At 40.6% G+C, this 55,911-nt stretch overlaps 2 protein-coding genes across 6 annotated transcripts; one reads left to right on the forward strand and one right to left on the reverse strand.

Moving 5' to 3' along the window:
• Nucleotides 1–3,107: 3,107 nt before the first annotated feature.
• TXLNG (taxilin gamma) lies at nucleotides 3,108–31,033 on the forward strand. Its single transcript, XM_039550885.1, is given in 12 exon segments — nucleotides 3,108–3,359; nucleotides 3,361–3,481; nucleotides 3,484–3,704; nucleotides 12,346–12,661; nucleotides 13,350–13,441; nucleotides 16,663–16,833; nucleotides 17,583–17,777; nucleotides 19,198–19,317; nucleotides 20,323–20,397; nucleotides 23,018–23,110; nucleotides 23,646–23,741; nucleotides 24,751–31,033. Coding segments are annotated over 12 exon segments (1,860 nt in total). The 5' UTR covers nucleotides 3,108–3,320; the 3' UTR covers nucleotides 25,072–31,033.
• Nucleotides 31,034–35,013: 3,980 nt separating this feature from the next.
• RBBP7 (RB binding protein 7, chromatin remodeling factor) lies at nucleotides 35,014–43,683 on the reverse strand. Of its 5 annotated transcripts, none has more exons than XM_039550902.1 (12): nucleotides 43,382–43,681; nucleotides 43,006–43,150; nucleotides 41,046–41,188; nucleotides 40,425–40,598; nucleotides 40,002–40,117; nucleotides 39,293–39,453; nucleotides 38,759–38,885; nucleotides 38,592–38,669; nucleotides 37,936–38,012; nucleotides 36,969–37,026; nucleotides 36,346–36,456; nucleotides 35,014–35,546 (listed from the first exon to the last, which is right to left on the reverse strand). In XM_039550902.1, the coding sequence occupies exons 1-12, from the start codon at nucleotides 43,443–43,445 to the stop codon at nucleotides 35,478–35,480; spliced, it is 1,323 nt and encodes a 440-aa protein (XP_039406836.1). In that variant the 5' UTR covers nucleotides 43,446–43,681; the 3' UTR covers nucleotides 35,014–35,477. The 5 variants fall into 5 exon arrangements, with proteins under 5 accessions (XP_039406836.1, XP_039406848.1, XP_039406854.1 ...); XM_039550914.1 differs by having other exon boundaries at nucleotides 43,430–43,680; XM_039550920.1 differs by lacking the exon at nucleotides 35,014–35,546 and having other exon boundaries at nucleotides 36,373–36,456; nucleotides 36,953–37,026; nucleotides 43,382–43,682.
• Between the last annotated feature and the right edge of the window lie 12,228 nt (nucleotides 43,684–55,911).

Raw genomic sequence — 55,911 nt, forward strand, 5'->3', positions numbered from 1 at the left:
CCCCAGACCAACCACCTGCCTCCTCACCATGGGCCAAGGCTCCCCTTCCTACCCCCGTGGCTGAAATCTGAATTCTATTGCAAAGTATGTTTGCACAAATATGCAAATAGATTTTGGTTTTATTCATTAAAAAGTACAGCTCCTTTTTAAAACAAATTCATTGTGTCCCTGGTATTGTGGGGTATTATTGATGTGTGAAGGGGGAAAATCTTTTTATTGGTTTTGAATATGCTGGGTTTTAATTTACCTGAGCAATGTGTAACATAGGAAAACAGAAGAACTTGACTTTGCCTTCTTTGCAAGGTAATTTATGTCCCACAAGTTACTTTCCTGAGCCAAGCAAGACATTTCAAACTTCACTCTTTTCAAATTTTAATGGGGGCATTTTTCCATATACCAAATAGTGTGTGGGAGCTTTCTTTAAAACTTATTCTCCTTCAGAGGTCATTTTCTGGGAGGGAGGTGCGACATGCAACAAGCACATACAAGAAAGCACCACCAAGCTGACGCATGCTGGTTCCATTTTCTGTATTTCTCCTCGTCTCATTCCACATGTATGCTGGCATCTTGTTTGTTTTTATCTATAACTATATAGTATGTTCAGCCAGTACATGTTTGCCATGTTGTCCACAATGGACCCCAGGCAACTTCCCTAGTAGCCATCACTCAATTTTAGGATCCTGTAAAGTGTGATGGTTTGGGTTGGGGGTTTTTTTTTGTCTGTATTTTTCTGTTTCCCTCCTGCCTTCATTTTCATATTTGATTAGTTACTCTGTGAAAAATAACACTGGAAGAATTACTGCTCCTACTCAGTGTCATGGATTAACGAGGAGGGAAATGTTCCAATAAAAATTCTGATAGTCCCGACCTTCTTCCAAGGTCCAATGGAAGCAATTATCATAATCATCAAGAGAAAGGGACAAAACTAAATAGTTTCCTGACTGCACTGTATGTTGTTACAATGCTGCAAGAAAAGAAATTTTATTTTTATTTCCCAGTTTCTCAATTGTCTTGGTTAAAGATTTGAACGTCTTGTTCTAGTTGTCACCTTGCTGATGTGTTTAAACATAATGAAGGAACTAATTTTTCACCCAGTTGCCTGGGAGCCCCTCTGCAATGAGGGCAGTGAAGTAGCTAAGAGATGTGTCAATCTGGCTGATAAGAGTAGAGGGCTCATGAAGACAGACTACTCTTATCAGGGTGATAACCACATAACTTGGCTATAGTTCATAAAAACAGAGTGCTCCAAAAATTTGTAAAAAGTTGATGACTAAAGATTTCTACCAAGGGATACTTAGTTATATCCTAAATAATAATTTAAAAGAACTAATTTTCCTAGAATTTCAGCTTCTTGCCTGTAAAAACTTGAGACCACTACACCTTCTTGGCAATGCCAATTGGGTGGAACAGCTACTTGGCTGCTCCTGGTGCATAAGATTGCACGAGCAATCTCCAGCAAGGTCATTTACAGGGCACAACTGAAAATATGTTCTCAGTACATGTATTTATTTGCAGGAATGGAATATAAATTTCCCATACTGTTGACATGCGCTTTGTTGGTACGTGCATTTTTGAGGGAAAGCAGTTCACAGGAACACAAGAGACACAGGGAGAGAATGTTAAATGTAATTTAAAATACTAAAAGTAATTCTTGTCATTCAATTTCTCATTTGTGTTCTCCAGAGGACAACAGCACAGCAGGCAAACAGTGCACCGGAGACCTGAGTCCTGAAGCTGATGGCACCTCTCCTACTACACCTGCATCAGCTATCCTCAAAAAAACCTGAACTTTAGTAAACTGAGTTATTAGGGAGACCATCTTTCTTCACAAAACAATTATAATTCATCTGCATCACTTTATCAGCAGAAAAAAACCCAAAAGAACAGGCAGTTCATGTGTGAAAAGAACTTTTGCTGGAAATATATTCTCTGACATCTGATAATTTTTGAAGAAAACTTTATTCTCCTTGACAGAGCAGCCTTGTGCCTGCTTCTGCTGCACAATGTATGCTAACCTCCCTGGCACCGAAATTCACCAAAACAGGCCTCACAATTAATTTTATTACAGACAGCAAGAGCTCTGTGATTCTTTATCCCATTCTCTCCAAGTAGCTCATACTTGAAATTAATCTTCCTTCCATTCAAAAAGTGTCTGAGAGGGGGAAGGTGCAAAAGTAATTTATGTTTGATATATATATATATATATATATACTTTCATATAATGCTTGGGAGAAATTAAAAATAATCTTAAAGCCCTATTTAAGGATTGCATGAACTATCCAGGGATCAAACAGAGCATGTCTGATGAATGGATCTCTTGCCACTCTCAAATGGAAGGGGTGCATGGGAAAAATACTAAAACAACAAAATTCTGCTGCGGAAGAGGAGTGGGCCTTCTTTCTTTCTCCAAGAATTTTTAGCAGTATTAGGCATGTTTGTAAAAGAACAAGTGTTTTGGGGGGACAAAACTTCCATCTAAAGATTAGGATGGTACCAAAAAATGTAAAATTGTTTTTCATCTTGAAATTAAAAGTTGAATACTTCTGGTAAATATAGGTTTAAGATGTAAGGACAAGATATTTTAAGCAGTTACTGCCCCACTGCAGCTACTTTAGTCAACACTAACTCTAGACCTATTCTCTGAAGTAGTAAGTGCTTAGGCTCAGTAACTCTAAAGTTCCCGTCAGACATGAAGTGGGTACATTTGTTTTCCCGGAAAGCAGGAACATACATATTTCTAGGATGTTTGTTTCCACCAGTTCTAAGTCATCCCCCTGCAGTCCCCGACACCCGAGGCCCACGTGTGCTCATGGCACGGACGGTGATTCACGGGAGCGCAGGTGCGCCTTGGCAGCTTAATTCCCCGCTTCCTGTGCTGAATCCTTGTTTCCACAGAGGCGATCCTGTATCCCGGCGCCGCCGCCCTCGAGCAGAAGCCCCGTGGCGGGGCGGACGATGGCTCACACGGGCATCTCCAGGGGAAGCGCTGCCTGCAGTCCCGGCCTCGGCTACACCCGCAGCAATTCCTGGCACAACTTCCTTGCGCAACTCGCTCTCCCCGCACACACGCCCCAGTTTTCCTGCAGAAGCAGCAGCCGAGTATCACTGAGTACCTCCAGTGAGCCTCCCTGACTAGAGATATTCCAGAACCGCGTGGACGCAAGCCTGTGCTCTGGGATGGCCCTGCTCGAGCAGGTTGGACCAGATGCCCCACTGAGGTCTCCTCCAACCTGACGCACCCTTTGATTCTGCTGACCCTGGCCGCCCCGCCTCCTGTCCCGTCACGGACACGCCGCTGAGTCGGCCCCGACTTCAAAGCCATGACCAAGGCAGGAACAGAGACAAGGGAGGCAGGATGCAGCGCGGGCAGGGAGGGGACCGTCCGTCACTGACCCTCTTCGCCCGGGGCCATGCCGTGCCACCACTCCTCGACGGCGAGACTACAACTCCCGGCACGCCCCGCGGCAGGGAGGACACAGGCCTCCCACGTGGGCCGCAGGGCTGCGCGGCGATTGGCTGCGGCCGGGAGGGAGGCGGGTCCCCGGGGAGCACTTCCGGTGCCCCGCGCTCGGCACTTGTTTGGATGCTGCCGTCACATCATGGCGACGCGCGGGGGCGGCGGCGCGGCGGGACCGACCCGGCGGAGCCCGAGTCTCAGCGGCGGCGGGGACGAGGCAGCGGCGGCCCCGAGCGGCAACCCCGAGGTGAGGCGGCGGCGCGGTCAGGCCTGGCGGGAGGGAGCTCCACCTTCCCCGCCCCGCCGGCTCGCGACGCCGCGTTCCCCGCCTGCCCCGTCCCCACGCGGCCGCCCGGCCCGGGCGCACGGGCAGGGGCGGACAGTGCCCGCGCCGCCTCCGCCGCTCCCGGGAGCCTGAATCTCGGGCTGCCACCGAGGCCGGACCCTCCGAGGCACCCACGGGCATGTGTCGGGAAGGTCCCGGCGTGGCCCCCAGTGAGCCGTGGTCGCCCCGAGGGGTCGGGAGCGGCTCCTCCGCGCTGTCCGAGGGTCGCGGGGCGGTCCCTGCCGAGCGCGGGCCGCCGGGGGCGGCAGCACGTGGCGGGCCCGGTGTGCGGGGGGCGGGAGCCGCAGGGCGGGGGGAGGTTTGCCGCCTCCCCGGGGTCTCGCCGGCGGCCCCCCCGTACCCTCTCGACACGGCCGAGGTGCGAGGCGGGAGCGGACGGGGGCTCTGCCCGCGCGGGTGGCGGGAGCGTTTTCTTATTCTCCGAATTAGTAAAAAAGACAAAAGGCCTTTTTTTTTTCTTTTTCCATTTTCTACCGAAACCACACTGAAAGCAGGGCTGTCCCCTGTGATTTTACAGTAATTTCGGTTTGCAGATCCGTGTAGGAAAAGCTTAAAATACCTGTGCTTGGTCACCCAACGGCAAAGACTTAAAATATGCTGTAATTCAGCTGCTGTGTGTAATATCACCAGCTCGGTGTTTTATGTGACAGAATTGCCTTGCTAATCTCACGTGCTGCTGAAGTATCTCATCCTGTGCCCTTACGTAAATTCAAATGGCTTTTTAGTGGTAACTTTTTTCCATGGTACAGAGGGCAGCATCTCAGAAATAGTGACTTGGTGGTGGTGGAGGGTTATGTTGGCTGTTAAAGAGATCTAGGAAGCTACGGAGCTAGTTTTCTTCACTGAAAAGCACAATCTTCTGCAATGTGTTTTTTCTAAGATGTGTTTCTTTACTAAGAAGTAACTTGTAAGTAACTTCAGTGTCTATTATGAAAGCAGATGATGATGTTAAAAAAAAACAAACCTGCGTTCCATATTATTTCAAATACAGTCAAAAGGGATTCAGTTATTTTAAAGAAATGAAATGTGGGAGGCAATGTTAAGCAAATTTTAGTTTGAACTTTTTTTTGTGAATTAAAAATTGTTCAGCACTCTCTTGCAGATTTCCCTTCCCCTGCCTTGATACTATTTTTAGGTTCCTTGTGACCTGTTTGCGTTGGAAATTCAGAACTTGTCTACCCTGCTTTTTCCAGAATCATACTGTGGTTGACTACAAAACTATTAAGTTTATAGTAAAGAGGAAGTGAAACCCCATTGGTGGAAGTGATTCATGCTATATTAAATGTTTTCTTAATTAGCACCTGTCTCAGATGCTTACATTAAAAAAAAGTCTTGTTAGATGGGCAGCACTTTGTCCTGTGTGTAAATGCGCTGAAAGCTTCCATGTAAGCTTTGGGTTCCTGCAGTGAATTTTTTGCTAGAATTACAGGAGGTGTTTGTTGTTAATTTTTTAGGTTGCTCGAAGAATCACCAGCAAAAACAGATTTAATATAAAAGCAAAAGCACGACAGAGTTCCTTGGCAGGGTTCACTCTGCTACTTACTGTGTGGTTAAAGCATGCAGAGAAAAAAACGCAATAAAATCAGTCAGTTTAAAACTAAAATCAACCAAAATGATCCATGTGGAGGTTGGGGATGGGAAAAGGGTAAGGACAGGAAAGGGTAAGGATAAAAAGAAATAAGGGGGACCCTCCTATTGAGTCACAAGGCTCAGAGTGAATCCCCCCTGCCAAACTTAGCCCCAGGCTTGACTGATGGTTTAGGCACAAAGGTTTTAGAAGCACTTAAGCTTAACAGCACTTAATCGATGCCTCAAGTTAACGAATTTGACGAAAGTTTCTGCAGAATTTACTATCAGTACAACAGTAAGTCACTTACGGGCCTTGCTTACTTAAAAAGGTAAAGCACTTAAGAATCTCAGAGAGCAGCATTCACAGTACATGTGCTATAGTATAATCACACTCGGACAGACTCAGACTTGAAGACTAGTACCAAGTACATATCTGTGAAAAATTCCCCTCAGATCCAAGGAAGTACTCACGTTGGATGCCTGTCAGTCTTCTCAAGGGGTACAGAGTTGAGCCTTGAGGAGTGGTATCAGCCCAGGCTCCATCACCAGCGTTTGGCAGTGGTCCTCCAAGAATAGCAAACTTGGGAGTTGGCTGGGTCTGGGAGATGCCCCCCCGAGAGGGAAATGCTGGCCACAGCCTGCTGCAGTCCAGGAGAGCTCAAAGGATCTCACTTAAGACCACTGTTTATAGGGTTGCAACAGAGGGCTTTAGTCATAATAATTTTTCATCCTGGCGGCAGTTTGGGTTGGTAATTTTCTCTGAAAGTTCAGTAACAAAAATATTGTTCCACTTGGGTTGTTATTCATTTAAGAAAAATAAATTTTCAAGGATGTTTTTTAAAAGCCATGGGCTTGTTAGACATCACTAGTTCCTGGGAGCAGACAGTGTTTTTGATAAGCTCCAGATGAATTTATTCCAGGGTGCTGTTTGTCAAGGCCAAGGCCTAACAAGTAGGCCTTGAGATCATGGTGTGGCCTGGGGTGGGAGTGTGAGAGATGCACCAACACTGTTTTAATGTCTTAAGCGAAATGAGGGAAGAGATGGGGTTTTTTTTCCCCTTTGTGGTTGTGTTTGAGGTAAATTTAAAAGCTTTTCTTAAAATCAGGCATGTCATCTGTGTCAGGAGGCCACTGAAAGAGCAAAAAAACCCAGTGTGGTTAAGTGTAACAGTAAAAAGTAAGGACCATAAGCAGAGGTCATGTGAGAATGTTTCTGAACCAATATTGAAGACGAGGTCTTGAATTATAAGAGGAATCTTAATGGTGCAGTTCGAGTAGCAAAGAGTCTGTCTTGACTTTTATGAAGATAAAATACAAATTTAGGACTATTTCTTAATAGTCCTTCTGCTTTGTTGGGACTTCTAACCTTGCAGTGCTTTGAAACTAGTGATGAGCAATATTGCAGGTGCCTCAGGCCCATGTTTTGAAAGTAGACAAATGAGTGCATAGAACATAGTTTTTAATATAATGACAGAACATGGTGAAATGTTTGTTTGAAATGACTTTCAGATCTCACAGCTAAGATCCTTGTTCAGTGGGGAAGCCACCTCAGAGGCCATTAGGTTTTGAGAAAGGTATAATTAGACTGCATGATCATTCAGGTCAGCGAGCACAGTATAGAGAAATATTGCATGGAGAAATAACCTTAATAAGCTAGTCTTGTGGTCACAAGCATCTGAATAATTGTGTCTAGACCAGTGGATGAAGGTGCGCCTGCTATAAAATTCAAACACAAATTTTATGTCATCCTAAAATGGTGGTTTTCACACAGAAATTGATTTTTCAACAAACAGCTATGATAAATAAAGTCATCATTTTTGGTAATAATTTTATTTACAATCTTGAGTATTGGCACTGAGGAAAAGTATATTACATACATGTTTTCAAAATAAACTTTTCTGTGTTAGCTGGAAAAAATAAATTGCTGGTATGCAGGAAGCCTTGTATTTGTTATGAACCATAAATATTTGTGATAAAAACTTAAGTTTTTTGCCACAATATTTTTTTTTACTGCAGTGGGTCAGGATAAGGGGTATAAGGCTTTAGTGACCAGCTGCATGTGCAGTAAGTTTGAAAATGTAGTCAGCTGAACAGTCCTCAACAGATGTTGAGGAATTGGTTATATATTCACTTACATAGTTAGGTTGTTTTTTACAGTTGTGAAAATCTGGTTTATGTACATATCAAAGCTTCCAGGATATTTCTTGAAAGTATTAGCAATTCCAAAGGCTAGGAGTGGAAGAGTCTTTTCACAGCACAGTCCAACTGCTGCTGTGGGGTATGTAGGAGTTGTTTTCATAGATTAATGCTAGTGCTTATGTTTTTTAGGATAATTAGCTAACATACAGGAGAAAATGTATTCTGGTGCAGCTGCTAATTATGGTTTCTTTTATTAAAAGGTACAGAGAACTGTTTTCAGGTGGTTTAGGGAAAGATTGAGTATGTGTATGCACAGGAGTATGGAATACAGGTAAACACGGTACTGATAATAAGCACGGTATATTTTAGGTAGCATTGTGTGCTATAGACCTGTATAGGTAGTAGAACAAAAAAAAAAAGTGGGTTTGTGATACGTTTTGGTGTGGTGGTAGGACAAGTTCTGTAGGACAAGTGTCTGTTTTATCCTTATGTGCAGCACATGTTTCTGAAGCAATACTGCTTGAAGGAGAGCTGGCTTAGGCTCTTATGATCATAGCTATTTTCACAAATAGGGATATCTGTCTTGTATGCTGATCTTTTAGGTATGAAGTAAGGTCGAGTTTTCTTGATGTTAATCTTTTTTGATCAAGGTATAAGCTGAAGGTACAGAGCAGTAGTGAAAACTTTGGGGTGAGCAGGAGCAATGTTGCCAGTAATTTTTTTACAGTCATCCTCAAGTGGTTTGTCCTGTAACTCTTAAATAGCTTGAAGATGATGTGCTTATTCAGAAATATCAGCATCTTGTAATAGCTGGTTTCACAGTTAGGTAGGTAGCAAATATCTTAGAATTTTGATAAATTTGTGGTCTTACGAAATTGCACATTACCTGTGCAACGTACTCTTTTTGCTGCTCTGTAAGTCTTTCTAGGCATATAATAGTCTGACTCTGGGTTGTCAGATCATGAGCCACCTGTAGTTGAAGATGGCTGGAAGCTGAGGGAGCATGGTAGCAACTAGAAAAGGTAGCGGCGATTTCAGTAGAAGGTCTTTGCTGGGGTAGTTTTGTTTTGGTTTTATTCAGTCAGTACTGAGTCAGCACTATTATACAATGTGCTGTGGGAAGTGCTCTGTTCTGGCTGGAATGTTAAACTGAGAAGTTCACTAGTCTGATGAGCACACATTTGAAAAGATAAGAGGTAAGAGTTAGGGTTGTTCTCACCATTGCCTCAGTAACGAGGGAGCAACTTCAGTGTTTAATATGGGTTAGTACTTAACATTCTCAATTGTGTTGCTTATTATTGCTATACTCCCAGCTTGAAGCTTGATACAGACCAAATCTGAAACTACCTGTAGTTAAAGTGTTTTAAGAATAGCATTGAGTGTAAGAAGGCTCTTTAGACTTCTGGCTAATGTTTTTTAATATCTAAAGTTACAGCTAATGTAGAAAATTCTTTGTTAGTCATGATCAGGAAATCATTTAGATATTTGTGTCTGTGGCCCCTGTCAGGCAATAGCAGACTTCTGGGTTTTGAAGTTAAAAAACTTTCTAATTTAGGTTAAATAAGTTAGAATTTTAATATGTCAGATTTGCTAGAACTTACAGGCTACAACTTGTCAGATAAAGTTTTAACTAAGAAGGGTTTTTTATTGTGGTTTTTTGGGGTTTTTTCGTGTATGCTGTCATTTTGTTCTAGCTGCTGGTAGATCCACTTTTTGAACACAGTATTTTAGCCTGTGGTCAACAATTTGTAATTGTATTTAAGATAAGAAAACTGGATATTTTTACAAAACCTGTCTACTGCTACACTGAGCTTTGGTTTTGCAGGGAGCATACTTGCTTGTCAGTAAGCTTGGATTTGTTCCATGTTCACTGGAAAACCAAAAGAAGGTTGACACGTTCTGTATATTTTCACCATCTTTTTAATTTTCAAATGTGTTGGAGATACACAGGACACTTGTACACAAACCTTTTTCTTCAGTTCAGTATTCTGATAGGTTGTTTCTGCCTTTGCTGTTAGACTTCGGAGAATGAGTCTGAAATTCTAAAAGTCCTTGTGGCTTTTTTGACAAAGAAAAGAGAATACTCAGAGTTTAGAAATTATTATTGTCAGTAAAAAATTGAACTGACACCTAATTTGACTTCAACAAAAAGCTCTGCTGAATTAATGAGGTGGTGGTGTTCACTTTGTGAAACTTCCAGATGCTTTAGAATATGCATGTGAATTGCCAGCTCTGAATTGACGTTTAGGTTACTATGATGGTTTGCTAAAAAAGAGATGGGCGTTTCATGACTTACTGGTCACATGTATGCCCCTGCTAATAGTTGTTCTTTTTTTCACTGGAAACAACAGAATTTTCTCAGATAAAAACCAGTGAACATCTTTCAGTTGACTAGGTTTGAAGCTGTGCTGCTCACAAACGTGGTCTGGTTGACGTTCCAGTCCTTCAGTAGCCAGTGTTAACTGCGTAACTGTGCTGAGGATAAGGTATTGTGTGTTTAGTTCCTTGTGCTCTGACTGTGATTAGATTGACTTATTTTTTAGAGGCTCTTGTGCTTTGGCTCCTTTCCAATCATCCTGCTTTACACTTCTGTTGGCAGGATTGCCTATTGCTGTGCAGTGAACTGGGCTGAGGAACTGATCTGGCTATAAGCTGTGTTAGAACAAGTTGCATGAATGTTATTGCTATCCCAGGGAAGGCGGGTATGAAAAAGGAGAATGAAATGATAGTAAGAGCTGCTTGGGCACTGCTGCTGTTCGATGTGTGACTGCAGCCACTCAGACCTCCTCAGCTCTTGTTGGAGCTGCTGGCAGTTTTGTGCTCTCGTTTCAAAAAGAAACTCCAAAGTCTCTTTATGGATATCAGAAAGTCTGGAAATGCTGTGCCAAACCCGAAACTTTGAGTTTAAAGCAGACTTTCCTTTTGTTTTGCCAGACTTCTTGGGTACAAGTATATGAATCAGAAGTTTGTGTTCTGTGCAAAGGAAAATCTGCTTGTTTCAGCTGTTCTGTTGGTACTGCAGGTACTCTTGGTATCATGTTGTGGTAGAATATGCTGATCTTTCTTGTCTTGTCAACTTACTGTGACACAGTGTCTTCAGCTTCTGTATGAATCATGGGTTTTAGACAACATCTGTACCATGGTTTCAGCCATTGGTACATACAGAGAGGTGAAGTGAGCTATGTTGTTTTCACATTTCTTCTTCTTTTGTGTTTATTTGGCTTACCCTAGGAGGGTAGGCCTTTCCTGGAAGACCCACAGTTCAAGACAAGCCAAGGGGAAAGAAATACGCATTTTACAGATGACTTTTTAGAGGTGTAAAATGTTGTAATTGGTTATTAGTTCCAGCAGTTCAATTACTGCTTGACCTTTGTAGGCATTTATCAGTATGCTGTCTGACATGGTTGGAGAATAAAACTGCATTGCATTTATATTTGTCCATAAAACACGTGCATCATTTCCACACTTGTAAAGAGCTGTGCAATGTGAGTCTTCCTTGGTAAGTCAGAAGTTGTTTCTAGTGTCTATACAGATTATTTGCAGTTAAAAAGCTTCTTGTCTTTTGAGAAAGACACTGTGTGAATTCCATCTACTCAAGAATGAATCTACCTTGAGATAAGGTCTAAAGAAAGGGGCTTACTTTAAGAATAGAGAAATAGAGAACAACAAAGCTGTTACGCATGAATATTGAAAAAAAAATTTGTTTAATGATTTTTAAAAAACTTTTTCAAGCATGCTCAACAAATTTGAAGTTAAAATACATCTCACTGGCTGCGTTCCTTTGATGTTGGCTAATTCCTTTTGAAGAGGAAAACAGTCCTATGCAGAACATAAAATCCAGTGCAAACTCCTGGCTTTAAGAATTAGCACATTTTTTAATAAAAAAAGGAAGGTAATCTGAAATTAATTTGTGCTTAAACAGCATAACTGTGTACAAACAAGCTCTGTTTTACAATTCCTTGTGATTTTAAGAACATTTACCTTCAATTCACTAAAAATAAATCAACAAGAATGATCCCTTTACTTTGGCAATGAGTTCAGTTCTGCTTATCATGCTTTTAACTATCTGTGCACATTGTAGAGTGGGATTGCAAATGGACTGCAGAAAAACACCCAGCCACCTTCAAGTATTGTCCTGAGTCCCAGCCTCTGCAGTGTAGCCAAATAAACAAAACAAAAACATGCCCAACCAAACACTCTTGCAATTCTCATCAGCCTGAAATGTTTCTAGAAATTGAGAATGTTGTTCAGGTGGTGGAGAGAGAAGTCTGGAGATGCTTAATAAACTATAGTGTTACATAGAGAATTCTGCTCTAAAATATGACCATATCACAGCAGTGTTATAAAACAACTGGTGATATTTAACTTTTTGGTTAAGTGATTAAGCATTTAGCATTTTAGGAAATCTTTCGAGAAAGATCTGTTTAATTGAGCAGAAAGAATGTATTGTTAAAAATCATAGCTAGTAGGAGTCCAAGCCTGAAGCCAGTTAATACTCTCTTTTTTTGATAATTTCATTGATGTGAATTTTTTAAAAGCAGATGTCCTTCTGGTCCTGTTTATCATTCTTGTTATAACAACCAGCTTTCTCCAGTTAAGTTTATACAGTTAATTTCTCCAGTTAATACAGTTGTATTGGGCATCGCGATTGAAGTAGCTCAAGCTTCTGCCCTATGCCCTTGAAACAATGTATTTATGTAGAGTTCCCTAAACTTATCAGAGTTTCTTTTTTGCATTTTACCCTTATTTGTCCATGCAAAAGAAGGGTGGAGGTTGTCATTTTAAACATGTTTGCTTGACTGTTTACATCCACTTCCTGCTTTCCCTTCTGAAGGTGGTTGGTGGTGCCATGGAAGAAGAAGCTGGATCTCAGGAGATGGGGATGAATAACCAGGATCAGCTGGTGAAGAGCAAGTGCACTGAGTTGTCTGATACAGTGTTGCAGTATCCACAGTCCAACTGTTACAGCCTGGAAAACACAGGCACATTGGAAGAAGCAGAATATATCACAAAGAATAGAAAGCACCCAGGGTCCACGTGCTGCTCCCAAGAGTCCCGTGAGGAGACTCCTGGGAGAGAAGAGGCCCGTACTGATCCGCCTGACGGCCAACAAGATCCTGAGAGTGAAAAGCACAAAGAGAAGACTTTGGGTGTGTTCTCTTTGGCATTTTGATTTTTAAATGGCTTTAATGTTTTTGTAAAATAGCTATGGATTTGCTCTTTGTCTCAAATTTACTCTGTAGCCAAAAACTTGTCACCCGTAACAGGCTATTTTGAGAAACTCTGTGTGCACTTCTACTTGGGAAAGACAGTTCTTAATGCATATGTAAGACTCCTTCAGCTGGCAGTGCTATTTTTACAGGAATGTTAATAATAATAACGTGGTAATTGCTAATCAACTTTTTTAACTTTCTGATTTAAATCTGGGGTTGCAGTGTTCAATGCTGCCAAAGCACAGCTGATAATTAAATTCTAAATGCTTATTAAGAACATATGTGCCAATATCCTTTATTAGTGAAACTTAACCTTCTAGATGTCATTTTTTTTCAGATTTTTCTTTTTATCTGTGCAATTATAAAACAAAAATATTTTTGTGTTTTTATATTAAAGTAATTTTTGCTATCCTAGTTGTTGAATGGCACGTAGGGCAAGACAAATTTATTCTTGCTGTGATGACTTCCCATTTGTCATCAGTTAGGATTATGCAGCTGTCAAACTAGGGAACAACTTAAATCACACTAATTTCTCATGGATCTATATTTTACTTCTAAAGACAGGCTGCTTTTCTGGTATGTGGTTTTTCTTCCTCAGTATCATTGTCTTTCATCCATTTCATAGGAAAAGAAGTGTTATTATTAATGCAAGCCTTGAACACACTTTCTACTCCAGAAGAAAAGCTGGCAGCTTTGTGCAAGAAGTATGCTGATCTGGTAAGTAATTTGTAAAGATAGCAGAAGTTATTAATGTGTTAATATTAACTATGGAATGCAAGAACAACTAATGCAGGACAGTTAATGATTTTGAGTATTTTACAGTGTTGATAAAAAAGACCCTCAGGCTGACTGAGTATTGCTTCAGCCAAACTTTCATGTAGTCATTTCACTTCCACATGACTGCCCAAACCCAAAGAAAAAATAGGTTTTGATAACTTGGTGTTGAAGCATAATACTAGGATTAACAGAAAAGTTGTATTCTTTTGGGAGTAATTATTTTCCTAGTTGTTGATAATGCTTCTGTGCTAGTGTTTTATCATTGTAGGATAAAGAGAAAGAACATACTATCATACAGAGATTTGGGGGGCGGAATGTTCAGTTATATTTAACTCTTTAGTGATTTTTGGGGAATGTGGGATGTTGGAAAGATCTAGGTTTTATTTGGTTTTGTGCTTTCTGATCATGTAAAGGAACGGAAAGAATGGGTTGCATTTCTTCAGTAACAAACCAAAAAGAAGCAGTTCATAAAGTTCCCGCCTCAAGTATGCTAAATGATAATTTATTCTCTAAATTGATCACAAAGTTGGGGAGTTAGAGGAGAGGGTTCATAAGCTTAATTTCCAGAATGTTCTTGGAGATAGCAACACTTGACTCGTTTGTCTTTAGACAGGGACAGACAGGAATGGAAAGACTGGAAGTCCTGTGTGTATATGTTTTCCCACCATATTTGTAGCTATAAACTGAATGTGAACTAAAGAGATTACAAAAGCATAAGTTTTCTCAAGCTGTCAAGTGTATTATATGCAAATATTTCTGAAAATGACATAATGGCTGCACAACATGGCATAACTCTTCTGAAATAATTTTTTTTCCTTTGAGATTTATACTATCTCCAAAAGTTTGAGGATGATCTAGGAGGTAGTCTTTTTACTCACAGAGGCAATATTGATTACTTAAGAACAGACTTAGATTAGTTTTGTTGAGGAGATTGAGTCCTCCGTGGAGGTGTTACATTTTTGCTTTGTTTTCCTTGCTCTCTCTCACAAGCTCTTGGTTCACGTGAGTGCATTTCCTTTAAAATTAGTAGCTTCTCTAAGAAGTCACTTTCATTTAAATGAGAAACAATAATAGTTCTGTGTTGTAACTCAAGGATGGAGAACCCACCTAAAAAATGAGCTTTGATATTGTGAGAGGAAAAAAATGCCGTAAGTTAGTTGTTTCTTATGAGCAATTGCTCGTGCATGCGATGCCTTTTCTATTTAAGCAAACTGCTCCCATGTCACCTCACAGTGGTCATGAGGACCTGCATGAGGAGCTAGGCCAGCATGAATCTCTTGATTCTGCAGAAAGAAAAGAGTCGGCCCTATTTTCACTTCAAGTTTTATTATTGAAGGAAAGATCTCAAAACGATTAGGAAACAGCTAGACCAAATAAATTGTCATTTCCTTCAAGAAGCTTGGCAGTCAGAAGAGATGTGTTCTCGTTTTTTGCCCTCGCAGGAGAGGATCAATAGACCACAGGCGGAGAAAGCATTCACAGTCACCATCCTGGAAAACCACTTGCTTTCCCCATGATGCTCAGAATGGCTGAGGAGCTGGGTGGGAGCTTGTCTGGCTGTAAGAATAGCTCTGTTTCAGCTAAATGAGTTTGAGAGATGCTCCTGTTCCACTTAGAATGTTTAGGTTGGATCTGATTGTGTTCCTTTTAAGATGCATTCTTTTCTTCATGCTAGTGGTGGGAACCACTGGCATACGTGTCGGCTTTAATGCCAGCAGAGGTTTGAACTGTTTATGACAGTGCACCTACAATGCTTTTTTTCTTTTTTTAAAGATTCATCATCTTTAAAGCTCACTGTCAGGTTTTTCAGTGGTGTCTCATGAAAAGGACTGTACAATGAAGGTAGGAATGCCTCTCTCCTGGCAAAAGATCTTCCACAATTTTTTTTTCCGTAATTTGGAATCTATCAGGAGATCAGCCTGTGATGCAGGAAGGTTTGCATCCTTGATGATATGTCTCACACTGGCACACTTTTACAGGCCTGACGTTTCATAGGTGTGAAGACAGCACAGCCACTTGAAGTGGTGTTTTCTGGCCATGCAAGAAAAGGGCTTTTTATGTTTGGATGTGAAAATACTCCCCTAATATTCCTTTTCCCTAAACTAGATTAAAGACACATTTAATTTACTGTTGTTGTGGAATCCTTGACTTTATTCTTTCTTCTGTGCTTCAGCATTATTTTGAGCTCTTTCAGAAAACCAGCACTGTATTATTTTTCTGTCATGGTTATGTTCCTCATTGCCAGCCCTCTTTTCCTGTGGTGTCCCATGGCTGAGGCACTATCTAATAAGAAACAGTGTAACACTTAACATTGTTGCCTTCTTTGCAAAGAAACAGACTCTAAATAATACCGTTTCTCAGGGAGCCCAAAAATCATGTATAATGGAACATACTCTGTGAGATACTAATGCAAGAAACTTCTGTTCACTGGATATTCACAGAATAGATTTTTAAGTATGTATGCAGTTTAACTGTGTCATCTACCATGTAGACAGCCTAAAGGAAATAGAACAAAAAAATTGCGTCAAATGGTTGAGACTGCAGATCTCTTTAAGTCATCCAAGTCTGGACTATGTAGTTTTAATAGTAACTGACCTGATTTGTCAGGGCTGCTGGTTTTGTCTGTTCTTTTCTGAAATACCTTAGCATTTTACGAACTTGTATCAATTACTGCTTCCCTTCGTAGGAGCTCCTGCTGACAAGGAGCTCTGTGGTTTTTCTTCTTGATAGCAAAAACAAGACCTGTTGGATAAACAGTTGCATGTGCTTTCAAGATAAGAGTGGGAAAAGTTGTGACTTGTTGAAAAGCCAGTCTCAGCTGGCTTTTAATTGTATCTGCCACATTTTCCTTTCAGAGGGCTACTCTTACCCCGGAGATGAAAGCAGGCTGATAGCTTGTGGTCAACGACAGGTCCATGCTGCCTGTTCCTCAAAGGCAAATGTTAAGTTGGAATTTGTGTATTTTCATCCTCTGTCCTTACACATTTAGAATTGTCTGTAGGATGATGGTAGTTTCTCTTTAAGATCAACTTGGGGCCTTAATAAAATTTTACTTCCTTGTTTTCATCCAAAATGCTCAAAAGTTTCTTCAGTGTGCTCATCTAGATGCATAAAGATGGTTTCACCTATGTTTATTTAACAAATTTACTCTCTAACTATAGTTGGAGGAGAGCCGGAATGTTCAAAAGCAAATGAAGATACTGCAGAAGAAGCAAGCACAAGTTGTGAAGGAGAAAGTCCACTTGCAGAGTGAGCATAGCAAGGCCATTTTGGCACGTAGCAAACTGGAATCTCTCTGTCGGGAACTTCAGCGTCATAACAAAACTTTGAAGGTTAGTTTACTTACATAAATGACTGTGCTGCTGGTGACTGAAATCTTACCCATCACTGCTTAAAATCGGGACTGCTGCTTTTTTCCTTGTCACTTTGCCCATTACCTGTATATGTAGGAGATGAGTGGCATGTAATGTAAGCATAGCTGATTTTAATGTAAAGAGTACAGGGATAGTTAACTTGCTGATCTTCTCCCTTTCACCCTGAAACGAGTTCATATTACTTGCAGTATTTGATCTTGTCATATTTGTTTCTGGGAGCAGTGCTGATGACTGCTGGAAAACATAGTACAAGTGAAATAACAGCAGCATGAAATAGCAGGGTAACCAAAAAGCTTAATTCTGTCAGAATATAATCGATGGGAGTGAAATGGAAGAGAGCCAAGAATCTGTGATTGCTGTATGAAATTGCATTATAGTAGCAATGCTGTTTTTTGCATCTGGATAATGCAGACATTTGCAAAGGTATTTATGTAGCACCTTAATACCAGCCTTTGAGTAATGTTGGTAGTGGTAAAGACAAAAGTTTCTAAAAGTTTTGCAATTTCTAGATTCTTTGTTCCACACGCTTCACATGGGTAGCATTGGCCTATTACAGTCATGGTTTATATTAGTTCTAGCACTCTAGAAATGGAAACTGTACAGAAATGAATTACTGCCATTGTTTCTGACTCAAAAAGTGCATGGTTTGACCTGAACACTTCTAATATTTTATATTTAAATATTTAATGAATATTTATTCATAAAAGGAAGAAAACATGCAACAAGCGCGTGAAGAAGAAGAAAGACGGAAAGAAGCAACTGCACACTTCCAGATCACACTGAACGAAATTCAGGCCCAACTGGAACAGCATGATATACATAATGCCAAGCTCCGTCAGGAAAATATTGAACTGGGGGAAAAACTGAAGAAACTCATTGAACAGTATGCATTGAGAGAAGAGGTGCTTACAGTACTCTTGTAATGGGATTTTATTAGTTCCTCGACTGTAAGGATCAGATAATTATTGAAAGGGGAGCAAAACCCCCTCATGTTTCATAGCCATTTTGTATTTGTAATTTTTTAAATTATTCTTTTTACTTCACTACTGAGGAAAATTTAGGAGCTGTTTGGCTCACTGTCTGCCTTTTCTGACTGGTTTTGAATATCTAAGTTCAGGAAGCATTGGAGAAGGTCTTTCACGATAAAAGTAATCAAATAGAATTAAGTTGTCCAGAGATTGTGGAACCTCGGCCATTAGAGGTATTCAGAACGCAGCTGGGCAAGGTGTGAGTAACCTGATCAAGCTTTGAAGTTGACCCTAATTTGAGTGGATTAAATGGCCTCCAAAGGTTACTTCCAACATAAATATGTATTAATAGTTGAAGTTCTTCAGAGTTATAATTTCACATTATAATGGGAGGGCATGTAAGACTTATTCTGTCTCATTTCTTCTACTTCATTAAGGTTGGGGTCTTTCTGGGAAGCTCCTTTGTGTACATAGCTGCTCTTGTTGGCACAGAACTGAAGTAAGATATCATGCTGTAAGAACATATTTGACCTGGTGTCATAGAAGTGTCTCTACTCTAGGGCTAACTGAGCTGTCTCTAATTGGCACCAGGATGTGAGCTAGCTGCTGTGAGCTAGCATGATGGCAAACAGCCAGTTCTCCTTGTCCAAGAAAGAACTGAGCTGCATGGAGTTCTACAACTAACATTAGTTGGCTGCTGCTTAGCTGGCACAGGAGGTTTGGAGTATAATTTCTCAACTGTTTCTGGGAGGTTGTTTTTTTGTTTTGTTTTTAATCTGAATCAGTTAGTTGGAAAGCTCTCTGTAGGCTAATTCCATACCTTGTGCAGTCATGGAATATTTGTATCTACCATGAGACTATGTGGGGAAGAGAAAAGACAGGAAGCTGCCTTGTGTTACTTTATGGATGGAAGTAATACTGCAAAATGCAATGATCTGTGGGATTTCATCAGCTAAATAAACTGTTGTTGCAAACTTTGCTCATTTTGAGCTTTTTTAATTATGAAGACTAGAGCTTTCAGAAGTAACACAGTAAGGGTTAGAAGTAGATAAACCAACTTCAGAAGCAAGGATGTAGACTACTTGCCACAGGATTTTTGCAATGTCTGATGTGAAGTGACTGACAGTATTGTACCAACTTAGTGAAACAGGCATCTTGCTTCCATGAAAGACAAAAAAGGGTAATTACAGCATATGGAGATAAAGGGGGGGAAAAGCATGTAAATCAGTCTTTTACCACTTTCTCTTTTGCATGAAACTTTTAAACAATGTGCATCTCTCCAAACACTACACTTGCCTTCATTGACCAGCAGACTATCTATGTTTGACTACTATGATTTTCTTTTTTCCTTTAGCATATTGATCAAGTGTTCAAACATAAGGAACTGCAGCAGCAACTTGTGGATGCCAAACTTCAGCAAACTACCCAACTTATTAAAGAAGCAGAGGAAAAACATCAGCGAGAACGGGAGTTTGTAAGTGAACTCTATATATGTTAAAAGAAATAAAACCCACCAAACCAGACTTTGCCTGATTTAAAGCAAATACAGCAAATTGAGAGGATTTTCTTTTAAAAGTTCAGATAGATTTCAACAAGGAGACTGAGATTTAAGTTTTGTATATGATGCCTTTAATATTGATGTCTATGCTAACAGGCAAGTAATGTTACCTGTTTGCATTTTCTCAGGAAATATGCTGAATATCAATTAAATTTCTCTTAGACTGGGGAACATGCTGTGAAACACCAAAAGTACTTTCTGTGGTCAAGAGTTGTAACCTTTGTTTTTATGCTATAAGAAATAACAAATACAGAATAAAGCACCTGTTTTTTCTACTCTGTTTGCCCCCCAAATTGTGTGTGTTGTTTTATTTCCATGTTGATAATCAGCAATGTACTTGCAGTCTTCTCAGAAGTTTTCTTCCAATGAATCTGTAACTTCTAGACAAAAAACCTTGTTTTTTCTGGATGATCTTAAAATGACCATGCAGTGTTGGATTCTTTTATTTTTTTTAATGTAATTTCTGAGTCATAAGCAGATGAAAATCTCTTCAAATATGAACCTACAAAATGGTGTCAAGTTGAAGTAAAATTGTTTTGAGCTAATCTGCAAAGATAATATTTTGACTGAAGAAATGAAAGTGGAAAATAAATTCGAGCGGTTACAAGCCAGTTATAAATTACATACAGTTTGTTAATTAACTATTCATAATTTAGCAGTTCTAACTTTCTAGAGAAATAGAAACGCTGACTCATGTTACCAGTTAGAAAAATGTCTCAATAAAAATCTCTGCATGCCGTCACATGCTTTAAACTGTGTATATGAAAATACAGTGTAGTAATAAAAAAAGCCTATGTGAGAAAACATGGTTGAATAGCCCTTAGGTGATGTTAATGTTTGTTCATTTTTAATCATAGATCAAGTTAAGCCATTTTTGGGAGTACTTTTGTTCATTATGTGGCTTTTTGCATTATTTTTTAGCTGCTAAAAGAAGCTACAGAGTCCAGACACAAATGTGAACAGATGAAGCAACAGGAAGCTCAGCTGAAGCAGCAGGTATCTTTTTTTTAATGGAGAGATCTTCAGTAACAGTTCCAAAAAGAAAATACCAAGAGATTTGTGACTGTAGTGAACATAATGCAACATCTGAAAAAACTTAATATTCATCAGATTCTTGTGAAGAGTACTTTGTATTTTTTAAATTGAGTCTTAAATTTAATTTCCAATAGGTAACTTTTCAGTAGCAAAGCATGAAATATAAATTGTAAAGAATCAATGTTTTGTACTTGCTGTTTAATACATCTGGAGAGTACTGTTCCTGGAAGGTGCTAAACATTGAATTTCTGGAGTTTAGTGCTCTTTTAAATTAATAGTGTTAATACTACAAAGACTAGAATGTAGGAAAGCTTAAGAAGTAAAGCTTAGGAAAGCATGGCTTCTCTGAAAATATTGTTCTCTTGTGGCTGTAAAGAGTTGTGTGGGGATTTTTACTCAGGCAAGTTTTAGAATCTGTTTCCATCACCACCTGTTGTGGAGGATTGGGAGCAAGCAATGTCACATTTATCCCTGTAGTTATTCAGACTTAGTAACCTGACTATCTCTGTCCACAGACCCTGCTGTCTTCAAATTATTTTCTTGTTGTAATGTAAATGCTACAGCAAAATCCCCTCTGAGAGAGGAGAGATGGTCTCCAGTTTTTGTGCTTTGGTTCTGGATCACCTGCAGTCATTGACCACACGTGAGCTCAGCACGAGGCACAGGGAAATGGTAGCTCCAGCCAACACCAGAGCAGTGGGAAGCAGTAGCCATTCTGTTCACTGTGTGTGTTCACTGTGTGTCACTGCTTCATTTGAGGTTTTGTATGAAGTCTCTGTCCTGGTTTCAGCTGGAATAGAGTAAATTTCTCTTCTGTAGCTGTGTTTTGGATTCATCATAAGAATAGCATTGACAGCACACGGATGTTTTGGCTGTTGCTAAATTGTGATTACCTTGAGTCAAGGGCTCTTTTATGTCTTATGCTCTGCTACCGAGGAAGGACACAAGAAAACCCAAAAAACTGGGAGCATAGCTGGGACAGATGACCCTGTCCAAAAGGCCAAAGGGATATTCTAGACCAGAAAACACGCCCAGTATATAATATAATATAAACTGGGGGAGCTACCCAGAAAGGGAGTTGATGTGGGCTTGGGAATGGGGTCTGGCATGATTGGGCAATAGGTGGTGAGCAACTGTGTTGTGCATTACTTGTTTTTTCTTTTTTGTAATAATTATCATCATCATCTATTATTATTGTGTTATACTTTGTTTCAATTATTAAACTGTTCTTACCTCAACCTACAGTTTTGATTCTCCTCCCCATCCCACTGGGGTGGGGAGTGGGGATGAGTGAGCAGCTGTGTGGTGCTTAGTTGCCAGCTGGGCTTAAACCATGCCAGTGTCTTTGAAAGCTGTTCCATGCCCTTTTTTCACACTTACTGGACCCAGTTCTTTCTGAGGCTTTCCAGGAGTTAGGTTTAAAGAATGTGTGTAGTTAGATGTAATCATACACATCTCTATTGGACTTGAACACAGGAATATCCAGATACTTCCAAATATTTTTTTTGCCATGCTTAGTCTTTTATGATTTTTTTTCCAAGTTGATTACCCTTTATTTAAAATCTCACTGCCTTTTCTGTTGTTTTTAATAGTTACAATGGGTATAATTAGTGGTTTCTTGGGGACAACAGATCTTTTTTTATGGAATATGATGAACTAGAAGGTTCAGTGACAATAATGGCAAAGAGCCATGATGTACTGCTGACAAACTAGGCCGATTCCTGTTAAAAAATTCCCTTTACTAATAGAGCAAAACACAATATTTCTATGCTCTGAATTGTATTGTCCTGCAACCCCCAGTGTAAGAATTGAGAAAACCTACTGTTCTTCACTGGGAGTAAGAAGTTACTGCTAAATGGTAATGTATTCTTAGAACATCAAATCCCACACTGATTAAGAATTATTTTTAAAAACGATGTTATTAAACATATTTTGCAATTCTTTCTTGGTGATTTATCTTGCAGTGCAGGGCAAGATGATTTTCTGTCATTGAATATTAATGCTCTTCACTTTTCAAAGTGTAGTGCTTTTCACTGTTACGTTAATTTCTTTTCAATATTCACTTTCCATGATTTTTGCTCACGGGGTAGATTACATTGGTTGTGAATGTGTATTTTGATTTCTGAAATCAATCCTGTTTATTTTGTCCCAGCCTTGGTTATTAGCTTTGGCTGGTCAAGGTGGAAAGGTAGGTAATTCCTAAGTTTTAATTTCACTAACCAAGTGCTGAATTTCCTGTATATGTGTATGTCCACAGATTTTTTTTTTTTCCCCAGTGGGGAAGTAAAAATGAGGTAGTGATGAACTGTGATGTCTTCCAACATTTAGTTAAACATAATGCTCTCTTTACTTCAGAATACACTGCTGTTCTATAAACACAGACCTCTAGTTCACATATAATTTGAACAGCACATTTTCAGACTAGGTCTGCATGTTCCTCAAATGGAAATTGTACTGTAGTTTAAAAAAAAAAATAGGAAGTTCATGTTTTACTATTTCTAATTTCATTTTGTCTTGTACCTACATATTTTTGTATTTGTATACACTGTTCAGATTAATGTTCCTGCCTCTTTTCCAATAGCTTTCTCTTTACATGGATAAGTTTGAAGAATTCCAGACCACCATGGCAAAAAGTAATGAGCTTTTTACAACTTTCAGACAAGAAATGGAGAAGGTATTTATAGTATTACCTAGTTTCATAAAAAGTAATACAGAAATGCATGCTGTTAGTGGGTTGCATTTTAGATTTTATAAGCATTTGCCTTCTGAAAATAGAAGGAGTATTCTTACAATTTCACAATTTCATTTGGATCAGAAGATAGGGTATAAGAATTATGGAAGAGAATTATGTCACTTTTTTTTCTGTTTTTTGACACACTTAAATAATACCTAAATTGTAATTTCAGTATTTTACCAAATATTGCTTCTCATTCTCTTTGGCTGTGCTTACGTTTTAAGACTTTTCCTGGAGCTTTTTATTACTTGTACTTGAAAGTTGATAGTCTGTTTCTTTTAAGACTCAATCTTGTTTTCTTTGAATGCAGAATCTATATTTTTTGGGTTGATTTTGTTCAGAAGCACGTCTCCAAAATAACTTGTTCAAACTGGACTTGGAAAGTAATGCTAAGAAGTCAAATTACTCATGTAATATACTCATGTTGTGTTGCAACACAAGCCACAGAATTAAATCTTTTATTTATCTTTTGTAGATGACAAAGAAGATTAAGAAACTGGAAAAGGAAACCATTGTGTGGCGTACAAAATGGGAAAACAACAACAAGGCTCTTCTGCAAATGGCTGAAGAGGTAATCATGTTTTAAGCAGCAGTATGGCTCAGCTAGAGTCTGAGTCCTAGAGAACTTCATACATTTTTTCAGTTTTAGAGAACTGGAAATAATACACTGTAGCCTCTTCTTGGGTTGTCTGCGTTATATTTCTTATTATGTAAGGTATTGTCAGGCATTTCAGGCATGGGAAATGGAAGGCTGTTACGTAAATCTAAGCTGATGGCACAAGAAAAATTGAACCTCGTCTTTGCTTACTGTGTAATTGGTGGGATAATGTGTATGAAATCATACTAGCTGAAGGAATTGACTGTATTCCAATATGCTGAGCAAAGTTCAACCAGTGCTGTGATAGAAATCTGTTTGAAATACATGCGATTGACATGAAGGAAGTAGCCCCTGTGTGAAGGATCGATTGCTTTCTTGCATTGCTGCTGCTTTTGAGGTCATGAAATGCCATTACTTACTTGTAGTCTGGCAGGAGCTGCCCAGTGCAGCTGTGCCTGCGCTGTCCAAGGCCTGGTTCAGGTATGTGAGGTCTGGCCTTGGCAAACTGTACTTGATTTGAGTAGGTTCTGCTGTACTGCTGTTTACCTTTCCCTCCCTTGTTATAAGGAGCTAATTAGGAGAGCCACGAGTATGGTACATTCTGGCTTGGATTCTGCTGATGGATTGGGGATTTCTTACTTCCGTGCCCTTCTCCTCCCTATAGTTGCCATTATTTGGGTTGTAGTTGATTGACAGTGTTATGGGATTTCATAGTTAGGGTCTTGGTTGATGCCCAGCCCTTACTTACAGTTAGCATTAAGTGGTTATGTAGTTCTCATTGCTTGTTTTTAAAGGCATCCATTTCCACTCCAGCTCACGGTTAGGTGAAATATTCTGAGGAATTGGCTCTAGTTCAGCTGGAATTTGGCCTACTGGATTATTTAAGACTTAATATTCAAGATTAAATAGTGGTGATTCTTTTCATTAATTTAGGGGGGGAAAATGGTTGTATCACAGAATTTTTATTTCCTTTGTCCTTCAGAAAACAGTAAGAGATAAAGAATACAAAGGCTTTCAAATAAAACTGGAGCGTTTGGAGAAGCTATGCAGGGCCCTTCAGACAGAAAGGAATGAGCTGAATGAGAAGGTGGAAGTGCTCAAGGAACAGGTTTCTCTTAGAGAAGCAGATGTGGATCTGGCTGTGCAGGTGTTGCAGTCCTGCACACTCAATTCCCATGAGGAGCTGGGAACTCCCATTGACACGGAACCAGGAATCCAACCCGATGCGGAATCGTGTGCGGCCAATAGCTCCGAAAAGACTGTCTCAACAAGTCCTGTTCCTGGCACTGAATCTGTAGACTAAAATGAAGTGTAAACACTGTATTGAGAGATATATTTTGTGTAAAACTTTCTCTGTTGGTGGTAACTATTTGGTTTTGTGGTGAAAATTTTCTTACTTTTTCTACCATATCTGTATTTTCTTAGAACTACTGGACTTATGTGGTACAGGAAGCTGCATAGCAGCTTTAAATAGCTTAAACTATAAATTTTCCACAACTGTGTTGCACATCTGCCTCATTTTTTAAAAGAAAATATTTTTCCATAAAAGGATGCATGTGCGTTTCCTCCCCACTACACAAATCACTGTCATGGAAGACTGTGTACAGATCTAATATCGTTTGGGGAAAATGGTGACAGCAAGTCACTCTTTTGTTTTAAAGAACAGCACTCTGGTTTTGTTCATTGATTTGCCACTCACTATACTAAAGATGATCAATTTTTCCAGTAAATTTATCTACATAAGGATGTCTAACGGCCAGTAAAAAAGTCAGCTTTCCTCCTATATATGTTTTCATATATATGAATGGAAAAGTAAAGGTCCAGAATATACTAAAAGATACGTTTAAAGGGTTTTATGTACTTCGTGGTATGAAAAAACAGCTTTGAAATACATTAATTTGCAGCTGGTGAAACAGGGTGTACAGCTTTTTGCAGATGTCTCAGGGTTGTGTTGTAAAGGTTAGTTTGGACTATTTGCCCTACCTGTGAACATGTTAAATATGTGTTGGAAAATGTACAGTGATGCTACCGAGTGGGATTTGGAGCTGTGGAGCTTGTTGCACAGGTGTTGGTCACATGCTTCCTTCTTAGCTGCAGTGTGTCCACCACATGATTATCCTGACTAGAGAAATCCATTCATGTCTGAGCAAACCTCTGGATTACCTGAAGAGCTGGCAAATAAGACACTTCCTGCTGGAGGTGTGGAAGACGGGAGTCTGGCATACAGACTTCCTCTAACGGCCAGGTATGCAATGTATTTAAGTGTTAGTTAAGATTATAGTGGTTATAATTGAACATGAAGATTCAGATACTTTTCCTGAAGTACAACATGGAATTTCCTGCATGTTCAACCTCAAAGCTGCACCAGTTGGCAGAGTGCCTTCCCAGTCAGGTTATCTATTAAAGATGGTACTTCACATTCTTAGGCTAACATACCACAAGCAAAGCCCCCTTGTTAACCTTAAACCATATTGTATTTTCCTAGAAAATTTGATATCCACATTATGACTTCTTTTCTTGAAAGGAACTAGGACCAACGTTTATTTTTTAGCAAGGCAATGTGATCTAACTACAAGCTACCCCGAACTTTAATTCCCATGCATTTACTTTCTAGTTTTGGTTACTGTCATTATAAGAAATATGAACATGTGTAGCCTTTTCTGGTACTTAAAGTTTTTTGCACTTACTTGGGAGGGGATTTCTGAATCAAGCACATCTCAACGAGCTTCCCACCCCCATTGCCCTTGGCAGTTCAGTGGCTAAGTTACTTAAATGTTCAGGCTGCACTGAGCTCCCAGTCCTTTTCCTGTAGTGATGTATGTTGAAATAACTTAGCTGTCTCAGAGAGAATGGTTATGTAAGGCCTAACACATGTGTTAGCTCATACCACTAAGAGGAACTGTGCAAAACTGACATTTCTGAAATGGAGTAAATGGGAAGCTGGCCATCTTTCTCCTAAATTTTTGTGGGTTTGGTGTTTGTCGTCCAAGCACAATGCAGGAATGAAAAGAAGGTAGCAGTGAGCAGTCAGGTTAGATTCAGAGCTTTGAAATGTTGATCGTGCAAACCCTGTAGCATAAAAATAACTGGAAAGAAATATTTCAGACTTGCTGTTCAAATTACTTGCTTTATAGAACCAAGCTTGAAAAAAACAGGTGGTGTGAGAACTGGTTTTCAGCTAACACTAAGTATGATGTAATTTTCCTGAGGAAAAGTGCGAAACTTTGTATCTGGTGCATCATACCCTTGGCAAGGTAGGACATGCAGTTTTCTATTTTTACAATTTGTTATTTGGACATTTGTATTCTGAACAATTCTTTCGGTAGTACTTGTTCTACATGGAGGCAAGAGAGTTTTTGGACCCTGCTGCAAGAATAAAATAAAGGGCTTTTAGAGACACGACAGATGTATAGAACAGCAATACAAGTATCTTTGTCACTGGCTAAATATGTAAATGAAGCAGAATGCCCCAGCTGAAAGGCTTTTAAAACGGGGATAGCTTCTCTCTTTTCTACCATCAACATACCCTTATCATAGCAACTTATCTGGCCAAGGCAAGCTGTACTTCGCTTCCTGGAACCAGTCAACAGAGTTTCATGCATTGCTTAAAAAGTGTTGTTTTAAAAAAAAATACAAATTGATGTAAGGGATAAGCTCAGCACTGTCACTGATCTGCCATACTGCAGGCTATTGCACTGCCAGGCTGCAGCCGAACGGGCTCCAGTAGGGTTTTTAAGTAAACTTGTATTACTGCCTTTCTCCCACTACTACAAACCATTTAACTCGGGATGTAAAGTGATGCAGCCTGAGATGAGTGTGTCTGATTGTCAAAACTGGGGCCTGGTCAACAGTTTCACCACGATTAAGCTGCAAGAAGCTAAATTGTATGTGATTCAAGACCCAAATACGTGTATAAATACACACGTAAGTTAGGGCTGTATCTCTATTGTTTTGTCCTTCCTTTCATTACACCTGGTTATGTTACAGTTCAATTCTCAGGTGTTGCAGAAAATCTACCTCTTTGGACTGTAGATGGAAATAACTGTGAAAAAAGTGATGCAGAAATCTAGTTTGTGCTAAACACACTGCTTTATTTTTACAACCCATGTCTGCTTTCATGAGGAAAAGTGATAAATGAACAGGCAGTCTTTGTTTTGCTTTTCAAAAACATTTTGTAGAGATTTTTCACTAATGTGAATCTGAAATTTTATCTACTCAATTCTGTATAGATTAAGTAAATAAGTATGCTTAATATATTGGACTCAGAGTTTTTCTTTCACATCATACTCATGTCTTCTGACTGAATCTGCTGAAACTGTATTTATTTGAAAAGTCAAGAGTGAGAATTAAAAGATGTGAAATTTGATTTCAGGCGTATTGTTGGAGTGAGCTGCCCTGGGAAGGGGCTGTTCTGGGGTCGTGGCTGTGACTTGCACGTTCCTGGTGGTGTCTGGTGGGAGCAGCCTGGGGCAATGGGTGAGTGGGTGCTGCACTCTGCTCACCTGACCTGGAGTGTCTTAAGGTGAGGGTCACTTGAATGATGGAGAGCTGGAGCTCTGGCTGAACCTGCACCTGCCTGCTTTGAATTCTGCTCGTGCCTTCTCTCTCTAAAAACCTATCCATCATAGTTCACTTGGGTGCACTGTAAAAAAGTACCGGGACTTAGGCTAAAAAATGTTTCCTAGTGAGTTTATCAGGTGCTCCACACTGTGTCATACTATGTGGGATCATTTGTTCCTGACGTACACTCCCTCCTAGTTTCCTAATACTGAAAAGTGTTCTGTTTGCCTTTTTTTGGCATATTCTCTAACATTTGGCAACTTCCCTAAATTGGGTTTTGTTTTGGAACTCGTTTTGAGTTCAGTTTTCCTTTGTGTCTATTTTTTCTAGGTAGCATTTGGAACTGCTCTACAACAACATACTCTGATGTGCTCTATGACTCTTTAAAGATAGTACTAATTTTTTAATTTTAAAAAGTTTATTAACTTGTTTGAAGATACCCATTGTATAAAAGGTGAGCAGCAGAGTTCCTAGCCCTGAGCCATTTTTAGAGCTGTGCCAGGTATTTTGAAATCCAGCTATACTGTCTGGTCTTAGTGCTTTCCTTGTACTTCAGAGTATTCCTTTATATCTGAGACTTGTCTCCTCAAAGGTGCTGCCTCTGCTCCTGTGTAAACACCTCTTTCTCTCTTTTCTTCCAGTGCATGCTGATACAGAAGTCAAATCTGTTATTATTTCCTTGGATCTTGCCAGTCTTCCTAAGTTCCTTATCAAAACTGGTCAGATTTGCAAGCTTTTGCTAGAGGGAAGTTTGGTCACAGTTAATAGCTGGGGATTTTGGCTTTTTCCTTTTCTTAATCAAGTGCTAAGTCTCTCCTGCTAATGCACGTGCAAACATGTACACATACATTTGAGCTGTACTTCTCTTGTGAAGAGTAGGTCTGAGGGGAGAACCTCTTTCACCAGCTGCATTCTGAGCCCTCCAGGCACACGTGTTTGATATAGTCAGAGATACTTGGTTTTAGGCCTTTAGAAAGTTACTCCTCACAGATACTTTTTGTTCCTTTCTGGTTTGATTTTGTTTGTTTTGTTTTGTTTGTCTTTTTTAATTTTATGTTTTACATTTAAATTTTGATAATTCCACCTTTTTCTTCTTGTTTAGACATTTCTTCTTGAAGGAGGGTTGTATTTCCTTCTAAGAGCTGAACTCAGCCTCATCAAATTGTGCTAGCTTTTACAGATCTTGCTGACTCTGGCACCCATCTAGCCTGAACTTTTAAGTGATTTAAGAATACTATGCTGCCCCTGAAGACTTTATTTTAATTTCCTTTAAAACTGTTTGTTATCTTTTAGCTTTGAGCTTGCATGTTGTTTTGAATTTCTTGTTCAAACAGGGATCTGGGCTGTGCCTGTCTCATGGACGGGAGCACTTGAAGCAGGCCTTTGTGTAATTCCAAACTATGCCAAGGACACTGCTCCTACAGCTCTACTTCAAGAAAGTAACCTCTTAGAGCCTTTACAAATTGAAATACCCTGTTACATCTCATGATATTTCAAGCTGAGGAAATGAATTTAAGTCACTCATTTTTAAACTTAATCTAATACAGCCATGTGACAGATACTCCATATTGCTGTAGTTCGCTATCACTTCCACCAATTTATGTCCTGGTGTTAAGGGTCAAAATACCTACCTCAGTTCTGCCAAGTCCATGATATGATACTGATATTTAATTCATGTAATTTGTTGGGAGTTGTTTGTTTGGTTGGTTTCTACCCTTTACACTTGTATTCATATAAAACCATTTGATCTTGGTCATGCTGCCTGTTTTACAAATCCTGCTCATCAAAGCTTTTGCTGGCTTTGTGCCTCTGCTGTTTCCTGCTGGGTGGTTGCTGACTCTCCTCCTAACCCTTTTCTCCAGAATATGGATTTTATGCACTCTTGATGTCTTAAAAGAGAGATCCATTGCCTTTTAAAGGGGAAGAACAGTCAAACTCTCAAAACCTGTTATCCGTGTTTGACTCTGCTCGAACTGGGGGAAGCTTTGGGTTTGACATTCACAGGACAGAAGTTGATGTTGAAAGAATTATGAAGAATCTACTCCACCAAACATCTCAGTGGCTGTAAAGGAACAAGTCAAACTCGGTGTTGACTTAACTACTTGTTCCCTGTAGAGAGTTTACACAGCTTTGTTCAGCTGTTTCAGTGCTGAAGAGGCATCGCATACACATGGAAGAAAACAAAGTATAGTATGGAAAATGGCATCAACTGTGTAGCTACATAGCAAAAATGACCTGGTGTCCAACAGTATTCTCAAGGGTCTTGCATTTTACAATAAAAGCAAATACAGATCTTTGTAGACAGTAAAGGAAAACCCCAAACTTGCTTTTTGCCACACTGAAGCAAAATGCAGGAATGTTACATGCACTTTCAGGTTTGTTGTTGTATAGGTATTAATCTTCCAAAATACTTCAGTATCAGTTACTCTTAAACCCTTAGCTCCTCACGAGTACTTCTGTCAAGTTTATCTTCAGAGGAGTTGGTGAGGCAAACCATCCCATTCTTAGGGAAGAGTGGGAGCAAAAATTTCTGATGGACACTAATAATGGCTCTTGGCTTTATTAGCAATAAAAGATCTCTCTGCCACAGTGCTGCTGCTCTCCCAAAGTACTGGTGTGGTCTGATGAGAGCCTGGCTGAAGATTTTTGTCATTCAACTCCAGAAAAACAGGTCTGTTGAAATAAAATGGCTGGTTTAAAATACAGTATATAGTTTCACTGTCATTCATGTTGTACTTCAGTTCAAAGAGGAATGAATTTAGATTTCCTTGGTGTAGGCTGAAAACCTTGGAGAGAAAAAATACTGAAAAATTGCATCAAATACATAGGTGTTGAGAACAAGTGAGGAAGTCACCCTAAACTGGCCGTTTTTCACTTTAAATTACCTTCTGTAATTTTTGTTATACCTGGTCTTCTGAGAACAGCCAATACAAAAAAGGTAGGTCTCAAAACTGTATACAGTTCCCTTGAAAAGAAGGGCCAGTGTATGAAAAGCCTGATAGTGTGTCCTTTTCCCAGCACATATGAACCTCCAGGAATAACACATTGAACTAAGTGTACTCTGTAAGTACCGTGTGAGCACACCTAAAGTAACTCTTGTCTAATGCAATAAATAAATACCTTGCTGGAGCCATTGTTCAGGTTGAATGTTCTATTACTTTTCTTTTTTTTAAACTTCAAACTCCCATTGTATTTACTACTACCAAATAGCAGTGCATAAGCAGTTATCTACTTCCTGTGGGAGGCAACAGTTTTTAAAATCAAAATCTTAGGCATTCAGCTACATAGACTTCACTATGATGATCTTCCACTGTTTCACAAACATGCTACTCAGGCATTAAAAAAATACTTTGAAAAAACTACTTGCAAATTAAAAGCCATATTGGTTCCAGCACCACATTCTCAGTAATAAAACACTTTCAGCCACTAAGTTGTAGACTCTCCTAATTAACTTAGAGCTGCCTAAAAAAGATTGGTATGAAGTTGCTGCTACTGAAGGATGCTGTGTGTACACAGGTATGGAGCAGGACAATCCAGACTTGGGAGAAAGAAAGCAGAGTAGAGGTTTCATTTACTGCTGTGCTTTGAACTGCAGGTATAGTTAAAGATAATTTTGGTCCCTAATAAATTATCCCATCCTTTCAGCTGTAAGAGCAGGCATTGGCTGCATCCCTAGGCCCCCCAGGTGCGTGCTCCTCTGTGCTCTAGAGGGAAGTAGGGCTTTGTCGGACATTTAGGGTGCCACCAGTGATCCCTACACCTCCAGATCTGAGCTCTTGGTGTTTCAGTAAATAAAATCTAGAACCCTGACAAAATTTGACAGTCAGTGTCAAAGAGGGACTTTTCACAAGTGCAGGGAGTGATGCTGGGTAATTACTTTAACTCCCAAAAGGTAGATTTTGATTAGATATTAGGAAGAAATTCTTTACTGTGAGGGTGGTGAGGTACTGGAACAAGTTGCCCAGAGAAGCTGTGAATGCCTTATCTCAAAGCCCCATCCACAGAAGTGTTAAAGGACAGGTTCAATGGGGCTTGGAGCAACCAGTCTAGTGTAAGATGTCCCTGCCCATGGGAGGGGGGGTGGCAAAACCCATAATCAGAGAATGCATTCATTTCCATTTCCTGTGCATGGCATTTTAGTGTTTGTACACCCAGAACACCAGCTGGACCAAAGCACAGTTAATCAAGCGGTGGCCAAGATGTCCTTTGGCAGGTTTGACCTTTCATGCTGTTTAGCATGTCCTGTCCAGTTGTCACCTGCCTGCTGAACTCCAACAGCATCTCAGCCTTCCAGAGGAATATTCAAGCTCTTTTGCACCTACCTCCATCACTTTAATAGAAACCATTCTTGAAAAAGGTGTGGAGAGAGACAAGTCTGTGCATGGTGACTTAGTGACTACAAAGCAGGGGGTGGCCCCTGTAAGAGCAGGCGGGGAATTAAAAATAAGTAGCATAAGAAAAGCAATGACAAGAGCAGTGCAGTTACTACACTCCACTTCCTCCCTCCCATTCAGTTAGTGAGGCAGTAAAAAGACTTTAGTGAATAACCCCAACCATATTTCACACACAAAGCTGGAATCACCAATTCTAGAGATGAGCTGTTCTCTACATGCTAGTGCCAAGCAGCCAGGAGGTCTCCTTGAAGTGAGCACTGAAGAGGACCAGCAGCAGGGAGGGGTCATGTCAGAGAGCACTGCTCTATCTTCGCCAGGAGGAACCACCACCATTCTCTCAGGGAAGTATTTCTGTTTTTCCAGAAAGTTGGGCCATTGACATTATGCTGTGGTGATTTTTTGCCTTTTCTTTTATATACCTTTTATATATTTTCTGTATTCTTAGTATACGTATTTGAAGCCTAATATTGCAACTTAGTTCCAGTATTTTTCTAGGCAGGAGGACAAAACGTTCTAAAAGTCTCCCAGCTGAAGGTCTGAAGCCTTCATGCTATCTTGGTTCTCCATAGGAACCAAGGCTGGAACCAGTTCTCTAGGACATATTTTTGTAAACAGGATACAAGCCTCATCTGAGGGGGGAGACTAGAAGTTGCCAGAATAGGGGGACACTACTTTATCTATTAAGCTTCTCATTGGGGAACCTTTGTCAGATATGCTAATTTGCAAAATACGTAAAAATTGTATACGCGTCAAGCGCCGTGTGCATTCTCCGGCATTTTCCACCTTATCAAGTTGTGCACCATAAGGATCCTTATTAAATGAGGTAAAACCCCTTTTATTCCCTTAATCATTTCTGGATCATAGTTCTAGGACCAGAGAAAAAGGCATCAACATGTTCATTTCCTACTTTTCAAGAGCTGTGTGTGTTATAATGACTGCCAAAAGAATGTAGGGCCTGACCAGAAACCATCTCTGAATTCAGTGTTTAATGCTTATCATGTGCTGTCACTTGCATTTCCCCAGCAGGGCGGTGGAGAGAACAGGAAGAAAATCTCCTGGGTACAGCTGGAGGAGGTTTAGAGCTGGGTGAGGAGGGAATGAAACCACTTGCCCCCTCCCTGACACAGGTCAATGCCCTGCCACCATCCAAGAGGGCCACTACCAAAGGCCCTCTTCACTTTCCTCCATCCGTTTTATTGCTGAGCATGGCCCAAAGTAAGGAATATCCCTTTGGCCAGTTGGGGTCAGCTATCCCAGCTGTCTCCCCCGCAGCTCATGTCCCTTGCCCCAGCCTACACAGTGTGCAAGCACTGCCCAGCAAGAGTCAAAGTACAGGCACCTTATCAGCACCATTCCAGCCATAAATCCAAACCACAGCTCCCAGCACCACATCACTCTCAGATGGACATGCACTCCATCCCAGCCAGAGCCAGCACAGGCAGCTTCAAATATGCAGCTTGAGCCCAGCAGTCTATAACTTGTTACAGTCCCAGTGGAGAGGAGAGCAAGGTATCACATTTTCAGTATCAGTCACCACAGTCTTCTTTTTTTCAGCTTGAGCAGAAAGATCAGGACAGCCAGCAGTTCATTTCGTTAAGGTCTTAAGTAGGTAAGAGCTATAAACTCCAGGCAGACACTGACATTTGTCTGACAGCTCCCAACGTAATCCATTACCTGTCTGTAGATCCATAAATATGGAGAAATTTTGTTTCTATAGAGTAAAAATTCTTGAGCTTTTCAGTCAGTGCGAGGTTTAGAAGCAAACTGTTGTTTGTCTTCTATTTGTTCAGACACTAATGTATTTCAGACAACTGCCCAGTTGCCTCACTTAAGTAAAAAATGCCCTAATACAGGTGTCACCAATTCACTGAGAGGGCACTGGCACCTTGGCACTTAAGAAAATGATAAAGGATAGTGCTTTTACCACCACCCAAAAAACCCCCATAACACACACACATAAACCACATCAAAACAAAATCCAACCACTAACCACCCAAATACAAAGAAGTTACTTGAGTCTGCTCAAGATTTATACTTGAACTTTACAAGAGATCTACCGGCTCGCCCCATGGATTCCCTAAACCTCCTCCTATACCCATTTCCTTTGTGAAGGAGTCAAGTTCTCTATTCCAATTTTTTTGGCATGAAGACAACTCTAATCTTCCCAGACCTTTAAGTGTGGGCTAAGTTATAAACTAAAAAATACATACCTTTATCACCAGGCAGCAATTAAATTATATTCAGGCAAGAAAGCATTCAACTTATGCCAGTGGACATTAAACACACCAAACTTCTTTTAAATAGATTTTATTTATGCAAAGACAATCCAAACGTGGTGTGTAAAAGTGGAAAGCTCTTTTTACATATTAATAAAAAGGGGTTTTTTTAATATAGTTTCTATGTGTGCAGAGTGAGGATTTGACAATTTTATTTACAGGAATCCAGTAAGTTTGTTTAAAAATATAGACATAGGTATCAAGTCATTCTTATTTTCTCTAAAGCTAATTGCTGTACCGTATACAACACCTCAAAGTGCCTACACAACCAAGGGTAGCCCACGACAACGTGATTATACAAGCTTTTTGTGCCTCATTAAGAATATTCTTGTTTTGATGTAATACTTCTGCCCAGTGATTGTGAGGGCTTTTGGTTTTGTTTTTTAGTTGCCATTTTTTATTTTTGGGGCTTTATTTTTTGTATGCGTAGTTGAATTATGTTACTATGTCATTCCCAGTAGTTCCTTAAAGAAGAAAAGTTACATTCCTTGAGCTTCCAGTTCGGCTGCTGTTATATCTGGTTCTTCATCATTGTAAATGTTTTCTGCCTGAAGACACAAGACATTACATTACAAGTGATACACACAACTGTTTTTAAACAATCTTCTACACTTCATATAGAAAAAGAGCTTGATAATACCAAGGTGACACAGCTATCATCCCCTCCTTGAAGGGACTTTCTCCCTGCCCTTTCTTAAAGGGCAGCCAAATTTAGGAATGGGCACACAGTGGCTACATTTTGGCAGTTGCCTTCTTGAATTGCTCCATTTCAACAGCAAAAGCCGTAGCCATTTAACCACTAGCCTTATTATGAACATTTTATCTGGAATTATTTCAATCTTAGTCTAAACACACAAAACAAGAACACATATTAAAAAAAAAGAAGCCTGACCTGTGGAACACACTTAAGTCCGTTACAGTTTTTTAATTTAATTTATTCCCAAATTACTTTATTCCACATTTCTAAGATAGCTGTTCCATTTCCTGTAATGTAATATGAACTAACTGGGGAGTTAAAAAGCATCCTGCTTTACAGCCAACATACAGGGGGAAGAATAAGTCTTGGCTAATACTGGATATAAGTTTTTAACTGCTTTAATTAAGAATAAATCTTAACTAGTACCTAGGACTTGGAATCAAGAATTAACTAGCAGTTGCTTTTATTCAAGTTGTTTGAGTCTTGGGTTTTCTTTTTAAAGTCTTACACTGTTTGATTAGAGCAAGAAGTATATGGCACAGACAACTTTCAGTCCTCGAAGGCACAAGCTGCCCTAAGAAGAACAAGCCTTTTCAGTTTCATTTATACACTAAGCTTCAGAGCAACTCAAGAGCTGTTGTGACACTCACCATTTGCCATATCTGCATTATATTGTCCTCTGATACAGAACAGATTACCCAAGGCTCATTAGGATTCCAGCTGAAGTCTGAAATTTTGGCAGTGTGTCCTCCATGAATAAACTGTTAAAAAAAACCCCACAAGCTTCAGTAAGCCATTTCAACTCTAGATAAATCTGTTAAAACCTGGGATTCTTAAGTTAAATTCATCATGCTAATGACTACACAAAGAAAAACTTGCTACTAGAGATTCACAACAGACATAAGGAAGGTGTGTGTTCAACTGCTTCCCATTCACTGGACACAGATGCAGCTGCTGAGACAGCATTTGAGGTAACAGTTCCTATTATTACAGCAACAACTGACATCCTCAAAATGGTCTCTCTTCACACAGGGCTGGGCTGTGAAATCCAGACATTTTTCATTCTGATTACATCTAAGAGCACTTACAGAGTCACACACGAAATGGGGAAACCTTCAGAACTGAACAGAGGAAGCCTACAGCAAAGGAGAGCAAAGGACTGGAAACCAGGGAGGTGAAAAGATTTACGAACAGCTGCAGTTTTAGCAGCACAGTGACAAGACATCACTGCCACACAGCATGTCAGCACACTGAAACCTGAACAAAAGGGTACCAGCAGCTCAGGAGGCCCATCTTCTGCATCCTCTGCAGACTGCTCTTCTCCAATTTTACTGTAAGAAAGTAGTTTATACTTTTTATTAAAATTACAATTGTATTCTATATCAACTTAACAGTTCCTGGCCTTTGTTTCCCATATTTGCAAATTGTTTTCCTCACTGTGAAATAACTATAATCATCAGGTATAAAACATCAGCTGTATGGCACTGTCATTACTGAAATAGAATCTTAACTTGTGAAGCACATGGAAGCAAAAATCACTTACTGATGTGATGCCTAAAGATTTTTACCCTTTTTCATATGTGTAGCTTTGTAGATTTTTAAAATATAGTTGTATGATTTCTAGTACTTTTCCTGCCCTCTCTCACATTTTAGAATAATGAGCTAACCCTTTCTAACACATTCCTGAAATTCTGTTTAGTCTTATTCTTAAGACCACAATTTCTGACAAGGACATCTTGTTTTCCACCAGAACTTGAGAGACATAACAAGAAATAGGGGAAAGAAACCCCTGGACCAACTCCAAAGGGGCAGACCCAAGAGTGGGTTACCGGGCCAACTGACCTCCTACTGAATATACCTGCAAGATACACTAATTAATTAACCTTTTAAAAACTGTAGAAATCCTTTACCACGCATGCACATACAGCTGTGTTTGTGCACCTGAAAGCTTTCATTAAAGAACTGCTTTTTATCCTACCACTTTAACACTGTTGCAAGTTTTTTCTTTTGAATCTAGGCAACAAATGGACAACAGAAAACAACACTATTAGCAAGAAATCCTGATGGAGAAGTAACTTTAGATGTACTGCGCTGTTTCTATTTATACCCAAAAGACCAGGCCTGAGGTAAGCAAGGAAGGCTTGAGAACAGCACAAATCAAACCTGCCAAATAATGCAGGCCAGCAGCCTTTTTTTAACCATCTGTTCATATATGCTAACAGAAAGGAATTGCTCCTCACCTTAGATCCCATACGTTAAGCCGACGATCGGTACCACTTGAAGCAAGAATGGTTTCATTATGAGGAGACCAGTGAACCTATTAAAAGAAAACAACTTCAGTGGAGCAGTTAACTGATTTCTAAAGCATATCCTGTATAACCAGCACCCCGGCCACTAATTTTTAACTGTACTCTGCAAATCAATTTCTTCCAGCACAGAGGGTATCTAGTAGCTCAAATAGACTGCTTTAAAGTCTTAAGGTTTCTCAACCTGAACAAACAACATTATTTCAGTGTTACAGATCTACCATATTTTATGAAATTTGTCTAAAAATCACTGTTACTTGCACCCAATTAATTAGGCAGAGTTCACAAAATTAGGTTTGAACCCAAATCCTCTGTATAGCACATCATTTTAGAGAAACCTTCTACCTGTACTAAAGGTACTTGTGAACACCCAGTATCTTTTTAGCAGCAAGTTGTTGACTACTTGCTTTAAAGGCAAGTGGGGAAAGGCAGAAATAAACTACATGGTACTGTCTGTAATTGTCAAACACAACATAGTGAGTTTTGGTTCAACAGATATATTTGTGTTGCAAGAACACAAATCTACATGTTCTTGTCCAACTCAGTACTCTTCGTGGGTTTTTTCTACAGGTTGTGAGTAGTTTACCCACCTGAAAAATCTCATCCTTTTGAGACTCAAAAGAATGGAGTTTCAGCTTTAAGTTTCGAAGATCCCATAGAGCCACCGTCTGGGAGACACAAGTAACAAGAAATTGGTTATACTATAATGGCCTTCATCTGCACTGCTTGGGAATGTAAAATATACACAAGTAAAAACCTTGTCAGCAGAGCCAGTTGCCAGAATGAACTCGCTGTAAGGATTGAAGGACAGACAGTTGACCTCGGCTGTGTGAGCATCTACTGAGTGACTCGGCTTGGACGTGGCATTAGATCTTGTGTCCCAACTGTGGCAGTGAAGGGTTTGGGGAAGGGGTCAGGGGCAGGGAGGAAAGAGGGAAAGCAAACAAACTTCAGTTTTTACAGGAGGTTCTTTTTCACAATAGCTTTTATTACTAAACCCAACTCTGAAGCTACAGTTTTCATTCCAAAACCTTCAGTATTTTGTCTGTTGTACATGAACAGCTTGCACCAGGAAGCTGACATACATATTAGTTACATCTTCTTTTCAAGTGATGGGAACACATTAAATGGCATGTAGATTTAAGTGATTCTGCACCATCACTGTAGCTGATTGCCATAAAGAGCTACATGAAATCATGTCAAAATTCAGACTTTGTTTTTTATCCAAGTGCTGTGGACTAGGTCCACTGGCAGCACACAGCATGCACTACCCAGAAACCTCCTAACTTACATCATAAGCTTCTGATCATCCGCCACGGATCCAAACAGAGACTCATGGAGCAGGTGCCATGCCACGTCTTCCACTACTGCAGAGTGCCCGGTAAAGATGGCTTTTGCCTCAACAATCTTGCCTTCTTTGGGTCCAGCACTTATATCCCATAAACACACCATCTGTAAATAAGCCACATTCTACTGAAATGCAGACTCTGATTGTACTATCTTTCAAATAAATAATCAATCACACTCGACAGAGACGACACTCCTGAAGCAGTTCCTGCTTTTGAAAAAGAACACTTAGTATGCCACAAATGAGAGCTAAGTTATCAATCAGTTTTCTGCAAGTTCAAGGCCCAAGGATTATTTAGAAGGCCACAAAAGCAATTTACACTTTTAAAGTCCACAAAGAAATGTATAAGCTATTAGTTCAACTGATCTTTGAGAGTCTTATTAAATTATGGTCTTGACCCAAGCCAATTTAAAGGGTTTCTTCCAGCAGTAAACTATAAAAATATTCTTACATCAAGAACCTTAAAAAGAACTCGTTGCTGATTACAGCCTAAAGCCAACTGACAGCCCTTAGAAATGTAATTACAATATGTGAGAGCTTCCCCACATAACAATACACAGCTGCACTAGGACAGGTTTTCTCCAATTTTCTACTACAGCATAAATTAGGAGGAGTTGGGTTTTTTAAGTAGGGGAAAAGATGTGGTTTTTACATGATCATCTGATGCACTGAGAAGATGTCCACTCAAATTTGAGTTCCATGATAAGCCATAGCCTTCCTTCTGGTGTCCTCTTAATCTAAGGTCAGGATTACACTCTCCACTCGGGTCTGAAAGACAGAAAATTCCTTCCCTTTAGCGTCTCCTTGCACATCAATCCATAGGAGCATCATTACCACCCAAGAACTTTGCTTCTGTTGCAGTAATTGTATTTTATACATGAACCTCTCCAGAGAGTGCTGCTTCTATCAAGATTCTCTTACAAAAGTGAGCATAACCAGGCAGGAAGTCCCTGAAGATATGGGCCTCCTCCTTTGGATTCCAGAGCCCAGCAAGTCTCTCCCCATCACAGTCAAACACAAGTTTACCCTTCGATGACAAGAGGCATTTTGCTCAGCTCCAAGGAGTATGACCCACCTGGTTTTGAAGGATGTTTAGTGTAGTCAAACACCAGCACATCAGCAGAGGGTGTTTTTGTTGCAATGATGCAGGGGTTCTGCGGCATGTATCGGGCACGGTTCACTTCACCCTCATGGTTAATTTTAATCTCCATCTCAATTTTGCCAGTCACAGATCCAAAGCCACCAAATTCTACAGTTGTCAGAAAAATTTCAGTTTATCACACCAATTATTTTAGACTACTGAAACAGCATCTTCCCTACTCCAAGATACAGTGGTAGCACCTCATTAAACACAAGCAAAGACTAGGAAAGACTCACACCATGCAACACGATAGCATTAACACTTTTGATATTTGGAATCCTCTTTCAGACCTTCAGTCTTTATTTGAGGTAGATGTATACCTGTTTTCACGACAACTGAGAGAGCTGGTAGAAAGCCTAGTAGGGATTATATACCATAATGTTACCTAAGCTCTTCTGAAAAAAAGTTTCCTCTTTTTAGTAATCTAGAATTAGTGTAGACTGGTAAGTATATGTCCACTTTAGTATTTAACAGCAAGTTAGAACATCATTATCAGAACAAGTGAAAGCAGTAATGATACTGCTCAATCAGAACCTAAGAATGCTGCATGCCCACCTCCTTTCTCACTGTCATACTGCAAAGCACCAAACTGATCATTGCTGGGAATCTGGACTCCGGCAACAACCAGGTGGTTCTGTTCATCAGACGTGTGTGTTCCCAAAACCAGCCAGTGCAGAGCATAATCCTTTCCTTCTGGCCTGTTTAGAATAATAAATGTTGGAATAAAAGTATGTGCTCAGTTCCAGAAGTTCCATAGCTTGCATCAATAACCCTCAAGATCCAAACCTCTTCAGGGAACTAGAAAAGAGAGACTCTGTAAGAGATCCTCCCCTTTGTTGCAAAGACTTGTGCAATAAAGCAAACTGGACTCTGCCATGAGCAAGCCAAAGACACAACCAGCAAGGCTCGAGTGACAATACAGGCCAGTGAATATAGCCACTGTGGCTTGAAAGGGACAGTTACAGTTTGCACAGCAGTTAGAGGTGACACCAATACCTACTTCTGTCTAATTTCCCTGGAGTCTCACAGTATTGATTTAGGAAACAAGCAATAATCCTTTCCATAAAACGTAAATCCTGAGGGGGCAAGTGGCAACCTGTTTTAGTTACTTCTCCTAGAAGCTTTTACCAGTTACCTTAACTAGAATCAAATTTCTCTTCTGGTGGTTGAATGTAACATTTAGTTAAAAGTGAACAGCTGGATGGATGGTGCCATTTATCTCTGAAAGGACAAATTTGAGCAGTCAAAACCAAGCAACCTTTGCATTCTTGAATGCAACAAATTAATTATGTTGCCTGAATCCAAGCAATCCGGAATCATTTGGATAATCACAAACAACCAGAGGTATTACTACACCACTTCCAAGTGTAAAGAGGGAAAAAAAAATACAAAACCAAACAAGAAACACACAATGCACATGCACTTACTTGCATCAGGAACAGGTGTCCCATCATGTCAGGTGCCATACAAAGAGGCAGTCCTTGCCTTAAATGGCTTACATATTTTGACACTGGATAATTGGAAACACCAGTTTTTAAACTGAATATTAAGTCAATCTGCAAAATACGAGGCAAGCAGAAGTGTTCCTCATAAGGGCTCCACACCCTCAAGTCCCCACTTCATTTTCTCCATGCCATGACTGGTTAGCTCACATCTCTCAACATCATCCCCAAACATTCTGGTACACCAAATGAAGTCATCACCTAACCAACACATATGTTACAATCCCATATGTGAAAAGGAACTTTACAGAAGAAAGAGACCATCCTCTGATAATTGCATGAAGCTTACACATAAGTTTTTTTAAAATCTACCTAAATCCATGTTACATCACTACCTCAGTGGAGCCCCGAGTGGTTACTGCAACAATTTAAGTTCTGTAGTAGCTGGCACATGAAGAGATTCTATCCCCACCTTCATGATTCTTTAAGAAAAAGAAACTCAGCCCACAATTTTTTCAGGGAAATGGGGAAGAATGGGAAATTTAAATATGTGAAGTCAACAATGAACCAGGGACAAAACCAGAATGTGAAGAACCAGTTTTAGAATGTTCTCTTAAGTAAGCCCAGACTTAAAAGATTATCAGGCATATACTACAGATCCTATAGCTTGGACAGAAGAGTATATATAGTGCACGTGAGGAAAAACAGTCTTTAAGAATGAGCTAATTTAGTAGATAGATTTCTCAATCAGAATTAACTACAAATGAGCACTAGATCTCTTATTTAGAAATAAATTGAGAAAGACTTCTGTGTTCACACCTCACAACACCTTCTGATAGGCTAATCTAGACTTCTGTGAAGTATCAACTTGTGACCTTTTTCCTCGATGCTTCTGCACACCCGCGGGGTTTTTAAAGCTGTAAGCAAAATAAAGAGCTACAAGCTCACAAAGAGAAGTTTAACGCAAATTATTCTCGTCTTGCGTGGTTTTTATCCCCAAGTTACTCAGCACACCAGGTTAATAGAAAAGAAGCCTTCCCGGTGCCTTCTCGGCCTCTCTGCCCGTCTCTCACCTGGTCACATCAGGCAGCCACTGCACCGTGAGGCTGGGCCACTCCAGGGCGTGTGTCATCACCAGGTCGTACAAGAAGGGGGTGTTCCTCTTCCAGATCTTGTACTCCTCGCTGATGACACGCTCCTCCACCGTGTCCTCCAGCACTGCAGTAAGGGAAGGCATGAACAGAGCGTGGAGGGGGGTGAAAGGGGGCGCAGCCCCGGCCGGGGCTCTACCGGGACGGGGCAGGAGCGGGGGTCCCGCAGGGCCCTCGGGGGCGGCCGGCGGGACGAAAACTGCAGCCGCTCCAGCCCCGCTCCCAGCTCCCGCGGAAGCTCCTCGGGGAGGAATCCCGGAGCGCCCCAGCTCCGCTGCGCCATCCCGGGCACACGCACCCTCACACCCCAGCGCCCGGCCGGGGAGAGCGGAGCGGGGGCTCCTACCGTCCTTGCTCGCCATGGCGGGCGAGACGGGGCGCCGGGAGGGAGCCGAGGAGAAGGCGGCAGCGAGCGGAGAGGGCGGGAAGAAGCAGAGGAGGCGGGAAAGGAGGGAGGGAGCGCGCACAGGAGCCACTGGAAAGGCGGGAGAGAGCCTCCGGTGGCGCGGGGAGACCCCGGCTCTGAGGACCCCCAGCCCCGAAAGGGCTGGGGCTGGGGCGGGGCGGGCGAGGGGAAGGCCAGGAGGGGCCAGGGGAGGGCGAGGAGGGGCCGAGGGAAGGCCAGGAGGGCCAGGGGAGGGCGAGGAGGGGCCGAGGGAGGGCGAGGAGGGGCCAGGGGAAGGCGAGGAGGGGCCGAGGGAGGGCGAGGAGGGGCCAGGGGAAGGCGAGGAGGGGCCGAGGGAGGGCGAGGAGGGGCCAGGGGAAAGCGAAGGCGGCTGGGCCGCGCTGTGGCCACGAGGTGGGGCTATAGGTAAAGCAGCGCCACAGAGGACGCCTCTATCGATATGTCTTGTCTAATGAGCCCTAAATCACAATAAAAACTTGGTATTAATCCCCCTTCGCAACTAGAAATGATAGAATCATTGAATCGTAGAGTGGTTTGGGTTGGAAGGGACCTTAAAGATGAGCTCATTCCAACTCCCTTGTTGGGCAGGGACGCCTTCCACTAGGCCAGGTAAGTAAATCTCTTAAGTAAAAATGGTTACAGTGGCCACAGCTGAATAGTTACTGTTTTTTCAGCAATGGTGCTGAATCTTTTGTAATTTTCTAGAAGAAATGTATGTTTGAACTATTTTTTAGCTGCAGTTTTAGCATAGAAGGCACTGAACTGCATTACTGAACTGTCACACACACAGGATCAGTCAGTGTTCCCAGAGACTTAAATTCTATTGCTCTCTAATGGGGTCAGTGGTAGCGTCTCATACTCTGGCAAGTGACATGGCTTTGTTTGAGCAGCCACGTACAAATCAAACATCCGGCCCTACCACCCTCCAAATCAAACATACAGCCTTACCACCATGCCTGCCCAGCCTTGCTGATCTCTCCTTTCACCTGCCAGTAGACGAAAGATTGTTCAAGGCCAGCTGGATGGAGCTCTGAGCAACCTGGTCTAGTGGAAGGTGTCCCTGCCCATGGAAGGGGTATTGTAACTACACGATCTTTAAGGTCCCTTCCAACTCAAACCATTCTATGATTCTGTGATTTAATTTAACTGCTTTCAATTCAGCTTAAATGAACAGAGCTTCCCTTAACCAGGGTAGATCTTTCTGGCAGCTAATAACACTTTCCAGCACAATAATGGAAATAGAGGCAGTTAAGAATCAGGTTAGATTCTCCCAAATGCCCCTAAAGATTCAAAGGAACTTTTGGTCTCCAAATAGCATGTGTTTTCTTGCCATGTTGTGACTTACAGTCTTAAGATGAATTCTTGCTTCAGAGTTAAAATCACAGAGATGAATCCTGTATCACTGAGGCTCACATGCTTGGAGTTCCAGAAGGGGAGGAAATCAACTCTGAAGTGGAGCTCATTGTGCTCAGCTAGAGATGGTCGCAGGAGAGAGAAACAGCCAAATAATAGCTGGCATTTAACTTTAATTTCCCCTCTGTGAGGACACTCTTCATGGACTGAACCTTCTAGGGTCTGGACACCAGTTTTTCAAACAAGGAATCCAGTTATGGAAAATGTTTATGTCTAGCAAAGGCAGGAGACTCCAAGGCTGGTAACAGCAGCCAAAGGTTGTAGCATGGGAATCAGGGAAAAAGACTGAGGAAGGCAGCCAGCTCCTCTAACTGGAAGCTTTCCCTAATAAACCACTGCTTTTCTGACCAGAGTGTTAAAAAGCAGAAATCTTTTGGTGAAGTTAAATGAGTATATATTCATCTTCTCCTTAATCCGCACAAATTGGATTTATACCTATGCATGCCTTACTTATTCGAAATGAGAATCCTGTTAAATTGCATGGAAGCTGTACAGTAGCAGGCTCCATAGGAGTGCATGAGTTAACACAGACACAGGGCCTTGTCCTACCAGATGTGGCACCAGCTTCCCTTTGGCACTGCTTACTCAGTGCTTTGGTGGTGGCTGCCAAGTATGTGTCTACTCCTACGAGGTGCTGAGGCCTTCCTAAAATGTTTTCAGAGTGAAGACTGAACCTTTCAGAGCCTGTGTGTTGTTACAGAGCGTTGGTCACTTAAACCTCAGATAATGGATAAAGGAAATCTCTGTCAGGCTTCCTGGCTTTAAGTGACCTCTGTTAGCTCTCACTGAGGGGTGATTACATGGCCCCTTGAAAGATGAAGTGTGTATGAGCATTTGGGTAGGATGCTCTTTGTGATTGTGCTGCAAACAGCAGTATTTGTGGCCACTGCTTACCTGGAAAGTGATAGGGAAAATGTGAATTAGTTTTGAAAAGTTATGGACAAAATTGTTCTTCAGTGATGTCTTGTAGGGCTTGGATAAACTATAAGTGAAGAATTGCTCCCCAACCCTCCACAAATTTTTGCTGACTCTGTTTAGGATCTGGAAATCAAGTTGGATTGTAATACGTTCCAGAACTAGTACTAGCTTTGGTGAACAAAGCCCGTCATGTCTAGATGTCAAAATAGTTAGTAAGGGACCAGCACAGTTCTCCTTGTTAACAATTACACTTGCACACAACCAAATTTTCTTTTCATTTAAATCTGTGCACCAAAAATCCTGTTATTAAGTGCTCTTCTCCCATTGAGATTATCATGGAAGAGACAATTTATAACACTACATCTATCAAAGACAGCACATCATCGACTCTTATGTTGCTTATTTGCAATTCATTGGCATGGTCATATCTGTGACCACACATCTAAAATGTATCCTTTGATTCCCACACTTTGTAAGGAAAGCAATTACCCAAGGCTGTTGTTCATCATTTGCAGTATGTGTAAAATGTACCATAAATGAGTTCTGAAGTGAAAGAGTGACTTGAATCATAAGCTTTATTTTTATTAAGCTATATTTCTTTCAAACCTAAGCATGAAATACTGCATCTTCATTTCAGTAAAAACCCACCATCTCCTGCATCCTCAATTGTATGTGCTGCATCATGCTTCAAATTGCAGGTATATTTATGAAAAATTATATGCACTTGTTAATTTTAGATTGAAGACATGTATGCTGATTTATTATTCTGCAAAGAATTAGCTGGCTTGCTGTTGCTTCTTTCTCTTATACATTATGCAGAGGTGATGGATGTTCTTAGCATAACTCAGCAAGTAGATGCAGGTATTACTGTGAATGACCATCTGAGTCAGAAAATTGTGTAAGGTAAAACAAGCACAAAACCTCAAAATTGTCCACTGGAAAAGTAAAATGGCAGCCTCAACAGGTACTATTCTGTAACATATTTGCTGTCATTGCATAGTCTCAGTAGCCTGTTTGGAACAAAGTATCATTTTCTTCAAACATGTAGATAAGAAAAGCACACTTCATTTTAATTGGTGCAAGCATTCCTGTTGGGGAAGATGAAACAGGAAAGCCTTATAAATATGATTCCCTGACAAAAGATTTTGAGAATATGAAAACTATAAGCAACATCGAAATGAAAGCCACCTTTTGAGATACCAAGTCTTAGTTACTGAACACTCGGAAAACAATGGTATGGCCGACTGAAGGTAATCCCCTCTTGATTGAACAATACCCTCTGCTTGCAGGCAGGTCCAAGGGTCAGAGCAGACCCTACTAGCTCAGCAGAAGGGGTCCAAAGAGTAGTTTTTAGAAGTTAAGATGTAACACTCTATGGTAATATAGGAACTCTTATAGGCTGTATGTAAATGCTATAGGATTTGTATCTTGTATTAGATTGGTTAGTAACAATTAGAATATTCAGTACAGAAGATGATTTATTGTATTGTAACCAGGACTTCAGACACTCTTACTACACTCTCTCTCACTTCTTCTTCACTCTCATTCCTCTCTCTCTCTCTCTTTACTTACCCGTTCACTCTCTTGCTCTCCCGGGCCTGCTCCGAGCTGAGTCTGGCAGCTCTAAGCAGTGCCCCTGTACCCACGCCCTTTGCAATAAACTGCATGTTCCAAGATCTGACTTCAGAGATCTCTCGTCTCCGTCTGTCCCGACCGTCCGACCCACACCCACCCAAGCTCCCGCACATTCCCTCAGAGTTTCTTGAAATGTGACCATGTTTATTTTCTCCACTGCTCATCCAATATTTTTTTTAAATTTACCCAGCAATTATTATCTCCCCTGTATCAATCAAGCCTAACCAATACCCTGCTGTCACAAAAAATCTTGAGCTGCAGCCGTGTCTTGGACATGTTCTCTGTGACTTGCAGGTTGGGATTTGTCTAATGACAGCACATCTTCGATAGTTCACTTCTAAACAGCCATGGCTGTGTTTTATCCTGATGTGCAACATCTGTGTGCTGCACAGCCATGTACAAATGGCAACTTTTGCTTTGCATTGAATAAAGTGCATTTATGGGAGTGTCAGTTCTTAGGGGAAAGAATGACTCACTGGGATTATATCCAGCATTGTAGACAAATACTCCTCTTGCACCTTCTAGATGGCATTGTTCCCACTATTGGGATGCTGTACTGGGAACTCATGAGCTGCAGGGTTGGGATAACTAGCACTGTTTGTCACACTTTCAGCTAACTGCTGTAGATTGTATTGAAATTCAGGCCACAAATGAGAGGAAAGAGGCAGTCTTGTGGATTCCCTCAGCATTCAGGAATATACAGTGTTTTACCTTTGAAGTAGAGCATGTTTATTCTGTAAGGTACAAACCAAACTTGTTCTCATATAACAAGTCCCTCCTTCACCTCCCAAAGTAGCACTGCACTGAGCTAAGACTAATTCAATTGTGCTGAACACTTTTTTGTTGTTTGCATGGACATGGCAATATTCCCTCAACAACTAGGCTTGCTGGGCTATTTCTGTGCTCTGTGATATTTGTTTAGCATTTTGTATGTTTTTTGGGGTTTTTTAAATAATTCCATGTAGAATAGCAGGTAAAGTATTTGAGAAATAGATATCAACGTTTACATAACTGGCTTGGTACACTTTTATTAATTTTGCACAGAGTACTGGAACTGGCTGAATTACAAAAGAGCAGGGAAATATGAGTAGTTTTTAACAGGTCATCTTATGAAACAGTTGCTGCAATATGTGTTATTTTGCATGCTATATATTTCCAATATGTGTTTTCTTTGTATAGTCTGCTGTAGCTCCGCAGCCTCTGGTCTGGACAGGTTATTGCCCATATGTGGAGTTGCAGATCTGAAGGGATATTAAAAGAAATGGCAGAGAATATTTTGCTTGGCAGAAAATACTTTGGCCTTTTGAAAGATGTAGCAGATATGCAAATTTATACAACAAACAATCTATTTTCCTAGAAGTACAAACACTTAATACCAACAGGGAGATTTTCAATAAAATGGAAGGAGAATTCTGACTTCTGAAGCTTCCAGCACTTGGCTTAATGGAATTCTTTGTTGCTTGTTGCCTTGGCCTTCCTCTTTGTGATCTTGGAGGAACTTGGGGAGCAGGACTTGGGTAGTTCCAAGCCTGTGTCTGGGTCACAGGAATCAGAGGAGACTGTAATCCAGACACTGCTGTTTTCAGTTATATGGAAAGGAGTCGAGGCAAACTGCTGCTCTCAATGATGTGCTGAAGCACAGGAAAGTCTCAGCCTTTCATGCCAAAGAAGGTGAAAGGGAGTTGTTTATTATAATCCATTTCCTCTTCAACTTCCACTCTAGGGCTTAAAAGCCTCTGCAAGTATTCAGTGAAGGAAAGTGATCTCTGCTCTTGCCTTTTAATCTTCAGGAATGTCTCTCCCCACCTGAGCTGCCTGGCCTTCTTTTTCAGAGACTTCTCTGAGGTCACCATATGGTTTCTTTCTGTGTTCTTCACTCTTACTCTTTTGAGACTTGAAGCAATTAATAACGGCATTATCTTCAAGGTTCTGGATATCTCAGAGGTGAATCCACTGAGACAGGAACCATGCCAAGCTGTTTCAGCTCACTGATCCTGTTTCTGTGGTAATGAAGATTTTTCTTTATGCTGTTTGATTTACTCATTTACATTATGGCAGAACACCCTCACGTGCAGTCTTTGGAAGCTCTGAGATCTTGATTTTTATGTTCTGTCTTCTTTCCAAGTGTTTTAAATACCAAGAACCACAGTCCTGCACAGAGTGTGCATTAATGGACAGGTGTTACATCAGATGTCTGTGCTGCTTTTTACTTTGGGAGGCAGAGGCTGTGGCCAGAGGACTATGGATTCACAGTGTGTTATGGATATCATGTAAGGGAAAAAGGAACAGGCAGACAAATCTGCTTAGACCAGGTTGGTGCCCGTTTACATTTCTGCAGTCAGTTCTAAAATGGGTGGGTACCCAAGCAAATAAACTTTGCTGCTGTTTCTGCTAGTTGCTTCCAGTGGTGACTCAGCTGAAGTGGTATAGCCACGGGTTCAGAAATGGGAGAAAAAGGGACAGTGTCACTGCCCTGTTGTGCCAGTACTTAACACATTCTTACATTCCCTGCACACCAGTCCAATGCTGCTAATGCTGTTTTGCTAAACATTTCAGAGAATGTTTGTATGAACAATTTAAGCCAGTATAAGACCATAATAATGTTAGCTGGTCTCCCCTCTTGCTCACCACTCTTCTGCTCTGCCCAGTGCTAACATTCACAAGGTCAGTGTGGAGCTGAACCAGGTCCCCAAAGGAGCTGACTTTTTTTTTCTTTAGCAGAGTTGATTTTCAGCCAGATGATCAGGCTGAGCATACTCATTGCAAGTCTTCCTGGTTTAAAACCTGGCACCAAGGGGAGGACATAGCCATGGGCAAGAGCAGGGATGGTTCATTCAGGTTCTGGTTTCAGATTCGTTTGCACCAGTTGTGAGACTGCACCACTGGCCGTGCAAGTCAATAGTTGTAGCACTCTACTGCTGGTTCACTGCCAAGTCTGGAGTGTTCAGTCCTGTGAACTGCCAGGTAGAAGTATTGTCTCTCTACCACTTGTCTGTCTTCTGCAGATGTAGTACCTCAAAAAGGTGAAAACTCCATTCACATGCTGTCATTTGCTGACACGGGGGGAAAGCTTTAATATTCCTACTTAGTTACTGGTATAAGCAGGGTATATAATTAGGACTTCAGTAGGAGACAACTGAGCAAAATACAAGTACAGGAACTCGCATTGTCATGGGACACCGTTGGGACCTTATTTGACATGCATTAAAATATTCTTCAAAGAGGTTTTTTAAAGGAAAAGGGTTTAACAAAATTGCTGCTTTGCTGAGAGGCAGCACAACTGGATCAAATTAAATAAAAGCTGAATTTTAAAAGCATCTTGTGATTTGAGATACTGCAGAGATCCTCTTTAAAAGGTATCTGAGACTAAGCATCCATCAACTGAGGAAATCCCTAGCACTAGGGGCTTTAGAAAAATTTAAGCTTTCATATTTGAACTATTTCTCCATACAGCTGGAAATCTAGTGTAAACAGGGCCTAAGCAACTTGGCCAAAGTAATTTAGGAAATCAGAACTGCTGACTGCTAATACTAGCTCAGGTTTCTAGCCCCATGCCCAGAATGCTAACGTTTGGCTTTATTGTTTCGTTTTTCCATTATTCTCTGCTGTGAGGTGCAGTGGGGGAAGAGTAGAGCAGTGATAACTGTTAACATAACACCTCTGCCCTGTTTCTTAGGAAGTACCTGTTTTTTGCTGAAGCTTAGGGAGATAAGTATAGACTACATGATAACATATTTCTGTGTGAAAAGTCATTTTTGGCTCTTCCTTTAAAAACCATTGCACATGGGAGGTTAAGGAGGGCGTGAATAATCTCCTTTCTTGTTTGGAGGAGTGACGCAGATGCAGTGGGTTGGATGTCAGAATAGCTCTGTTATTAGTTATGTGTTACTGTAGCATCTCCATGCCACAGGCACAGGGCAGCACCTCATTCTGTCAGCACTCTGCTGACACGAAAGGGAGATGCCGGTTATTGACCTGAAGATCTGTCTTTCTCTTGGATTCTGGGAACAAGACAGTTGGATACAGGAAGACGGGACTGTGCAAGGTGGCAATTATTGGTGAGCAAAATAAGCAGTTCTCATGGTTGCAACCTCCCTGGCAGCAAAGAAAATATAGAAAGAGAATTGAAATTTGAATTTGAAAGAGACACAATGTGGCTTTCTGAATACTTACGGGAGAGCTGTGCCTGGGTGAAACAAGCAAGTAGGAAAAAGGGATAGATAACTTTTCAGGTAAGACCGGGTTGTTTCTTTTTTTAAATTTGGTTGCCTCTCAAAGGACTTGTTCCGGAACCCTGACTGCAAGTCTTCTGGGGTTAACATCAACACTTCAGTTTGGACCAGGAGTGAACTTTGAAGCAAACCTTGTGACTGCCCCCACTTAGTGCACTTTGGTTTACACTGCAGGCTGGTCACAGAGCACTGGTCACTGAATCCTTCTCGAGAGAAACAAAATCAGAAATATATTCCACCTGCCAATGAGGGCATCAGATGTACAGAATCAGACAAAAGAGAATCTAAATCATTAACAACCCCATCAAATATATTTAGCATGGAGTCAAGGGCCGCAAAAACAATTGTTTTACTCTACAGATCCACTCCTATTCCATGGTACTACTTGCCAGTGTTAGACATAAAGTACCTTGTTTCTTTGATATTTTTTGTTGAAAGGAATATAGCTTTTTGGTAGACTTTCAAGTGCTCTTTGCTTATATTTCTTAAGCATGTTGATATCTGATCATCTGTAATGCCTCAGTGGCATTTGCTTAGGTAGCATTATATGTTCTGCTTAGTATTTGCAGTGAAATGGCACCTATTTCAGAACAAAGTTTCTGGATTCGCAGTAAACATCTTGTAAGCTAAAATGATGTACTGAAGGTAAATCTCAAATGCCTACTCAGCATTTTGGCAGTGGCACATATGGAAACACACAGTTAAAGATACTGAAGGTCAGAAATTATGTCTCAGGGGATTTTGACTTGAAATGTGAGAGTTTAAAAAAATATGTTACAGATTTTAGCAGAACATTTGGAAACACTTTTCCTTCTTTCCCATGTGTGGCCATGGAGTCATTCATCAGTCTCTTCTCTCCACTTACTTGGCTCAGCAGTGGAAATATCTAGGGGCAGTATACTGTTGATCTTGTATGTATTTTATTAAGGCCTAGCACGCCTTCAGATCCCACAGAAGAGTTCAGAAGAGAAATATTCTGGTAACATGTGGAACACAAGAAGTTGAGGTGGTGGGCTGAAATGTGGAAACACTCCCTGGTCTCCATACGCTTAAAGAAAGGGAAGAATTTACTGCAGGTTGTTAAGGGGTAATGTAGCACATTCTCACAATCAACCACAGGGAAGAGGAGGGCCCCAGAGAAGTGAAATCTGGTTCTTCCCTCAGACTTTTCCTTGGACTGGTACAGCTACCCACAGCCTCTCTTATAGTGAGGCATTTGTGTCTCTTAAGGCTCATATATGTAGGAGATGGTGGTCAGAGAGGGTGGTCACAGAAGAATCCCAGTTTCATTGGGACTGAACTACAAGAATGAAGGACAATAAATTTCCCCCCCTTTCACCACAAATCCCCGACACATTTATTTAACAAAGCTTTTGTGATACAATACAAATAAGTAGCAACATGGGAATTTAGTAGCAAGGGGGGAAAAAAGTAATGCCAAAATTGAAAGCACAGAACCCACCTCCTAAGAAGGGATAAAAGGATACTAAACCCCAGGTTATAAGAGCCAGGTCACACTTGTAATTCATTCTTAAGACTCAAAAGTGTGCCATGAAGACAATAAAGCTATTTTAATAGAATAGAATTCCCCAAATACATTGTATTTAAGTAGTATTTTTCTAAGTAACTGATAATAGTGTTTGTGTGTTGTTTACATAACAACACAAAATTAAGTCTGTGTAAAGACCTGTTCTGAGTGGGGTAGGGCAGCATGTAATAATATGCCATGATGCCTGGGTTTTTTCAGACATCAGCTTGCCCCTCTTTTTTCTGGGATAACAGCAGCTTACAGGAAGCCTGAAGAAGTGCCAAAGTAGCTACTGTCTCAGAAAAAAGTGAGCAATCCGCTGCTGCCTCTGAAAGCTTGCAAGTGTTGGGCAACAGAGCTGATTTGGGAGTTGGTGCCGTACAGGAGGCCAAAGTATTATTCAGCATTCTCATTTATTTGTGTTTAGAATGCAGCAGGACCTTGGTAATGCCTACTAGGTGACCTTTCAGCCTAAGACACAGACTACCAATGGGTCTTTGACCCTTTCTGCTAACAGGATCATGTTTGATCCCTTCAGAAATTCTTACTAGCAGAGAGAACTTGTGTTAAAAGAGTATAAAGCCTAAACCTTTTTTGGCACAGGTATTGCTGCCAAGCTAAGAGAAGAGCAAAAGAAGTGACTCCATGAAAATTAATGAATATACTGCATAGCAACTAATATTTGGTTTATTGCATAGAGTAATGCTGAAATACACAGAGGGCTTACAGCATTCTGCAAACTAATGTTCTCATGGGAAAGTGAGGGCTAGAAGCACTATACATCTGTGCCATCAGCTGGGTGAAGCTATGTCTAACTGAGCTTTACACCAGCAAGTGCTGTGGAGTTCTGTGCAAGTGGGCAATTGGCTATATTTCTAGATGTTTTTGAAGATAGGAAATATCTGGGTTTGTGTGTGTGTGTACCCATTGCTTTCAACCAAAATTATCCTTTTTTCCCCAAAATGAAGCAGATATGGAAAGAACAAGCAAAGGAATGTGGAAAAAACACATCTCTCATAGCTAAAACATGCTGTTTCTTGTGATGTCCTGTTTCTTTGCTGAAGGGTGAACTGTGAGATAATTTCTGGGCCATTTTGCTCTACACAGCTGTATGATAATAGCATCTGCACTGATAACACCAATTCAGGATATTGATTTGCAAGAGTTTAACAGAGTTACCAGAGCCAGCTCTTTCTCTGCATAAGCAATCATGCCATATATTTCCATCCAAATTTGACCAATTTCACTTTCAAAACCATTAAATAAGTTTGACTTGCTATATATATTGGAAAACTCCATTTGCCCACAATTACTCAAACTTGAAATTGCTGAAGGAAGTGTTGTGAGAACAGAATCAGAATTTCTGATCCATTCAGCTCAAGACAACAACAAGTCCACAGCAAAGTATTACACAACTGGAGATATATAGTCCTCATAGGCTGCAAGTGTAACAAAAGAAAGTACAAGACCTTAGGCAGGCAGAACATGATTTTAATTTACAATTCCCTAAGTAAGTTGATTCTACCCACTCACACTCTCATGCGCACATACTTGCAAGCTCTAAGACGTGTGTGCCTGACCAGTTTTGCCAGGATCACCTGTATGTCATGGAAGGCAGCAGCAAATAGCTTTCAGGTCCTCACTACATCTCTTGGGTTCCTCTTCATTGGTGACAACAAATGGGTTTGGACAGGTTTTTAAACTCTCTAGGCATCAACCATTATTATGGGACAATATTTTTGCTGAACAACCTTGTGTATTTTATCCTCCATAAATATTCAACAAGATTGCTGCCTGTTGTGTTTGCTTCTTCATTTCACGTATCTTTATGACTATGATCTGTCTCAATGCTGAGCTAACAGGGAGAGGAATGGCTCTTCCACTGTGCTGCAGCTTTGCTGCTTTGCTCTCTTGTTTCTTCCGGTGCTGTTGTAGATTTCCATCCAGACCAATTCTAGTATTTCTGTTATGTAGCTTCATACACTCTAATGGCAAAAAAAGTTTTTCCACTTTTTGTTGTAAAGAAGCTTGCAATACATCTGAGCATACTTGGCTAAGGATCCGAGGCTATGGCCCCAGAAAACTTTGAGCTGCATGCCAGATTTTCTCTCAAGTGCATTACCTCAAGGGACATCATTTGAGTGTAACTAATTATCACTCTGCAGTGAAGTCAACTGAACGTCTTCTTACATGCCTGGATACCTGCCTTTGACCCAAGGCTACTACTGCTTTCTAACCAGTGTTCCTCCCAATATCCCAAAGAGGAAGGTGGGTGAATGTCTCACAGCTTACATGAAGATACAAAGATTATATGAAGAAGTAATACTTTTTCTTGTCAAAACTGAAACTTCCACCCCTCCTCCTCCTCCCCCCCCCCCCAAACCAAGCATTCAAACTCAGTTCTTTCAGCAGGTCACTCAGAGTACAAAAACATGTTAGTGATGACTAATGTAAGCCTTGAAAATACATATTTCAAGCTATTTCTTCTTGCTGCATATATTCAGGGATGCAGATGTGTTGTGTCAGGTCAGTTGCAGAATAAAAGGGAACCTTTCACACATTTTCCCAAGTTCTACATTTTTAGTGCACATGAAGAAATTTTGATAATGACCTTTTAAAATCCATACTTCATTATTTTCTCCTAACATTAGGCACACTAGGGTTTGGCACTATTTCAGTGTACTAGTTTGAAAACA

Source organism: Corvus cornix, chromosome 1, assembly GCF_000738735.6.
Source record: "Corvus cornix cornix isolate S_Up_H32 chromosome 1, ASM73873v5, whole genome shotgun sequence".
Taxonomy (NCBI): Eukaryota; Metazoa; Chordata; class Aves; order Passeriformes; family Corvidae; genus Corvus; species Corvus cornix.

Bases quoted from the DNA above. Each gene is read 5' to 3' on its own strand.
- RBBP7 (XM_039550894.1), bottom strand. From the start codon at position 43,445: ATGGCGAGCAAGGACGGTAGGAGCCCCCGCTCCGCTCTCCCCGGCCGG. The intron at 40,118-40,424 runs GTGGGTCATACT...TCTGTCTTTCAG, and splicing joins TAAACATCCTTCAAAACCAG to ACCCGAGTGGAGAGTGTAAT. The intron at 38,670-38,758 runs GTTTTTACTTGT...TGTGTCTCCCAG, and splicing joins CAACTGGCTCTGCTGACAAG to ACGGTGGCTCTATGGGATCT.